At 36.3% G+C, this 72,089-nt stretch overlaps 3 protein-coding genes across 3 annotated transcripts; 2 read left to right on the forward strand and 1 right to left on the reverse strand.

Moving 5' to 3' along the window:
• The first annotated feature begins 11,474 nt into the window (after positions 1–11,474).
• HHP1 (heptahelical transmembrane protein1) lies at positions 11,475–15,009 on the forward strand. Its single transcript, XM_079014798.1, has 4 exons — positions 11,475–11,903; positions 13,011–13,103; positions 13,971–14,019; positions 14,116–15,009. Exons 1-4 carry the CDS (start codon positions 11,614–11,616, stop codon positions 14,785–14,787), a joined length of 1,104 nt encoding a protein of 367 aa, XP_078870924.1. The 5' UTR covers positions 11,475–11,613; the 3' UTR covers positions 14,788–15,009.
• Positions 15,010–23,084: 8,075 nt separating this feature from the next.
• Positions 23,085–23,828, forward strand: LOC145067164 (uncharacterized). Its single transcript, XM_079014361.1, has one exon. The coding sequence runs from the start codon at positions 23,085–23,087 to the stop codon at positions 23,826–23,828; it is 744 nt and encodes a 247-aa protein (XP_078870487.1).
• A 5,208-nt stretch (positions 23,829–29,036) lies between these two features.
• LOC145067165 (uncharacterized) lies at positions 29,037–29,852 on the reverse strand. The gene has a single exon (XM_079014362.1). It carries the CDS (start codon positions 29,850–29,852, stop codon positions 29,037–29,039), a length of 816 nt encoding a protein of 271 aa, XP_078870488.1.
• Between the last annotated feature and the right edge of the window lie 42,237 nt (positions 29,853–72,089).

The raw sequence follows: 72,089 nt of genomic DNA on the forward strand, positions 1-72,089 counted from the left end.
AATCTCTCCATTCAAGAGTTTCGGGCCTTTTTAGCCCACTTTGGATCCATTTTTGGAAGTTGAGCATGATTTAAATTTGTAACTTCAGATCTGGACTCCTCTAGGCCCCATAGTCATAAAGTTATTGGCTTTATCTAGCCTTGGCCTTTCTCCATCCCCTAAACATCTTCCTAAGACTAGTTTTGGGTGTTTTAGCTTCTTGAGGCCTTGCATGCATGTAAAGTTGGAAACTTTACGTGGTAACTACACCCTAGGAAGATAGATCTACAGTTTGGAGCCTTGGTTTCTCTTAAAAGCGTCTGAATGAGAAGAGGGTTGAAGGAACTCGACGAGTTGCATAGCCAACTCGACTAGTTGGATAGGGGTTTACCCGCCTTCTAGATTCTGAGTGAACTCAGCGAGTGGGTTAGATGAATCGACGAGTTGATTAGGGTTTTCCCGGTCTTCTGGATACTGAAGAACTCGACGAGTTACTCAGGTAACTCGGTGAGTTGACTCGAGTTTTCAGTTTCTGAACTCTAAAGGAACTCGACGAGTCAGTAGATGAACTCAACGAGTTGGTCAACATGAACTGTTGACCTTAGTCGTTGACTTTGAATTTGACCAAGGGTTGACCAAGTTTGACTTCTGAGGGTATTTAGGTGATTTGGGATTCTAATGGAATCATTCATATGGTGGTTACAAGAAGTTGAGTTTGGAGCCGAGAGTTGGGGTTTGATCTTCTTGATTCAGTACTACTTGTGAGGTGAGTTTTCCTCACTATACGAACAGGGTCGAAGGCACCAATGCTGACCCTTTTGGATTGTTATCATGATTATCGCATGATGATATGTTTAGTATTATGTTAGATATGTATCCTGGTATATAGGATGATGCTATGTTTAGTGATCTATTAGATCTGTATCCTTGTATATAGGATGATGATATGTTCAGTGACCTGTTAGGTCGGTATCCTGGTATATAGGATGATTCTATGATTAGTGATCTGTTAGATCGGTATGACTATTTTTACATGCTAGCATTTGTTATCTATGTGTTGATTGTATGTGTGGGGATGGGTTGAGGAAGTCCTGCTTTGTTCTGTAAGCCAACATACCTAGGGTGACCCGGATAGACTGAAGGCCCGATGGGGCGTACCATTCAGGCCGAAGGCCCGGAGAACGATCCAGACAGGCTGAAGGCCCGGTAGGGTAGACCAGACATGCTGAAGGTTCTAAGAGTAGGCCAGATAGACTGAAGGCCCGGTAAGGGCGGTCTAATCATTCTGCAGACTCTATATGTAGCACCTGGTTCTTGGTACGTATTCTTTTGTCATATACTTTGCATTTTGGCATTGGACTCGGCGAGTTGAAGGTCCAACTCGCCGAGTAGAAGCGGGAAAGGACGTGGGACTTGAGCGATCAACTCGGCGAGTCGGGTCCCGGACTCGGCGAATAGACCCTATTTCGACAAAAACCCTAACCCAGGTGTTTGCACCTTATTTAAACGATCTAACTCGGCCTCCTTTGTCCCTAACACTTCCAGAGAGCTGTAGAGCGAAACCCTAGCCCCCATATTGTTCTTGTGAGTGATCTTGGCCTTGTGAAGGAAGTTTGGAGCTTAGTAGAAGAAGGAGGAGGTTAAAGAGTGCAAGAAGGGGAAGTAGATCTGAAATCTACACTGTGGGAAGCTTACATTCAGGTAGAAAAGTTCCTATCTTGATCACTAGTTCATTAGATCCACTTTTGTCCCTAATTGGTGGTTTTCAAGCCCTAAAACATCAACCTCCATGTGTTTATGCTCTATGTTCTAAAAGGAATTCGGATCTGGATCTTATGGACATCTTGGATGTGTAAAGTCTCTGTGGTAGAAGTGATTGAGGTCCCTATTGAGTGTATGACCTCATAAAGAGCTTGGAATTGCCTTTTAGAGCTCATAGGGCCATGCATGCACGTAAAGTTTGGAACTTTACGTGATAAGCATGCCCTAGGAGCTTAGATCTGTGGTTTGGAACCATTGCATGTCTCAAATTTGGTCTGTATGGGAGGAGAGTTGAAAGGACTCGACGAGTTCCAAAGTGAACTCGGCGGGTTCTATGAAGATGGTCTTAGACTCGACGAGTTGGATGAATAACTCGGCGAGTCCTATGAAGATTGCCTGGAACTTGACGAGTTGTTCTTCAAACTCAGCGAGTCATATGAGCTGTTACTGAGTTAAGAAGGGTTTAAGTGTAAAAGGTCCAACCCTTCGTAGCTGCACGTGGAGTTAGCAATTTAACGTGTAGCAATAGTCCCAGAAACCAAATCCTCAAGATGGATGCTCTGGTGAGGATTTGGAAGCAAGTAGGAGATCTGCTCGTGGGACTCAGCGAGTTGTTCTCGGACTCGGCGAGTCGGATCGCGAGTCAGTCTAATCGTCCCTAGAAGTAAGTTAAGGGTGACTCAGTGATAGGGAAGAGGGACTTGATGAGTAGAACTGGGATAGTAGGAGAGGGACTCGGCGAGTCTGTGCCATGACTCGGCGAGTCCAGTCAACTGGAAGTTAACTTTGACCAAGGAGTTGACCTTGGACCAGAGGTAGGTCAGTCATTTGACCTAAGGGTATTTATGAGTAACTAATCTATGTTTATGGATTTATAGTTGGAGGATTACCGGTACAGCAGTCAGACGTCTAGCAGGCAGACTTTCGGTAGCTACTTTTCGAGGTGAGTTTCCTTCCACTAGAAACGGGTCTAAGGCACCAAGGTCGGCCCATATAGACGATATGTAGTATCGGAGTGTGGGCAGAGCCCGTATCTCATAGTTGAGTTTGATTATGTTATATGCTAGTATGATAGAATTGTTTATACTCGTTGTCTGTGTGATACTTGTATGTTATGGCTTAGTAGCTGAGTGTGGGCGAGGCCCGTATCTCCATGAGTGTGGGCGAGGCCCGTATCTCCTAGTTGTTCATTATATGGTTGCATGGTATGAGGTATTATGGGGGAGCTCACTAAGCTTCGTGCTTACAGTTTACTGTTTTGGTTTTAGGTACCTCTTCAGCTAGGGGGAAGGAGCCGGCGCGGTAGCGGCATATCACACACACACACACTCTTGTTTTCCGCATTATGGATTTTTCTGGGATGTACTCTGACATATTATTATGATGTGGCTGGTTTTCAGACATGAAGCTTTATTATGAAACTTTTATCTCGAAGTTTTTATGAATTGAGCTATTTAAAAAAATGAAATTTTTGGCCTGTATTTTTGGGATGTTACACTATAAGCATGTTGTTTGTTATGATATGGTTATGGTTTGTATGTCATTTGTATTTTGGGGGAACTCACTAAGCTTCGGGATTACAGTTTTGGATTTTGTTTCAAGTACTTCGGATGATCACGGGAAGGCGAAGGCTTGATCGTGCACCTCCTCACGATACTCTGATATGAAACTATTTTGGAAACACTTTGTAATTGATCGAGGTCGTTGTCTCGGTCAAAAATAAACCAACTAACCTAAGTAGATATGGTAAGTCGGGTCGAATCCACAAGGAATTTGTGGTTAAACTTTGTGTCAAAGCAGTCAATAAAAAGAAAAGTATTACTATCAATTGTAACAAAAAAGATTAAAACAAAATTCAAACAAAAGCTTGGAAATTTATTAATTAAAAATAAAAATATCAATGAGAAAACTAGAGTACTCCCGATTCAGTTATAGACAGTTTAGATTCACACACTTTCTTCCCTAGAATCCTAATTCAATTACTTAGATGTAATTAGGGTTTATTAACTTGGAACACATAGTTTGGGTACATAATATGTTCATTCAACTAATTGTCTTAGGGGCCGTTTGATAAACGTCTTTTCCGACCCATAAAGATCTTTTGAATATATATGTTGAAATTTCATAGTTATTGCTGTTTTTTATTATAGACATGTCACAAAGGAAATCTAGAATCATTTGGGACCAAAGTTTAGACAAAACTTTTCTTGATGCTTGTATCCAAGAAGTAACCACATATGGTCGTGAGGGTAGTTCCCTAAAACCAAATTCATGGAAAACTGTAGCCGAAAAATTATTAAAGGAACACGGTTTAGTCGTTGACCAAAAACAGATGAGAAACCACTACGACTACTACAAAGGAAAGTATCAAGCTTGGGTGAAACTTAAAAGCAAAACCGGAAATATATATGATCCTCTAACAAATAAATTTAATTTGACTGACGAACAATGGGAGACGGAGACGAAGGTAATATATATTCGTCTAATTATAAAACAAAATAGTAGAAATATGATTATTTTCTTTTAATGGTTTGATAATTTCAAAATGTTAAACAGTTGAACAAGATTGTAGGAGCTTTGAAAACTGTGCCCCTCCTTTTCCCTGATCTGTGCACACAATTATTTGAAGGTTAAACCTCTACCGGCTTTAATAGTTGGGGGCCATCTTCTACACTCCCCTGTCCTACTCCTGAATACACCGAGCATGACTTTGATGAGGTTCAATGCACCCAAACGGAAACTCCCGACTCAACCCAACACGTAGCTGCAAGTGAAGAATCCTCTGGACATTCGAAAAATAGGAGAGTGGGTGGAAACAAAAGAGCTAGTGGAAAAAGGGCACTAGAAGTTGAGGAGGAAATCATGAAGTTTGCAAGGACGCTTGTGGAACAAAACCAAAGAAGTGAACAAAATCAAAGAAGTGAAATGGATAAGGACATAGATGCATGTATGGAGAAATTGGAAAAAATGGGATGGGGAGAAGAAGATGAAAGACACAAGACCGCTCTTTTGTTATTTGCTGAAAGTGCCAATATTAGGAAAGTTTGGTTACGACTTACGCCTACTACTTGTGAGTCGTGGGCGAGGAGTGTAGGAATGAAGTTTGGTTACCTTAGATGACTTTTTAGATGTTACATTTGATTACTTTTACTATTTCTTTGTTGCATGACTTTTGGATGTTAGGTTTGATGACTTTTTCTATGAATTTTGTTATGTTACGTTTGATGAATTTTATATGCATGGGTTTTTTTATTGGATAATTTTTGGTGCATCACTTTTGTGTTATTAGATAAATATTTTTTTTATTTACTTTATACTTGTCATGTTATAAATATTTTGGTTGTTTATTTTATATTTGACATGTTATATGTAATTGTATTTTACAGGTCAAGTATGATTTCTAATGGCGAAGCTTTAGCTTTTCTTTTACTTGTCTTGTATTGGTTGAGGTTAAACCGGACAAGGCTAAAAAAATTCATAGAATAAGAGATAACAATTCAAGCGGTTATGCGTATACGCAAGATTTGATACACGGGGACCCTATCGAATGTTACGATATGATGCGTCTTACACAAGAGGCATTTGTATTATTATGCAATCATTTTACGCAAAGAAGTTGGTTGCAAGCTAGTAGAACGATAAGCATTGAAGAGAATATGGCTATGTTTTTACATGTTATAGGACATAATGAACGTTTTCGAGCGGTTAAAGGAAGATTTCATCACTCCACACAAACCATTCATCAATGTTTTCATGAGGTCTTAAATGCAATGATGTTTTTTGCAAAAGAAATTATAGTACCAACAAATCCTAATCCAAAAAGACATGCCTCAGAACGACAAAGACGGTTAAAAGCTATATTTTCCGGAGCAATAGATGCACTAGATGGAACTCTTGTACATGCAGTTGTGCCCGTTGATCAACAAACGAGGTATAGGGGAAGAGGAAAAGGTGAATATTATCAAAATGTATTAGGAATTTGTGATTTTGATATGATATTCACCTTTGTATGGGCTGGATGGGAAGGCATAGCACATGATTCAAGAGTTTTGAAAGAAGTTGCATTCAACCCGTCTTTCGGATTTCCATTCCCTCCACCAGGTTTCTAATATTTATATAAGTTTATTTATATTCTTTATATAAGTTTTATTATCTATATTCTTTATATAATAAATGTCACTTGCCTACAGATAAATATTATATTTGTGATGCCGCATATACCAACACTCGTGGGTTCATGACTCCGTACCGTGGCACTAGGTATTGGTTAGCCGATTTTCGAGGACGTCGACCTTTAACTAAAGAAGAAAGGTTCAATTTTGCTCATGCACAACTTAGAAATGTTATTGAGCGTGCTTATGGTGTATTGAATGCGAGATTCCCACTCTTAAAACAAATGGCTCCTTATCCTTTTCCGATACAAAGAGACATCGTCATTGCTTGTGTCGCGGTCCATAATTTTATAAGGAAATACAATATCCAAGACAAGTTATTTGAAAATTTTGAAGAGAACGTTATGGTTAATCTTGATGTGCACGGTGGAGGAATTGAAGGCGAAAACACACAAGGCGTAGAATGGGGTTCGGAAGCCGTTGAATATATGGCTACTTTGCGTGAGCAGATTGCTACTTTAGAGATGTATGGAAATTAGTATGTTATTTTCAATTTCAGTATGTTTCTATTTGGATTTTGATTGATTTATGTTTAATTACTTTGTAAGACAATTTGTATTCAGATTTTTAAATGATTATTGTGTAATTTTGATTTTGTATGATAGTTTATATGTTTTTATAATCATTCAGCAACTCCATCCATCACAGAATAGAACAGCAGGGTAATATGGTCATTTTTCATCATTCAGCACAGTCAGTCATATGTACAATCAAACAACAATGTTTCTTTCCCGGTCAGAAAACTTTCCCAGACAGCACTTTCCCATACAACACTTTCCCAGACAACAACTATCAAACGGCCCCTTACTCCTTTATGTCTAAATGAAATGGGAACAATTAGTGAACTAGCAATAAAATGTCTTACAACTACCTATTACCATATTGAGATTCAATATCATAAATTGGAATAATATATGTTGATTCAATCACTTGTCTTTATTCCTAAACTAATTGAATTTGGAACAAATGATAAATTGGCAATAAACTATCTTAATTATGACATCAAACAACTTCATACAACCCAATTTCAATCGTTATTACCAAAAGATCATCATGTGAAGCATAAAATAACAATTGGAATTAATTAGAATCAAGTAATAATCAAGTGTGTTCATCCAAAAGTCATAAACATCCCCGGAAGTAACCCTAACGGTTTAGCCTTCCATTAAATTCATAAAAACAATAACTTTGATTAAATGATTGAAATGCACAATAGAATTCATAAACAAACTTAAAATCATCCAACAATTGCAACCTAATGATTATCAAAATATGGAACAAATGAACCTTGTGAAGAAGTAATCGTTTCTGAAAGTTACTAAAATTGATGAGAATCACTGATTGAATGATCATCAAATGTTGCTTGATGATGAATTGAATCGAATCTTGCCTTGAATCCGGATTGAAATGGAATGGATTTGTGTTTCCAAATGTTTCCAAGGGTTTTAGAAGCCTTAAAAACGTAGGGAAAACTTTGAAAATCGCAGGTGGGAACCCTAAAAATGAACACACAAGTCCCAATTTATAGTGTGAGACAAAAAATAATGAAACTGAGCGATGTGGGACGTTGGACGTCCCAGGAGACATCTTAGACGTCGTGTATAACGCCCATGCGTTCTTTGTACGTCCTTGCACGCCTTCTGCCGTCCTTGAAATACACTAAAAATGGCCAAAAACGTCAAACGTCTTAGGAGACATCTTAGACGCCTTCTAGGACGCCCTTCCTTGATTTCCAAACTTTCCGAAACACACCATTCCAACACGGGACATCCCTAAAACGCCAAGACGTCCTAGGGGACGTCTTAGACACCATGTAAGACGCCGATGGGGCTCTCCCTTCTTTTCTGCTTTGAATTAACGACCAAATGCTGACCATTTGACCTGGACGTCCTAGGGGACGTCTTAGACGCCTGGAGGAGTCCTTCATCTTCCGTGCAAGTTTTGGTGGTCAAAACGACATAACTAGCAGAAACACAAAACAAGAAAGTTGTAGCAAATCTTGTCTAGTTTCCAGAACTTCTTTAGTCAAGTCAATCGGAGCTACAGAACTTGAGATATGATCAAAGCAATGAAGAGTGGTCAACTTTCCCGACAACATTTCTTCATTCCTTGAGCAATTCGTTTTACTTGCAGGTTCCGCCCACTTTTAGTACGATATATTGACCTGCATATGAAGTTCAACAACTCATCAAAGTAGTGTCATTCTTGGACAATTACACATCAATTCAACATAATTATGACAATTTAACACATTCATAAAATAGACTTATCAGTAATAAATAATGGTTTTTGGATGCTTGAAAAGGTTTTACATTTTAATGAATTTTATGGATGTTACATTTTCCAACACAGTTGAATTTTTTATTTCATAAAACACAAATCAGAATAAAACAATAGTTGTAATATGTAGGAATGGTCTATCAACCCCAGAAAAACCAGTATCTTTCCATGAAATTTCACCATATGAATCCCAAATCACTAGAGAAGAAAGTGTTTTTTGTTTTTGGATAAATAGTCTTGGAATTGCATCTTATATAAACATTGTCTTTGAAGATGTCAGAAATGGGTGAGTATCAAATCTATAACTATTATTAATTACCATATACTTAATAATAACAATATAATTTGACTAATTGCATTGATTGTTTCCTTTAGGTGGGTATTACTAGAGACACTTGACAAAGTATTGCTAGAAATTGTTAATTTGAAAATTTCAAATAAGCCCCTGATTAAAATGTCATTCAGAAAAGTAGAAAACTATAACCAAGTTGTTAAAATTGGGAAACATTTGAAGTTCTCATCAGTCAAGTCAATATTGTTGGAAATGATATTGTTCAGGGGAATAAAAAACTAATACTTGGTAAGTTTACTTTGAATCGATGTTTGACTTGTTAGCTTTCTGTGATAAAAATGGTAAAATGGTAATTCTACTTTCTTTTCCAGCTTATTTATGGCAATTAATGTGATTCAACATCCTACAACTTCTCAAGTACTTACAATCTTATTCACTTGGGAAGGAATTCATTAATGTTGATATTTTAGACTGGGCTAATACCAAAGTTAAAAGCACTGGATGCCAGAGTTGTATGAAGAGCTTAAAGGTATTATAAAAATAAACTCTATATTATAAATTTATAATTGAATATATTTATATAATATATACATTATATTAATTTTCATTGTTCAGGACACGAGTTTATTAGATGGCATATTCTTCAATGAACTACTTAGTGTTGTGCGACCTCGTGTTATTAATTGGCACCTCATTACAAAAGACCAAACTAATATATATTGTTTTCATCATTTTTTTAGTTTGTAATTTGATTTAATAATATGAATTACATGTGATTCACATATAAATCACAAGTGAATCACATATGAATTACATATGTAAATCACAAGTGAATCGTATATGAATTACATATGATTTACATGTAAATCACATATAAATCACATGTAATTCAGATGTAAATCACAAGTAAATCGCATATGAATTACAAGTGACTCACATGTAAATCACATATGAATCACATGTAATTCACAAGTGAATCACATATGAATTACATGTGATTCATGTATATCAGTATCACAAGTGATTCACATATGAATTACATGTGATTCACATGTAAATCACATATGAATTACATGTAATTCACATATAAATCTTAAAAGATACAGTCACATGTGTATATCAAATTATATAATCACATACATTATATAATCACATGTGAATCTTACATGATATAATCACATGTGAATCTTAAAAGATACAATCATATGTGAACATCATATTATATAATCACATGTGAATCTTACATGATATAATCACATGCGTATCTTACATGATATATACATATGTATTTTTGTAAATGTTTTTGTATTAATCAGTTTTTTATAATTTCCCTTGTAGATTTGGAAGAATTTGTGGAAAATATTGAATAGGTGAAAAGTGATAAATTGAAGAAAAATATGGAAATTTTGACACGTAGACATGAGAATGCTTTGAATTTTTTTTTAGCATTTTTTGATTTTTATATTTTATTTTGTATGGAAGATAATACTTGTACTATTGTCTTTATCGGTTAGTAGGTAAAAATGGATTTTTTTATAATTTACATAGGAATATTATAATATAAGAAATATGCATACATACATTTGAAAAAATATCCATATATGCATCTAAAAAGTTAATTTTTTTTGTTAAAAAGATTATAGTTTTTTTTTAATATTCTAGGTTTTTTTTTAATTTGCTGATTTTTAAAAAATTGCAGTTTAAAAAAAAAGCAATTTTTTTTCAGAAAATCCATGTTTTCTATAAAAAATAAAAATTTTGATTTTTTTAAAAAAATAAAAAATTATTATATTTATAAAAAAAATCCGAAAATTTGATTTATTATGTCAATTTTAGACATTTTTATTAATATTTCCAATAACACAAAAAATTAAACGAAATTGGTAAGATGAAGATCATACATTTAATAAGTTAATTTTAATCTAACGTTCCACCTTTAGTTCTCGAGTTCTTATGAAATTATGAGTTTTCAATCGATTAAGATTTGAACAACCGTCATATACTACATATTTACCCTCTAAATCCTACTCCTACACAACATATTTTATCAACGTCGAGACTTGAAACTCAAGCTCATGGGGAATGAATACTTTTTCAATACCTTGATACCGGTAGGCCAAAGCCTTTTGAACAATCGTCCGAATTGTCCACCATCTAGACTAAGCCTCATTGATGGTTTTTACCTGGAGAAAATACCGTAAATAGTCAAAAAAATGGGGGGTGTTTTCAAAAAATAGACATAAAAATGGACTTTTCCGGATATAGACATGCATTCCGCGGAGCTCCGCGGAATGACAAAATCGTAAATAAATCAATATATATATATATATATATATATATATATATATATATATATATATATATATATATATATATATATATATATATATATATATATAACACTAAAGATCAATTCCGCGAAGCTACCTCCGAGGAATAAACTCATTCCGCGGAGGTAGCTCCGAGGAATGGATCTCTAGTGTTTTTTTTTCACATCGATTTTCGGGGTTTATATTCATTTCCCAAACTAATTATTTTTAAGAAAAAATTATCATACTATTATAATCTTTACTTGAAAATAATTAGTTGGGGAATTAATATAAACCCCGAAGAATCGATGTGAAAAAAAAAAAAAAAAAAAAAAAAAACCCTCAAGATCCATTCCGCGGAGATAACGTCATTCCGCGGAGGTCCACATAGGGTCCTCCGCGGAATGTATGTCTATAGCTGGAAAATCACATTTTTATGTCTATTTTTTGAAAACACCCCTCATTCTTTAACTATTTACGGCATTTTCTCTTTTACCTGCCACAAGTTTATTTCGTAATTTTGAATTTTGTGTAATTTGTAAGTGTAATAGAATAATAGAATATCTTATACGTATATACTTGCCGAGTGTTTAATCAAAAATAAAGAAAGGTGGGTGCCTTTAATGTAGAAGTTGTAGGTAGTAGTTGCTCCAATAGCCTTAACTGCCTTAAATCTCTCTCCCATACCTTCATTCCATAAATACGTTCTACATGTGGGTCTTTGATCGATTCATTGATTCATTGATTCTATAACTATATTCACAATCCCTTATAACATACATATATACTAGTGTCCTGGGAGTAACAGATTCAAGAAAACATGAACTCCATTGACGGGTCTGTTTGGAAGAGAAGATCTAAAGAGATCTGTTGCGATGATGACAAATCTCAGCTTCTTGTTGCCTCAATTAAGAAGAAAAACAAGAACAAGAACAAGAAGACTGTGAATCAGAGGACCCGAACAGAGTACCCGTTATTGAGATTTGAAGATTTACCAGAGTACATGAAGGATAACGAGTTTATTTTGAATTATTACAGAGCTGATTGGCCTTTAAAGCAAGCCCTTTTTAGCCTTTTCCGCTGGCACAATGAAACCCTAAATGTATGGACGTAAGTGTAATCTCTCCCTGTCTCCATTTCTTCCTGTATCTCCCTCTTTCTCTCTCTCCCTCATGATAGTTATTTCAAATTAATGGGGGGTTTTCATGATTTTCTTCACGATGACAACTTAAAACCTCTTGTTAGTTCAAATAGATTCAAATATTATGAAATTTCTGTGAATGTATTGTTGATAATTTCATCTCTGGCGCATTACAAATAATCAGGAAATATTGTACGGATTTGAAAATATTTATCATCAATTTACTTGATTTCCTACTAAATGGGAACTTATACTTATATTCAACTTTTGATTCCTATTGATTTCATCTTTCAAACTTTTATTTGGGCATGTTTGATGATTAGAAAGATTCAATCGATTTGCAAACTTTACAGAATCTTCTAACACCATAAATAGACACTTGTACCTTCCTTTTAGTAGTTTATACAAAATTTAAAATCATCACACCTCCTTTTATGCGTAATTCATCATTCCAATTAAATTGGAGCTTGCACTTGTTATTAATCTCTGTTCATTCTACCATGGTTAAAACACATAATTTGTAACGAACTTGTACCATATGCATAAGGACATGTACATTCTTCCTCACTTCTCATCATTTCCTTCAAAAAATAGAGCCTGAATTTTGATGTTGATGTTTTTGGTTATGTTTAAAGTTGCATATATGCTCTACTATTAAAATCTCTATTAGCTTTGCTTAGATTTGTCCTCATCATTGTTATTCTTGTGTCAATTTTCTTGTGAGATGTTGATAGTTCAAAACCTAACTTTTCAAGGTTTGTACTATGCACAACAAGTCTTTTCATCCTTTTATATATATATATATATATATATATATATATATATATATATATATATATATATATATATATATATATATATATATATATATATATATATATATATATATATATATATATAGTGATTCTATCTTTGGAATCACATGATATATATATTTTTATTACCGACTTTTGTGAAAATAAGAAGCCATGATGCAACATGCTTGTCTTTTTGTGATGATTTTTGTTGTGATATATATGGTTAAATAGTGGTATTACTGACATATTTTTGGATGTTTTCTTGTTTTTCATGTGTAGGCATTTAATCGGATTTGTTGTATTTGTGGGATTAACCATTACAAACGTTATGCATGTGCCTCAAGTTTCACAGTTCCTCAATTTGTTAACTTGGTATGTAAGATTCTTTTTCTCTTCTTCACAATTTTATTAAAATTGGTTTGACTATTAGATGATGATACGGATCCAAATTGATTATTGATGTTATATACTTATAGGCTAAGAAATAAACATTTTTTTGCTTTTATTTTGGGACTATTTAAAAAAAATATTGCATTTATATCATTAAACGTGCAAGATATGGATGCCCTTTTGGATTTTGTTTAGTTGGTTAAATGTCATAAAGATCCTTCAACATTTACAAGACTGAATCAATATCAATATTCATTAATTTATTTGATGATGATAATGGATAAATATGTAATTTTATTTTTAAGCTGTCAACAGAGAAAAACCTTATAATTTTGAGTAGGACTTAAAAAAAATCATAATTGACACCCACAACATGCTGTCAAGAATTGTAAGGAAATCATAAATTATCCAAATAAAGAATCTTGAAACATGTTGTACAACATGTTAACTAATATAATAATATTATTTTTTTAATGATGTTAATTCTGATTTTCTTGGATGATTTTTAGTTTTTATTTTAATTTATAGGTCCAAATGAAAGAAATAGTAAACATATAAGTATATAACATCCTTGTTTTTTTCAGTTTATTTCTTAATAAGCCACTGTCCTTGAAAAAATCTACTAATTATAGCATTGTACTGTTTTTTTTTCCTCTTATTAGTACATTGTACTTTAATAAATATACCTAATTTTAGCAATAAATATAAATTTCAATTTGCATGACATTCCTATAATTGGATAAAATTTTCAAAGTACAAAAATATAATAAGAAAAATTTAAAGTAGGATGCTATAGCAAACAAATTTATAAAATTACAAAACTGGCTCTAATTTTTATCAAAATTTCAGGTCTTTCCCGTTAGGCCCGGGTGCAAACGCCTCACATAATTCAATTATGGTTAGTCGTTATTTCTTACTAGATATGTATTTTGAATTTTTAGGTCAAACAAGTTTCAAAAGTCAAACATTCTAAATTTCCTGTTTGACTAAACAGGATACACCAAAACTCATCGACTTAAAGCACGAATCACCGCTAGACATGGACATCGGGCCGCCACTACTGGCGGCAACGCGGTGGCCATTCTTCGTGTTCTTAGGCGGCTCGATGTTCTGCCTCCTTTCCTCCTCCACCTGCCACCTCTTCGGCTGCCACTCCCACCACCTCAACCTCCTCCTCCTCCAAATGGACTACGTCGGAATCACCATCATGATCATCACCTCGTTTTTCCCTCCAATTTACTACATTTTCCAATGCGAGCCCATATGGCAATTCGTCTACCTCGGTGGAATCACAGCCATGGGTGTATTTACCGTTATAACCCTACTGGCACCAGCGCTTTCCAGTGGAAAGTTCCGGTCTTTTCGGGCTTTTCTGTTTATGGGTATGGGCCTGTTTGGGCTCGTACCCGCGGTTCATGCTGTTGTTGTCAACTGGCATGAACCGCAGAGGAATGGAATCCTCGCATATGAAACCGCGATGGCGGTTTCATATCTGACGGGTACGATGTTTTATATTAGCAGAATCCCAGAAAGATTTAAGCCTGGTTGGTTTGATTTGGCGGGACATAGTCATCAGATTTTTCATTGTTTTGTGATTATGGGTGCGTTGGCTCATTATGGAGCTGCACTTGTGTTTCTTGAATTTCGAGGTCAGGTTGGTTGTTGACGTCACCATGGTGATGACGTGGAATTTGTTTTTAATCGATTAATATTTTCGGTTTATGGGTCCATTTTTTATTATATGAAGGTGTAGAATGAAAATGTGATAGTGAGTCGGTATGTTGTGAAAATGGGTCCTGTTAATTTTTTTTCTCCATATTTTTTTGACACTAATATATTGTCAAATTGTTGTATCATGAGAAGATATAAAACTCAAATTGTAGCTAAATGGATGGATATATTGTTATGAAATGTTGATCGATTTATGGATTTTGTTTATTTATTTATTTCCGCTTTCTTTAATGGAAATAATTGGTAGTTTAAGATATAAATTATTGGGTTTGTACTTTTCATTTATGGGTGTTTGATCTTTTACTTCAAGATTTAACTAAAATATTATTTTCGTACAATAATATCAAATATATCACCTTATCAAATTTCAATTCGTTAATATATATATATATATATATATATATATATATATATATATATATATATATATATATATATATATATATATATACTAGTTGTGAGACCCGTATAATATACAGGTTGATTAAAACAAAATGTTAAGTACGAACGATTAAATATAAATTTTATTTGAATTTGAAATTGAAATAAGTGAAAATTATGAGAAAAAAATATGCAAAGAATAAATTAATTAAAATTATGAGTTTAGTGTGTACTAAACGGGTTAATTATAATAAAATATTAAACATAAAGGTTTAAACTGTAAATTTATTTGGAATTGAATTTGAAATTTAAAATTTTATAATCATTATGGTAGGTTTAATTTATAAAAAGTAAATCAATGATATATTGAAAATGAAAATTAAAATAATGACAAGTGGAAAATAAATATATTTCAAATTATGACAAAATGACATGTGGCTAATCTTATAAGAGAAGGACACGTGGCAAAGTCATTTTCATTTATTAGAGTATATATATATATATATATATATATATATATATATATATATATATATATAGGATGAACATTGATTCGGATCCGGATTGAATCGAAACGAATATGGTTCCAACGAGTTTAGTTGTCTTTAAACATACAATATGACTTATATTATATATCTTGTTTTTAATGATATGTATCTCTATACTAATAAAAGAGTAGTTATTTTGTCATGTGTCACTATATTAGACATCTTAATTAATATGATGTCACTTGTCAATCTATTAGTTCTCCATTTTAAATTTATTAGGCCTCCTAATTAATGTGATAATATTTGTCAATGTAATTATTCTCCATTTTAAATTTTAAATTTTATATCATGGTTTTCATTAATTCACAAATAAAAAATATTTAATATATATTAAACATTAATTATATATATTTATTTGAAGCAACGATTATAATTTTACAAAACTAATATAAATATATCTTAATTAATAATTTATTTAAAATAATTAATTATTAATTTTAAGGTTTTACTATAAAATTTCAATTAATTTTATAACCGTGGTATCCACGGGTTATAAACTAGTTGGTATAATAATTGTATGTTTAACGATAAGTAAACCGTTTTTGGAACATGCCCATGTAACGTTTTTATCGGTTTTCTTAATAAAAACCATTTCTTTTGCTCCTAAAAGTAAAGTTTTAAATTTCAAAATATTATTAATTTTTGTAAAATGAAAAGCTACACAATCGAACAATCATAAACAAATCATTCATATGGTTTTTCTTTCATTTTCAATCATCGACACCACTTATATATAGTCGATACATTTTAGTTCTGTGAGCTTTTATTTTCGTTTTAATTAAGATGTGATAATAGTATTTTTAGACAAAATTCTTGTAAGTTCACACGTATATCAAAATCAGTTATGGATCGATAGAATATTCATTTTGGTAAATATAAAAATAAAGCTTGATTCGATGTATCACTATTTTGAAAAAGAAATAAACCTTTCATTGCATTTATGGGGTGTGCCATTTAGTTATCCGTAGCTTTAGTCAAATAACTAATAAGGACTCCATTTAATGTTTTTTTTTATCTTAACTATTATGTGTGTCATTGTTTAGAACTTGCAAACAAGTTAGGTTGTAGAATAATATATCGTCAAGGTAATAATGTTGTCGTGTCGGCTTCGTATCAATTAATTTATAGCCAGCATAAATAAGATAAATTACAATGTATTCGGATTAAAATGATGTTTAGACTTATACATAAGATCTTACTTATAAATTCTTGCATTCTTACTTTGTTAGTATTAGAGTATACATAAACTTCGTAAGAATAAAGAAGAGAATAAGTTAATGAAAATATGTTAAGATTCAAATGTGTAAATATCTTTCATCTTTCATTTTTTTTATGTCACGTCAACCGGCCTTATTTTTTTCATTTTTTTTTCACTCTTCAAAATTTAGGAAATTGTCATCTTTCATTTCTTGTTTTTTTTTTAAATATATTTTATAAAAGTATTATACTATTTTGTAGGAAATTAAAAACCATAAATTTTAATATATTTTTTAGTATGTATATAATTTAATAAAACGTAAAAATAATATTTTACAGTATTAGTCGATCAGAAAAAGAAAGAATATGCAGGAAACACAAACCGCACACCCACCCCTCGACCTAAATCGTACCCAGAACGTGGTGTCCTTGAATGTAGTTTACAAACAACATCATACGGTTCCAAGTATACCGTCCGACCTTAGTATATGAAACACTTTGTACGAGTTGCAATATTTGATTTTATACATAAAGATACTATATTTAGCATATTAAATATGATTTAAAGGTGTCCTTTACAAGAATAGATAAAACTTTAAAGCCTATAAATTTCAATAAACTCATACCTAATTACCTAACTACAATTATGAGTTTTGCACCTCCTCGTAATACACGGGCTTAAAAGTGTTTTATTTATGAGAAATTAAATATCTTCCTACCTTTTATTCTTAATATCATCCTGTCCAATTAAATGATTTTCTTTTAAAAACGGTCATAATTTATTAAAGTGCACCAGTCGAGCAAGAAACTAGACAGGGGCAAAATGGGAAAACATTACAAGAACGTCAAAGTGATGTCAACAAAACAGAAATGGGTAATATATATATATATATATATATATATATATATATATATATATATATATATATATATATATATATATATATATAATGATGACATGTGTAATATTTAATTTTTATTTAATTAAATTTAATGATATTTTAGGATACTGATATGACACATGTCATCATTTAAATGGGTAAAATGATTGTTAGGAAGAAAATTTAGGAGGATATTTAATTTCTCTTTATTTCTTTATTTATTTAACGGTTTTAATATGAATGAAATTTAGACAAAATTACCAATTACCAATTGGTCCCGTGTTTTATAAACGTTCGTAGATTCTTTTGTTATCTTTTTTATGTAGATTGTTCATGTGGTTTTATTTTCTTACATATTTCATTATATATATATATATATATATATATATATATATATATATATATATATATATAGTTAGGTTCAAATGTTTTAACTAAAAAAAATTTAACATATTTTTTGACCACGAATCCGTAAAGGTTCGATCCAATTTGTCCTAGCTACCTAGGTTGGTTAGTTTATTTTTGACCGAAACAATAACTTATATTGATGGTATGTTACAATAATTTGTGGATGCGTGAGATTAGAGAATAATAGCTTATTTAAAATACTAGTAACTAGAATCCTAAACTAATGCTAAAAACTATACCTACCAAATAATAAGAAAACTTGCCTAATACCAAGGTGAAAAGAAATAATGATATTTTTCCTAACCACCAAGGGGAATTCGGGTCATATAAACAACAATGTAGTTGAACACTAAGGATATTTAGAAAGAAAAGGGCCTGAAGAAGTTCACATAATTACTAACCGACTCGTTGGAAACTCAAGAATCACAAGAAAATTATAATTGAAAAAAATTACTAGTAGTTTAGTGGAACCCACTTTCACAACAAAGTGGACTTCTTGTCACATTTTCATTCGGTAATGTTATTTTTTTAAACCACAAATTATTCTATTCTTAATCTAAGATTAAACATTTTTTATTTCTCCTAATGTGACTTGAACACATGACTTTTCATTTGAAAGAATCACTCGTTACCGTTAAGCCAAAGGTCTTTGAATGAACCCAAAACATAGAGATATCAATTAATCCAAATTTAAAATTATTTAGTATATGTGAAGTTAGTTATTTATTTTTTAAAATCACGTAAGGAGAGAGAGAATCTTGTCTATATCTATATATCTATCTATATATATACTTGTAAAAAAAACATTTTTGCTTTCACTACATTCATTTGAAACTTTCATGTTTTTTTTTCGTTTCATCACATTTATTTGAAACTCTCATTACTTTTCAATTTATTTGTAATAATATTTATAAGTTGGTTAATAAGGTTAAATAAATATCAAATTTAAAGTGTAATCATATATAAACTAATTTTTAATATTAAAATAATAATTTTACTTATACTTATAAAGTTATGTTTTTCTTTTTAACTTTTAAGATATTATATTTAATTTATTAGTTTTAATATATCGTTTGATGTAAACCATTATCATTTTAAAGATACAATTTTAGAATAATTTATACAAAATACTTAAATTATTAATTTAAATATAGCATTACAAGGTCAACTTAAATATAAATTTTAGTTTAACTTAAACAACCCAACAAATAGTTTGTAAATAGTTAAAAGTGATAAATTATAATGTCCTTCTAATGATCATTACAACTTGGTTAATAAGGTTAAATAAATATCAAATCTAAAGTATAAATAAACTAAATTTCAATTTTAAAATAATATATTTACTTCTACTTATAAAGTTATGTTTTTAACTTTTAACATATTATACTTAATTTATTAGATTTAAAATGTTGTTTTGTGTAAACAATTATCAGTTTAAAGCTATAACTTTTGAACAGTTTGAACAAAATACTTAAATTGTTAATTTAAATATAACATTACAGTCTCAACTTAAATATAAATTTCAGTTCCACTTAAAAAACCAAAGAATATTTTGTAAATAGTTAAAAAGGATAAATGGTAGTGATAAATACAAAAACTAAATTGTAATCTCACTTTAACTAGAATATTTCATAAAGATATTTTTATAATCGTTAAAAGTTTTCAAATAAATATCTTAAAAATAATTTACATTAATAATAGTTAAAAATAACTCTATATAAATGATTATATTGTTACCTTTAAAATCAAAAAGCAATGTTTGATGTTTTAAATAATTATAATGATAGAAATTAAAATATTAAGCAAACAAATTTAAAAAAATTAATTAATAATAACAACTATAAATAACATTAAACCATATATTATATTTAATTTTATTCATGTGTAACTCACGAGTAGAAGTCATTTAAATGATTGAGATTATGCAGTTATAATGGATGTATATATTATTATATAATTCAAAATAATTCATATATTATATCAATTTAGTATACAAATTATTAAATTAGATTTAACAACAACGTTATTTTTATATTTAAAAAAACATATATTTGTAAAGACTTCAATTATGTAGGTGTTTATGTGCAATGCACGAGCATTCGTCTAGTATACTTATAAAAAGAAGCATTTTTCCTTTCACCACATTCATTTGAAACTCCCATTACTTTTCAATTTCTTTCTAATAATGATTATAAGTTGGTTAATAAAATTAAATAAACATCAAACCTAAAGTGTAATTATAAATAAACTAAGTTTCAGTTTTAAAATAATATATTTACCTCTATTTCTAAAATTATGTTTTTAACTGTTAATATATTATACTTAATTTATTAGATTTAAAATATTGTTGTATGTAAACAATTATCAGTTTAAAGCTACAACTTTTGAACAGTTTGAACGAGATACTTAAATTGTTAATTTAAATATAACATTACAATGTCAACTTAAATATAAATTTCAGTTCCACTTAAAAAACCAAAGAATATTTTGTAAATAGTTAAAAGTGATAAATGCAAAAAACTAAATTATAATCTCAATTTAACTGAAATATTTCCTAAAAATATTTTTACAATTGTTAAAAGTTTTCAAATAAATAGCTTAAAATAACTTACAATAACAATAGCTAAAAATAACTCTATATAAAAGATTATATTTTTACCTTTAAAATCAAAAAATAATGTTTCATGTTTTAAATAATTATAATGATAGAAATTAAAACATTAAGAAAATAAATTTAAAAAAATTAATTAACAAGAACACCAGCTATAAATAATATTAAACCATATATTATATTTAATTTTATTCATGTGTAACTCGCAGGTAAAAGTTATTCAAAACGATTGAGATTATGCAGTTATAATATATATATATATATATATATATATATATATATATATATATATATTATAATATAATTCATAATAATCAATATATTATATCAATTTAATATGCAAATTGTAATATCAAATTTAACAACATTATTGTTATATTAAAAAAAAAACATATATTTATAAAGACTTCAACTATTTAGGTGTTTCTGTACAACACGTGGGCATTCGACTAGTTTTATATATATACAAAGACATAAAATTGTCTTCAACCTATTTGAGAATTTAAGAAAAAAAATGACATCTTAGAAAACTAGCAGTTAACTATATATAAGAGACATATGCTATATTTTCTATAAGTTTTATTTTTTTTTTTAATTTGTGCCAACAAATAAAAAATATTAAATTTATTTACGAAACATATAATTATTATTATTATAAGTGATAAAATAAATAAATAATAAAATGCTAATATATGAAAATGCGACAGAAAGTGAACATGTAAGATGGGCTGAGATCTATGGCCCACTTAATTTGTTTCCAAATAAACTTTATGAAGAGCCCGTCCCAACTTTCTGATTGGATTTGGATATTAGTAGGTCTTGTATAAGTACTATTAATGACATCAGAATCATTATAATAACCCATCAACGATAATATAAATTAGATTACTGACCAATTTTTAGACGTTCGTTGTTGAATTTGGCTATTTAGAATTTTGCAACGATCAATTGGTCCTTATATCGATATCTAATATGATAACAATTTAATGTAAAACAATTAAAAATATTTGTTGGTGTTATTATTCATCTTATGTGTTAGAATCTTTTAGCTAAGTATTTATATTGTAACAAATATGATTGTAATAAAAAATATAAAAACCCCTTAAATATAAATGAAATTCAAAACCTACAAACGATTGCTATCCAAATTACAAATTAAAATGATTGAATTTGATGAATTAAATCAAATATTGTAAACATTCATAAAAAAATATTGATAAATCATAGATATCAAGTATAAATCTATTTATATTTATAATCTTTATCTTTAAACTTTTGTGGTTCAAGATAATTTCATATCTTAAACCTTATTAATTAGAAATTACTATGTCTTTTCAATTTATCTATTAAATAGTAAAACATAATAGGTTTGTAACTAATAATAGTTAAATAGTGAATTAAATATGATGTTAAATTTGGTATTGGTTAGTCTTGTCATTTAATCGTTAGAACCTCATATAAAAACAATTTAGTTTTGGATGAATCTGATTTTTTTATCATTTCTATGAAATTATTTTGTATTTTATGATTTATTTTGTTAAAAATTCATTCATCAGTATACAAAAATATTTTTTGACATATAAAAAAATAAATTGGGTTTGTATAGTGAATTAAATATGTTAAATTCATATATTGGATATTATTCATTAGAAAATATCATGACTTTTTAACTTATCTATGAAATATTACAATCCAAAAGGTTTGTAACTAATAATACTTAAATATCGAATTAAAGATGATGTTAAACTTGGCGTTGGTTAATATTATTGTTGTTTAACTTATTCATACTTCAAATATATAATAAATTAGATCAATTAACTAATATGATTCAAGTTAAATAATAACATTTTTACCATAAGAATTTAATATTTTTATTCATTAACTTTTACAAATTTATGCGAAACATATGATTTATTTGGTACTTTTTTTATTTATGTTTAATGATATAAAAAGATAATATTGTTCTAAGTAACTCAAACATTATAATATATAACATATATGTGTTGAGATAAGCTGTCAATATCGGATGTATTTTAGAGTTTTATTATATTCCCTTTAATAGTCCTTAATTACCCTTGATTGTAGGTTGTGTTATAGGAAGCTTATTGTATATATATTCTAATTGTTGTACATTGAAGAAAATACACATAATACAATTTTTCTCATTGTCAAGTTCTATGATTAACATGGTATCAGAGCAATAACCATGGGAGAGTCATCAAACCCGCAACAAGTGATCGTACAGAATGTCCAAGCACCTTTCCCATCTGGAGGTATTCTTGATGAGATGAATTACCCGCTATGGTCCCAGTTAATGGAGATGCGAATCGGAGCTCGAAACAAATCCGGCTTCACCACGGGGGACACTCTGAAACCCAAGACAGAAGAGAAAAAGATCGAAACATGGATCATCGACAACCATCGGGTGAAAAGTTGGTTGATCGACTCGATGAGTCCACCTCTGATGTGCCGCTTTATACGTCTTCAAACAGCAGCGGAAATTTGGGAAGCTGTCAGCAAGACGTTCTATGATGGAACATACGAGACGCAGCTGTTTGAATTGAATCGGAGGTCATTCACTACTCGTCAAAATGGACGATCTCTTTCCACGTATTACAGTGAACTGGTAAGTATCTTTCAAGAAATAGATACTCGATTGAATTCACAGGAAGATACAAATATTGTAGCCCAAACCGTATTACTCAACAAAACCATAGCACGCCTTAGGGTTCATATATTTCTTGCCGGACTGGACCCCGAATTTAATCAAGCCCGAAGCGAAATCTTGAGAAAGGATCCTGTCCTTGATCTGGATTCATGTTATGCGTATATTCGCAAGGATCAGAATCAAAGACAAACCATGGATGAAGTGAAACACGAACCGGACAGTATGGTCCACTTGGCTTCTCGAAATCGCCCAATGAAAGAGAAACATTCTAAAGGGAAATGAACTACTTTCACATGTACACATTGTGGGGAAGAGGGCCATTATAAACTTCGCTGCTATGAAATAATCGGATACCCGGATTGGTGGGACTTCAAGAAAAAACCACGAAAGAAAATAAGCCAAGCTGCTATAGCAACTTCTTCTGATCCACAAGAGTCTGTCGCGCCAATGGCTGCTCACACGGTCGCTGACTCTGGTATGTTACAAAAAAAATCCACTAATAATTGTAATTGGATAATTGATACAGGCGCAACAGATCATATGACAAATAATAAAGACCACTTGACAACATTTTCTCCAAAACAAATAAACATACAGACGGCAAATGGGAGTGTCGCACTGGTCACGGGTGAAGGATCAGTTAAAATTTCAAACTCCATGGACCTTGACTCTGTCCTTGTAGTTCCTTCTTTATCTTCTAACTTATTATCTGTTAGCCAAATTACCGAGGCGCTAAACTGCTATGTAACTTTCTGGCCAAATGAATGCACGTTTCAGGATATGGCGACTCATCGGACTCTTGGTTATGGTACTAGGCGGGGGCGGTTGTACTACCTCGAAGAGAACCATCGAAGTGAAGCTTATCATACGGGATTAATGAATCAAGCAAATAAGTCTGTGGCGTGGTTATGGCATCGTCGACTCGGACATCTATCTTTTAGTTATCTTAGGAAGCTTAAACCTAATTTATTTCTGAATGTAAAAGACAGTGATTTTAAGTGTGGTACGTGTGAGTTAGCTAAAAACAAAAAAAAACTTATGGTCCAAGCTTGAATAAAACATCAGTTCCATTTATGATTATCCACTCAGATGTATGGGGTCCTGCTCGAGTGGCCACACCTAATGGGGCACGTTACTTTGTCACTTTTGTTGATGAATGCGCACGAATGGTTTGGGTATCTTTGCTAAAAAATAAAAATGAAGTTTACAATGCCTTCAAGGAATTACACTATTTGATAGAGGAAAGAAATTCAAATACTCCAATCTGATAATGGTGGGGAATACATAAATGATGAGATGAAAAAATTCTGTAGAGAAAACTCAATCATACAACAAACATCGTGTGTTGGGACACCCCATCAAAACGGATTGGCTGAAAGAAGGAATAGGAAGATCCTTGAAATTGTCAGGGCCTCATTGTTTGACATGAATGTCTAGCAAAAATTCTGCGGTGAAGCAGTTAGGTCGGCTGCATATCTTATGAATAGGACACCATCCCGTGTGATTGAGTTCAAAACTCCCTTGCAGAGACTTCATGAACTTGTAAGCCTACCGGAGAACTATGGCCTCGAACCCAAAAATTTTGGATGCACGGCATATGTGCATCAAAATGTGGGAAAACTTGAGCCAAGAGCAGTTAAGTGTATCTTCTTAGGATACGCAGATCAAAAAAAAGGGGTATAGATGCTATGACCCAACTCTAAATAAGATGTATGTGACTCGGGATGTAGTTTTTCATGAGACACTACCTTATTTCAGCCCCACATGTTCGCTTCAGGGGGAGAGGAATGATGAAGCGAACTCTCATATTCCTGATATAGAGTTTTTTGAAACTCCTGTTAACAAAAACGAAGAAACTAATGAAGTGGGAAGTAATGATGAAGGTCAAGCAACAACGGTAGATGATAGTACAACAGCCGCCCCCGCTGAACCTAATACCACCACCTCCACCGAACCCGATACCACCCCCTCTGCTGAACCCGATACCACCACCTCCGCTGAACCTGATACTGCTGATGTCGGTGTCAGTACCAATTTCGTGCCAAGTTCAGAAACCACTAACTCAACTAACACATTTGATATACCAGATTATGCATCTGGTTCTGTTTTGCAGGAAACGGAGAACCCAACTGAGTCAAGGTACCCGACAAGGAGTACTCGTGGAATTCCGAAGAAACAGTATGAGCCAGCCCTAAAGGCAAAAACAAAATATCTAATTAGCAATTATGTGTCTCGGCACCGTTTGGCTAACTCTCAGGCATTGTTAGTAGATGCATTATCCTCCGTGACTATACCAACCAGCGTAGAAGAGGCTTTAAAGGACGAAAAGTGGAGAAAGGCGATACACGAAGAAATAAATGCACTAAGTAAGAATCAGACGTGGGATGAAGCTATCCTTCCTCCGGGCAAGAAGACTGTCGGGTGTAGATGGATCTTTACTGTTAAGCTTGACTCCAAAGGAAACATAGACCGGTATAAAGCAAGGCTAGTAGCCAAGGGTTATACATAAAAGTATGGGATTGATTATGGAGACACTTTTGCACCGGTTGCTAAAATCAATACAATACGAATTCTGATCTCGATTGCTGCAAATGAAGGTTGGCCATTAAAGCAGTTTGATGTTAAAAATGCATTCCTGAACGGGTACTTAGAAGAAGAAGTGTACATGGATCCTCCTCCAGGCGTTAATTGTAATGGTAAGGTGTGTAGATTAAAGAAAGCTTTATATGGTTTAAAACAGTCCCCACGTGCTTGGTTTGGTCGTTTTTCAGCATTCATGAAAAAGATTGGATATAAACAAAGTGATGCAGATCACACGCTCTTTGTGAAGAATAATGGAAAAGTGACGGCATTGATTGTATATGTTGATGATATGGTGGTAACTGGGAATGATCGAGAAGAAATAAAGAGTCTGCAAGCTATCCTGGCAACAGAGTTTGAACTTAAAGATCTTGGACATCTGAAGTATTTCTTGGGTATCGAGGTGGCTAGGTCAAAAACTGGAATCACTATGTGTCAACGGAAATATGTTCTAGATTTATTAGCAGAGGCAGGTATGATTGATTGTAAACCCGCAGAAACTCCAATCGAAACAAACCATGGGTTGTCGATTAAAAGGGATCAGGTCCCAGCAAATCGAGACAGGTACCAAAGGCTAGTCGAAAAACTCATCTATTTGTCTCATACTCGACCGGATATAGCCTATGCTGTGAGTGTTGTAAGTCGATTCATGCATGCTCCTAGCGAAGATCACATGAATGCGGTATATCGAATTTTAAGGTATCATAAATCATCTCCAGGTAAAGGGTTGTTCTTTAGTAAGAACCCAGGCCATCATGTCAGTGGGTACACTGATGCTGACTGGGCAGGAGATCGAAATGATGGGAAGTCCACCTCGGGATATTTCACGTTTGTTGGGGGTAATCTTGTCACATGGAGGAGTAAGAAGCAAAAGTTAGTTTCTAGATCAAGTGCTGAGGCAGAATTTAGAGGAATGGTACATGGGGTGTGCAAATTATTGTGGATTAAACGAATATTGCGGGATCTAGGCATTGGAGTAATTTCTCCCATGCAACTATATTGGGATAATCAAGCGGCTGTGAAGATAGCTAATAATCCCGTTCAGCATGATAGAACCAAACATGTAGAGATTGATCGCCACTTTATTAAAGACCATCTGGAACAAAAAACTATAGAGCTTCCTCACGTCAATTCAAAAGATCAACTTGCAGATATGTTAACAAAAGCAGTATGTGGAAGAGTTTTTCACAGCTCTATCAGCAAGTTTGGAATGATAGACATACATTCTCCAGCTTGAGGGGGAGTGTTGACATGAGCTGTCAATATCGGATGTATTTTAGAGTTTTATTATATTCCCTTTAATAGTCCTTAATTACCCTTGATTGTAGGTTGTATTATAGGAAGCTTATTGTATATATATTCTAATTGTTGTACATCGAAGAAAATACACATAATATAATTTTTCTCATTGTCAAGTTCTGTGATTAACAATATGTACCATCTTTTTGAGTTTTTTTTTTCTTTAGTGATAGTTCACAAAATGATTCCAATATATTATTTATCATAAACTCACTTTTATTTATATAAAATTTTTGTGATATTAAATGTTTAATTTATGATAACTCAATATATTATTTATCATAAACTCACTTTTATTTATATAAAAATTTTGTGATATTAAACTTTTAGTTTATGGTCGTTATCATGGTAGCATGTTAATTATTAATATGTTGTAAATTAGACCACTAATGAATAAATATAACAAAACATATAATTACTTATATTTTGTATTATTTGTCGATACAAATTATTTATATATCTTTTAGACAAAATTGCAAAAATGGTCCCTGTGGTATGCAAAATTTTGGGGTTTTAGTCCAAACCACGAGTTTTTTGGAACCATAGTCCTTTTGGAGTGGTTTCTATGTGGTTTTGGTCCCTGGACTTAACTCCCGTTAAGTTGGAACTGTTAAGCCCCCTCACGTGCCTCACACGTGAGGGTAATTTCGTCATTTCATGTCAGGGACCATTTTTGCATAAACGGTTTTTTGGATTAATTCCTTTTAAATACCCCCACTTCCTGCGATCTTCTTCCCCAACGTCTCTTTTTCTTCTACCCTTCTTCTTCTTGAGCTCTGCTACAACAAAAACGGTGCTATGTTTTTGTGGAAAAGTTGCTGTGGTGAAAACGTCTTGGACCCCTCTAAATCCAGAAAGGAGATTTTTTGCATGCCCTATGAATGATTCCGTTTGTGGGTTTATTGGGTGGCTTGATCCCCCAATGTGTGCTAGGTCTAAAGCCATCATACCTGGTCTGTTAAGAAATTTGAATTCAGTGCAGGAACGGTGCAATGAGTTGGTTAGAGGTATGAACATGTTACAAGATCAATGCAATGGACTGATATGCAAGAACAACATTTTGGTGGCAAATGTCAGAGCATTGAAGGATGATAATTTGAAGCTGAAAATGTACATGTTTGGAAGTTGGTTTTTCTTTGTGATTGTATTCTTTTATATTTGGTTTGTGTAGGGGTATACTCTGAAGGGTGTTTTGGTCATTTTTTTGTAATTTTATGTGATCAAGTTTGTAGTGACTTATGATGATAATGATATATGTACAATTTTATGATGCAAGTGTAATGAATGTTTTACCCAAATGGTATGAATGTATAAGAATTAACATATGAATAGAAATGGTATGAATGTGTTACCAAAATATATATATTTAGAACCAATTGTACATAACCAAAATGCATATTTCATTAAGATTTGTAATATAACAACCAAAGTTTCTAAACATAACAACCAAAGATTCTAAACATTACCAAAAGGGACACATTACCATACCTAAGATAACAACCAAGTTTTGATAACAACCAACCAAAAATTTTCAACAAAATATTGTAAATATAACAACCAAGTTTTCATAACCAACCAAAATCACAAAAAACTCCATGCATGCATGACACATTACTTCTTGGATTGATTCCCACCTTGCCCTTTACAGGTCCTAGAGTTGTGTCCCTTGTTCTTGCATTTGCTACAAGTAACACTGATATGCTTCCTTGATAGCTTCTGCACTCCATCATTTGTTGGTTTTTGGGAACCTCCTTCTTGTGCAGCATTCACTCCATCACCTTGACTTGCCTTCTGCTTTTTGCTTAACCTTTCACCCTCACTTTGTCTTCTCTTTTTCTTAGGCCTTCCCACCTGAGTGCGATGTGGAGGAGGGATTAGCTTTGTGGGACATTCACTTTTGGGCCACATGGATCTACCCTTAATTGGCTCCACCTTAAAAGAATAAGCCTTTTTCCATGTCTCTAGAAAATACACCTTGTGAACCCATTTGTAAATGTCAAGCTCAGCCTCTGGGTCTTTACTCATCTCATTCAGAGTTGCAATTGCATGTCTGCATGGAATTCCAATTAATTCCCATTTTCTGCAAGTGCATGTTTTGTTCCTAACATCAACCACATGTTGATCCTGCAAAGCTCCTGTGACTTGATACTTGTCTCCCCCATTCCACCTAGCAATGTATTGTGAAGCAACTGTTTTTCTTGCAGTTAGGATGTCTGTTGCTGTGGGTGTTAGTGGACCTTTAGCCTTTTTCATTTCCTTCATGACATTGCATATCCTCTTCATTAGATACTCCCTCATGAATTCTAAACATCCAATGACAGGTTTATCCCTTCCTTTCTCTATCTTCCCATTAAACACTTCACACATGTTTGATATCAACACATCAGAAGCTGCTCTTCCTGTGTGTAAATTACCATTAAAAAACATTTAATACAATTCACATACAAGTAAAACAGTTCACTAAGTGAAAGACATAAGGATCAAATTGGAATATATAGATTTACCTGAAAAATGACTCCTTGCCCAATGTTTAGGAGGAATTTGCTTCAACCATTCACATGCCTCCTTATCATACTGACTAAACTCCTTCATCAAATGTTCAAACTCAGGAATGGTGGTAGCTGATGCACACCTCCATAAGTGGTCCCTGTACTCTGTTTGCCTCCATCTTTTCCTCATATTGTCATGAATATGTCTGATACAATATCTATGCTCAGCATTGGGAAAAATTTGCTCAACTGCAGTATGTAAACCCTGCAAAAATTAATTGTCAATCATTAGAATTAACTTACAACCACACTTTAAATGACTAAATGTATAAAAACTACTTCCAACTTTACCTTTTGCCTGTCACTTATGAAAGTAAAATTTGAGTTTCTTCCAAGGTCCAAGTCATCCCCAAGGTTATCTAAAAACCATTTCCAGCTTTCTGTGTTTTCAGACTCAACAATCCCATATGCTAATGGGTAAATTCCATTATTGGGATCAAGACCAACTGCTGAAAGGACTTGCCCAGGGAATGGTCCTTTCATGAAGGCACCATCAAAACCTAATAAGTCCCTAAGGCATGCCTTGAACCCTTTTTTCAGTGGACCCAAGCACACATAAATTCTTCTAAACTGCCTAGTTGGGGAATCAGGGTTAGGCTCAGAACATACATCTATTTTCACTGTGGTGTCTGGGTTGGTGGCTTGAAGTTCGAGAACATAGTCCCTCAATAGTTCATACTGCTTTGTGTAGTCACCAGTTATATGCTTTATTGCCTTATCCTTTGCCCTGAACACCTTGTCCATACTAACACCCACTTGGTAGGTCTTTTGAAAGTGATCTTGTATGGCTCTCAAAGGTATATCTGGATTCGCCTCAACTTGATCAAAGATTTTCTTGCTGATTAAAGAAGCAGTACAAGCCCTGAGTTTCCTTGTTTGCAAACATGTGTGAGTTTGGTTTAAGGTCCTTATAAACCAGTCGGATTCAGGATTTGACCTAGATGCATGAATGTACCAACCACATGTTACTTTTTGTGTCTTTAATTCTTTACCCTTTCTTTTTGAAGTGGTAGCTTGACTACCCACTTGGCCTTTATTGGTGACAGGTACAACACCTCTACACTGTGCCCTAAGCCTTACATTGTCATTTTTTTTAAAGAAAAGATTCATTCTTGATTCTAGTGCATGCAGATCAATTGCCTCCTTTAATTCTTTTTTACTATTAAATTTATCTCCAACTGAAAAAGATTGTTTATGTACTACCCCAAGACTGCACCTTTTTTCTTGTCTCAAATTCTTGATAAGAGCTCTTCTCTCTCTGTCTTGGTCGGATCCTTCATCCAAAGATTCAAATTCCTCATTGTTAATCACTTCCATATCTTCAGGTTCATGCCCACCTTCCACATCACTTTCAACATTGAGAGTGAAATCTCCCATGTCCACATCCACATCCTGTATATTGTTGTCAACATCCATTATGTCATCCATATGATCTTCATCTTCTATTTGTCTCTCATCTTCTTCATACTCTGGATCACTATTTTCAGATTCATCATACTCTTCAAAATTTGGATCACTTTCTTGAGATTCATCATCCTCTTCATACTCTTGATTACCCTCTTCAGATTCTCCATCCCCTTCATACTCTGCATTATCATCATCACTCCCAATCAAATTTTCCATAAGGTTATCAAATAACTCATTCAATTGTTCATCAGCATTATTAACAGGGGGGGTGTTGTAGCCTTCTTCATCAAAAGTTGATGCCTCTTGAACAACATTTGCAGCCTCCCTAACACCATCCATCTCATCAATATGAACACAAGTTGCTGCCTCCTGAACATTAGTTGAACCATCCAGATCATCATTCTTTTCCTTTGAAATGTGAACAACCTCATCAATATAATCTAAATTAAGCCTATTGCTACAAGAACTTTCACCTATTTTGGAATTCCCAACCCTACCCATTCTATACTCTGGTGAGAAACTATCATTCTTACTCCCAAAAAGAATCAGAGACATGAACTCACCAATAGGCTCACCATTACCATGGTTCACATTTTTCATTGGAGAATCTGCATGAACTTGACCCTCAACTTCAGCCCCTTGATCATCATTTTCTGGTAATTCCTCAATGACAACTTTACCCTTTGCATTTGGTGACATGAAGTAAGTCAATAAATTTGTCTTTCCATGCTCTGTGTACACCTCAATCAGCTTGTTATGTGCAATATATTTAGAAAGGTTGATCACATCCTGATCATTCCCTAAAGCTCTAAGACCAAATTGAAAGTCACCATTGGGTATCCTAAAATGGTAGTATATAACTGGGGATTCATCAGCGAATTCAGAATTCCGTGGGTCTGGGTAACCTAGGTCAAGCATTATGGCATCAAGTTCATGCACAGAAAACTCATCAATGTCCACATAATCAACATAACGCACTTCACCTCCAATGTACTTTATATCAGGTAATTTAGTAAATTTCCCACCGTGATGAAGCTTAATACTAAACCATGTGGGTGCACCAGCTAAAAATCAAAATTATACATATTAACAAAGTTAAAATTTTGCATTTTTTGTTCTAAATCAATAAGAAAATGCAAAGTATAAAAGTTAAAGAAAACAGAGCAGCTTACCATATACAGTTGATACATCAACAACTTCGTGTTTTGGTCTGATATGCCACATTACGAACACCATTTCCTATTAAATGTATGCCCTTATATGTGTAGTGTCGATTATCTTGTTTAGATAAGCAACGAGGGTTTTTTGCAGGTTCAATGGAGCAGAAGCAAGAAGGAGGGAGTTGGGGAGTTGACGAGTGTTGGGGAAAGTAAATGAGGGGTAAATGTCAATTAATCCAAAAAACCGTTTATGCAAAAATGGTCCCTGACATGAAATGACGAAATTACCCTCACGTGTGAGGCACGTGAGGGGGCTTAACAGTTCCAACTTAACGGGAGTTAAGTCCAGGGACCAAAACCACATAGAAACCACTCCAAAAGGACTATGGTTCCAAAAAACTCGTGGTTTGGACTAAAACCCCAAAATTTTGCATACCACAGGGACCATTTTTGCAATTTTGTCTATCTTTTATTATTATGAACTTATTTTTCATGTGGTTAAAGTTAATTATTATATTTCAATCATCATAATTTATTTTTTTATAAAATATTAAACGTTTTTATTGATTTTGTTATAATATTTAAATTTTAATTTCCAACATATCATACTTAATTCTTTTAATTTAATGTGTACAAAAAACGGTCTGTATGAAATTGGCCCCGATTGAAGTCGAATCGGCATTTAGGATATATTTTTGGGTATTTTTCCATTGGACCCGGTTTTGAAACCGGTTTGTTATACTAGATGTAAGAAATTATTTTCATTTTTTTTTGTGCCAAATGGTCATATAGCTATTTCTAGTCATTTTTCTTGCTAAAATTTTGTCCCTCGTTTGTTGGAATAAATAGGTATAGGTATGGGTGTGTTACTTTCATCACTACTAAAAAACTCTTTATGATAAAATAATATCGCTACTCTCTAGCTTTATTTATTTATTTATTTTGTATAATAACTTAAAAGTGTAATATGTTTTTTTTGATTTTTACGTATTTGGTAGTTTTTTTTTCGTCCATATTTCCCCATTCAACTTGTTAAACCGTAAACATTCAGTCATTATGATCGGTTACTCCAGGTTAGCCGGAAAAAAATGACTTAATAGTGTAATATATTTATCATTTTACAAACATTTACTCATTATTTTTGTACGCTCTTTAATATTTTTTGTTTCAAAATACGTCATTTTTGTTTTTGTACTCATTCAGTATTTATGAATGATTTTTTTAGATGTTTCTCACGACATCTTACGTGGGAGAATCATTGATGAGGTGTTTGGAGCTATTGATGTTTATGTTCATCGCGATCTCGACTGCTTGGTTGCATAGGTCTTGTGGTTTGGCTTAGGTGTTGTGTTCTTATCGTCGTAACTTCTTCATACAAGATCGTTAAAATCTGAGATTGTATGAAGAAGTTATGACGTTTAGAACACATGACATAAACAACCAAGTAGTTGAGATTACGATGGACATAAACATCAAAAGTCTCATACAACTAATTAATGATTGTACCACGTAAGATGTTGTGAGAAAAATCTTAATAAAACATTCATAACTACTAAATTAGTACAAAAACAAAAATGATTTATTTTGCAATATATATATTAAGGACTAAATATGCACAGTTTAACAAGTTGACGGGGTAAATGTGGAAAAAAAAAACACAGTGACCAAATGTGTATAAATCGAAAAATATATTACCTTTTTAAGTCTTTATCCTTTTTTTTACCAAACGATGACATTTAAATATGAGGAATCACATTGTTCATTTGATGTTGAAGGTTTGTTAAATGATTTAGCAGTTGCCAAAGTTTGTGCTACAAAGCACAAAGCAAAACCCGACAATCTGACAATATTACAATTTGTGTGGAATGTCGAGCGGTTCATACAATCTCGATACAATAACTGCAGTCTTTTTTTTAATGATGATGAAAATATCACGTTTAAATCTAGTAAAATTGTATTCCAAGACGATGGAAGTTGGTCTAGATCGGGGGTTTATCATCCGAAAAATAGTTTAGTCCTTAACCAAATAATTTTAATGTGTTTAAAATAAACCGAATGTGAAATGAAAATGAAATATTTCGTGAAATGGTACAATCAATGAAATATAAATTGTTAAAATATTTTAAAGAAATGTCTCTCACTATTACTTTGTGCCACCGTATTGAACCAAACGATAAATGTTGTCAGGATTGAAACCAAAATATAACTTATTATTTAAGCTTATTGGGAAAAAACATGAATTTTGCATTAAACACACAAATCTACTCTAATAAAGAAATGTTTTTTTTGCTATATGATTTCTTCTCTTTCATTTTGACACATCTAATTTTCTAGAATTTTTAAATTTTTTATTTTCCACTTGTCATTTTATTGTATTTTTCATTTTGTTAAATTAAAATTTCACATTTAATATGTAAGGTAATATATATGTAAGGTATTTATTAGAAATGGTTTATATATGTAATGTATTCAATACATTAAAGCCTCATTAATTTTAATAAGTCAAAAAATTTCTCATTTTTCTTATAAATTCAAACTTTTCAAATTGTGAAAATTTCAGATTTAATTTTTTTAAATAAACTAATGTAATACATGGGTCTCACACCTACTTAAAAATATTAGGAGTTTAATATATATATATATATATATATATATATATATATATATATATATATATATATATATATATATATAGAGAGAGAGAGAGAGAGTTAGGTTCAAATGTTTTCACTATCTATTATGTGCCCGTATGATTGATTCTGGACCAATCATTTTAGTTATTTTAAGCAAGTAATTAATACATATTAAATGCTGAAGATGTAATTAATACCTATTATATCTTCAACATATAATATGCATTAATTACTTTCTTAAAATAACTAAAATGATTGGTCCGGAATCAGTCATACGGGCACATAATAGATAGTGAAAACAAAATAACCTAACCCTATATATATATATATATATATATATATATATATATATATATATATATATATATATATATATATATCTGAGTTATCTTCATGGAAAAATTCAAACATTTTTTAATTGAAAAATACAGGATACCAGATAAAAAATTTGAATATATATATATATATATATATATATATATATATATATATATATATATATATATATATATATATATATATATATATATAGAGAGAGAGAGAGAGAGAGAGAGGTTCACATATTTCATCTGGAATCCTATTTTTTCCGCTAATTTAGTCAAATATCAAGATTTTCCTAAATATAACCGTATTATTAACCAATGAGTTACGACATATTAATTTCTTAAATGGAAAAGTGGACTAAGAGGGTGTTTGATATTTTATGTAACGACCGAAAAATTCCAAACAATTTAAACTTTTCAAAAACAACCCGATTTCATTAAATTATTCCAAAAAGGTTTTCAATACAATTTAATTAGGGTATTCCTAGAATCACATGACAACATAAACATGAGGTGCGGTACGATCACGCCTTCGCCTTGCCACGGTCTCCCGAAGAACCTGAAAAACATTAAACCACAACTATAAGCCCGAAAGCTTAGTGAGATATCCCCAAAATACCAACCACATATACCATACACGCATAACATGCCATAACATATCCGATCACAGAACAGCCATGCACTTCGGGTTTACTGTGTGACTGGTCCGCCGCACCGGCCAACAGCCCATTGGTCCACCCTCTGTGTCTAGCCATATACATCGAGTATGCAGTGTGATTGGTCCGCCGCACCGGGCCTTCAATCCACCTGGTCCACTCTCTGAGTCTATAGTATGACCGGTCCGCCCGCACCGAGCCTTCAGTCGGCCTGGTCCACTCTTCGAGCTTCGGCACGTCTGGTCCGCCCTCATAGGGCCTACAGCCTATCCGGACCGCTCGCTGGGCCTTCGGGACAACCGGTCTGCCCTGGGTATCTTGTCCTACAGCACAAAGCAGGACCCGCCTTAACCCAACTCCAGTCCATACAACCATGTGCACATAAACATACAATCATATAACAATTCACAGTCAACAAACCGATCAAACAGATCCCATAGCATATCACCATCCTAACCAGGATACCTTAACCGGTCACTAGCATAACATCACCCTACATAACAGGATACCGACCTCAACCAGGTCTCTAACACATATCATCCTAACTACCAGGATGCGAACATATCAAAATAATAACATAACAACAAATACCCGGATCTCAATCCGATAAAGAGCCGGCCTTGGTGCCGTAGACCCCGTTGATATAGTGAGGATAACTCACCTCGCAACTGCCGACTGAACAGATAAACCGAGCTGCTCCGACCACTGATAAGATCTCCACCACTCGCCAACCACCGAAACACTGAACTCAAAACAATAATCAAAAATTACCAAAATGCCCCTGAAATCAACTGGTCAACCCTTGGTCAAAGTCAACCCCTGAATGACTCTACTCGCCGAGTCACCCCGATGACTCGCTGAGTCCCCATGCGCAACACTTCCCCAATCCGTGACTCAACTCGCCGAGTCACCCCGAGACTCGCCGAGTCCACAACTCTGAGTCCTTCACTCTCGATTCACCGAGTCATTCCCCGACTCACTGATTCACAGCTCAACCAGAAGAAAGGTTAGGACCTCACGACCAGACTCGCCGAGTCCAAGGCTATCTGCAACCAACTTGCCGAGTTGTTCTTCCAACTCGCCGAGTTCCTGCCCATATTCAAAACAATAATCAACAATTACCAAAATTCCCCTGAAATCAACTGGTCAACCCTTGGTCAAAGTCAACCCCTGAATGACTCTACTCGCCGAGTCACCCCGATGACTCGCTGAGTCCCCATGCGCAACACTTCCCCAATCCGTGACTCAACTCGCCGAGTCACCCCGAGACTCGCCGAGTCCACAACTCTGAGTCCTTCACTCTCGATTCACCGAGTCATTCCCCGACTCACTGATTCACAGCTCAACCAGAAGAAAGGTTAGGACCTCACGAACAGACTCGCCGAGTCCAAGGCTATCTGCAACCAACTTGCCGAGTTGTTCTTCCAACTCGCCGAGTTCTTGCCCATATTCAACCAACTCGTCGAGTTGTTCTTCCAACTTGCCGAGTTCCAGCCTATCTTCAAGAAACTCGCCGAGTACCCCTAGATCTGAAACCACACAGAGGCTTTCCAAGCCATGCAGAAGCTCTAGACCATAGATCTACTCTTATACAAGCCAACCATCACGTAAAGTGACAAACTTTACGTGGATCCAAGGAGATCTAGGCATTTTACACTCTAGGGCTAGGGTTTGAGACAAAAGAGCTTCACCTATCACTCATCAACATGGACATTATGACATATAAGACCATCCCAAGCTTAGATCTGAAGTAGCATCCTCAGATCCAAGCTTCTATCTCAATTTAGATGTCATATCTACCACCACACATGAACCCATGAAGAAAATAGCTTAAGGAAATGGTTCTTTACCCCTAGAATGAGCCCAACCAACTATAGATTCCTGATCTCCCCCAAGCTTCCTGATACAAGCCTCCAATCTTCAAGCTTAAAGCACCAAATATCCATCTCCAAGCTCTAATTCACTCAATAATGGGGTCTCCTCACGAATTTAGGGCTTCTGGAACTCAAGGAATGATAAGGAGGCTGGAGAGAAGATATGATGTTCTTTATATAGGGCTCAACCCTCATAATTAGGGTTTTCTCCACTCAACACCAACTCGCCGAGTCCACCCATGCTACTCGCCGAGTTGGTCACTTAACACGCGGCTAGAGTCGCGACCCTACTCGCCGAGTCCACTCGTGGACTCGCCGAGTTGCCCTTTCCCATTTACTCTTTTAGCCCTTCAACTCTACTCTTGATATTTCGGGATTTTACAATTCTCCCCCACTTACATTAGACTTCGTCCTCGAAGCCTGCGACAATTCAACTCCAGAAATACTCCCGCCACGCGCCACCTGGTATTAACCCAACTAGGTTCCTCAAAGCACAACCATCGAAACCAGAAACTCACTTTCTCCTTTCTTGCGGTGTCCTGACCACCGTCTCAAGCCGGCCACCGGCTTCACCTTCTGATAACCCCATTTAACAACTGAGTACTGCCCATGATGCAGTACTGCTCCAAATCACAACCATCACTCGACCCATATGATCTAGAAATAACCATGCACCACCGAATTCCCGATCCGAGTCCAACTCTATCCATCCCATGCTGACAGAAAGACACATTTTTCAGAGCAATTCCCATGAGTTCTCCTCTTGCAATCACATGCACATACTAAACTAGCTCTAGCACCCTCGGGTTAGGAAAACCTGCCACACTGACGACACCTCCAAACATCCCCCAGGATGAACCACCACTACATACACAATTTCTTGATCAGAATCAAACTGGGAGTCCAAGACTCCATCCTTGTATCCCTTCCGAGCCTCTCGGCTCTACACCCGCGGAATTCCTTCTGCGACCTCATCAAACATCCCATCCGGATGTGGTCCCCTACCACTGTCGCAATCACGCTGCTCAATAACCATAATCGGACCATTCCAATCATAACTCTGCGTTGCTACTTCACTTTCGTGAATTTTCACTCCCTCTTGGAACTACATTCCTTTCTCTTTCCTTATCAAGGAAATCCACTTGGCCGCCTTGTCACTACGACAAGTGTCACGGTGCTCGCCCAACGCTACATCACTTCCTTATAACATAACCACTATCCATGCAACACACATGCTCTGAATCTGCTCGCAAGGACTCTCGAGCCCATGCACCATCTTCACTAATCAAGATCAATACCCGAGGCCAGACCTTCTAATGCTAACACAACGCAACATACTCAAACCATTTCCTCGCACCGATCTAACAATACCTGCAGAGTCTTCAGCATGACCGGATCGCCTTACCAGGCCTTCAGCCAATCTGGACCACTCTCAAAACCTTTAGCCAATCTGGACCGCCCTCCAGGGCCTTCAGTCTGGCTGGACCGTTCTCCGAGCCTTTGGCCTGACTGGTACGCCTACCGGCCTTCAGTCTATCCGGATCGCTCGACTAGCATCCATCATTCCGAGTCACCTCTCCGGGAAGTCCTCCCATGCATACTGTTATAGCCCTCAAAGGGTTCCGAACTCTATCTCCATCATACATACTCAATCCCAGCCTAATCCCAGGCCCTCCACAATCACATGCCCTAGGTCTGTATCCCGCCCTGCACGCCTGCCACTTACTTATACCAGCCTACGCTCTTGGCTGACAGAACACTGTTGAATCCCAAACAGCTAAACAACCTCACATGCTCATCGATCTTCCGGAGAATTTTCTAATTCTCCCCCACTTATAGCACTGATTATCAATCACCGGTCGCCATCACCGACCTCCCTCAACAACCCTACACAACACAGACACTTACACGCGAACTGATTCCCACTAGCACGAGCAACCTTCACAAAATCACATATCAACACTGATCATCCCGGGCTCAGAAGAAACTCGATCTTCAGCTAACCACTCCTCAAACTGCAGATGCTACCCGACATTCAGACCAAACGCCAGATTTCCACTAATAACCTTCATGAATGATAACCAACGAAATTCCCAATACTAAACCCATAACCATACCATAACCCTCGAAATCAACGAATATAATACCGAAAACCACACAACGAGACTAGCAGATAACAATACTCCACAATAATCATAAAATAACAAGACATCGAGAAAGAAACATACCCGCAACTGCATTCGACACTGCTCTGACCTCCTCTACTGCAAGCTGAAAAGCACGACCCTGAGCCCTTGGGGGCTCCGCTCCACCCTGACCTCCACCTGCGATCCTCAAAGTGGCCGGTGTTGGAGCCTGCACCGGTCCTGTAGCAAGCTGTGGACAGTTGACCCTCAAGTGCCCAACCTGATGACAATGATAACAAATCCTCAAATCCCGAACCGACGCTGACTGCCGACAATCCCTCGCATAGTGCCCCTCCTTTCCGCACTAGCGGCATGCACCACTGGACCTACAAACTCCGGTGTGACTCCTGTTGGATTAGTGTCTAAGTCCATAACTATTTTGGTATGTACTTGACCCGATGGTGCATGGTCCTTTTGGGTTGCCTTCACCAAAGCAACTTGATAGGATGAATTATGGAGAGAAAGGATTAAATATGATTTATTAATATATTATGGGAATAATATATTAAAGGAGAAATCATATTGTTTAATTAATATTAGTCAATAATTAATTGGAAATTAGTTTTGTGACTAAAAGAGATTAATTAAACTTAAGGCTTTAAGAAAGGGCTCCATGGGTTGCTTAGGGCTTAAGCAACCAAATTAGGGTTTCCTTGTTAGATAACCCTAATAGCCTCACTATATATAGAACCCTTAAGGCTCAAAAACGTGGGGGAACTTCTTTTCTAGGGTTAGAACACGTTATGGGCAGCCTCCATCCTCTCTCCTCTTCATCCTCTTGCTTATGGTGTTTGTGAACCATTAGAGGAGTGACAATTGTGACTCTAAGCCTTCCAAAGTCAATTCAAGGAGGAATTAGGATTGTTATTACTACATAGCAATCAAGGTAACATTATAAACCTATTCTCATGTTAATATGATTATTTGAATGCCAGAATTAGGGTTTATAGTCTTGGATAACTTGCATGTACAATAGAGAAACCTAGATCCAAGCATTAGGGTTTGTATGAGCACATAGGATGTCTTATGACCAAAACCCATCAGTGGTATCAGAGCCTAGACTGGTTTCTATTGTATTGATGCTTGATATAACTGGAAAATTCGATTTTTTGGATTCTGGAGGCTGGACTCGCCGAGTCCATGCAGACTCGACGAGTCCAAGGCTGACTTGACGAGTCAACTCGTCAGACAGGCGGATTTTCGGGATTTTTACCTGTTATGACTTAGGATAATTGCCATAATTGTTTAAACTTAATAAAATTCGAATTTTGTTAATCCCTTATGATTATCCTTGTCAAAATAAAAGATTTTGGTCATCTAATTAGATAATTGTTACCTTATTTGATATATGTTAAGTTATGGAAATTATTTGATCATTATCTTGCAAGAATTTGAACTAGATCTAATTAGATAACCACTAATTATAGTTAATTGCCTTATTTGAATTATGTGATCTAGAATATTCTTGACAAAGTTAGGAATAGTTTCAAATTAATCCCTTTAGGTTTTATATTTTAAATTTGAACCCAAGAGTTTTGTTGTTTTGAAATTTAAATAGTTAAAACCCTAATGTTTTGAAAAAAGGTTTCAAAACTTGCCCTCAAGTTTTGGAATTTAAAAGTTGATTAAAAGTTTAATTAGGAATGTTAAATTCTAAAACTCTAGTATAGTTTTGAAAAAGTTCAAATCACACCCTTATGGTTTTATTAATTAATTAAGGTGTATAATTAAAAGAGATTTATTAAATCCATAAAAGTTTAGGTTTACAATTTAATTGAATTAAAAGTATAATTGTTAAATTAGACCACATAGTATTTTAAAAGTGTTAAAATACACCCTATACTATATATATAACATTAAAAGTCTAACATTATATATATGTATGAGTAAAAGTCAGTCTTACCGTTAGTAGGCCTCATTCACGAAGCTGGTCTATAAGGGGTATTTAAGGAAATTGCCTATAAAATGGCGATTGAATGGGTATCCACTCTTACCCACCGCACTCTTGACTAGTGGAGGGTCGTTAGCCGAACGGGTAGGATAGGACGAAACCTTCCATTATAAGTATAATGAATTACTAAAGTAACTAAATGTTTTTCAAAATTCCCAATCTTAGTTACTTATGCAATTCCATGAAATTACACTTTGTGCCCTTGCGAAGACGTTAGTGGAGCGTGTGTGGTTAACCGGCACACTAAATGGTTCTAAGCAAAGGTAGCAAAGGGTGACTCAATGTTTGTCATAGTTCGGTGGAGCGTGTGTGGTTAACCGGCACATCGAATAGGTGACTGTAACATGTGAGGGCACCATGTAGTTTGCATGGTTATTCACACCCGCTTTGTGATCCTCGGCATCCCAGTCACAAACTAGAGGGGCATATCGAGATTTAAACATGCCATTGAAAGTTCAATGAATCTCAAAGGATCTAGGAGTTTTCATAGATTTAAAACTTAAATTTCTTTTTTGTTTTTCATGGTGGAAATTAGTGAATCATCATTCACTTACCTTCAAATATTCTGCAATTAGGGTTACGGCATCCCTCTCCCGAGTTGTAGAATATTGTGTTGGGTCCTAGCCTTAGTATTTCATTTGGGTGATTTACTAAGGACTCAATCTATCAACTAACTTGAATTCGTTTTTCTCCCGTTTTGTAGATGTCAAAGTTCGACAACTATGGTCTTCTCAAATCCCATGGAACAAGCATTCCACATGAAGATGATATTCCACGATTCGATCGAGGAACAAGAAATCATGCTTCACTTCCTCTACCTCCTCCAATTATTCTCCCTAACCCACAAGTTCAAAGGCTTGAAAAGTTCAAGATCACTCAAGCCCTTTTGGCAAGTAAACATAAAGAAGGAAAGTCCGTGTGTGCACACGTCCTAGGGATGAAGTCACACATTGATAGGTTAAGAATGTTGGGATCCGTTGTCTGTGAGGAAATGGCTGTTGATTGGGTTCTTCAGTCACTTCCCAACTCATATAGTGAGTTCGTAAGAGAGTACTATATGATGAACTACGACGTGACCCTTATAGATCTCACCTATATGCTTATTGCTGTTGAATCAGAAATGATTTGGCGCAATAGAAAAGCAAAGTTGATTGGTGAATCTGCCTTCGAGACCTCTATGGATATAGACAATGGCAACGAAAGACATGCTATGATCAAAAAGTTTGATTACAAGAGAAAGGCAATGTCTGAAGTAGTTCCATGTCATGTTCCAAAAGAGTCAATTTGTTTTTATTGCCAAGAGAAAGGGCATTGGAGACGAAGCTGCCCTATTTACCTAAGAGATCTAAGAAATGGGAGAGTCGAAAAGTATGGCTCTAATTTAGGTAAAATCCATTGACTAACTCTTTTAAGCTCCTATTCTAGATTCTCAATACGTAATGTGACAAGATTACAATTGATGTTTTGTAGGATCGAAGAAAAGAAAGGAAGCTTAAGGGAAGAAGTGAGCAGAATCTAACCGTGAAGGAATGGATTTCGATCGCAATTCTCGAAGATTAGATTCTTGAGCTACTACTTAGAGTTAGAATTAGATTGCTAAGAAATATGTATTAGCATAAGTTTTTCAATGAGTTGCATTGTAAGGACAAATTTTTCCGCAATAAAATAAATTTTGACTTTAAATTTTATTTATTCATCCTTGCAATGGTGAGTATGAAAAATTGATGTTAAAATGTTTCTATTATTAGCAATAATAGATTTGGTTCTTATTATGTTATGGAAAGACGAGAATTTACCAAATAGGGAGAGTTTCTCATCGTCCAAGTTTCAATTGGACAGAAACTTGGAATCATGCAACATGGATGCACGATGAATGAGAAATTTCATATTTGGAAATTAGACTAATTCATTGACAAAGTGTCAAGTGAAGGACTAGGAGATCGAATACACAAAGTTGTGTGTTGATCAATGTCCACCATAAGAGTAACGAGACATTCGTCATGATTTACTAAAGGTTTAGCAAATATGATTATACTTATAAGATTAAGTGTAATTCTGAATTGATTGAAAAAGTTTAAATCAATAGTAGAACGAATAACAAGAATCAAGTAGGCAGAGAGATAAAAGTTTCTCCATTCTAAGAAGAAGGGAGAATACTTTTTATGCTTTATGATAGGTCTTAATGATTAAGAACCATATCTCAATTGATCCTCTAAGCGAGTCTTGGTACAATTGTATGTCCAATAAGAGGAATCAAAGATTGAAGAAATGGTCAAATCAAAAGTCAATCATACTTCGTTCCAAAACAAGTCTTAGAGTTAAGATTGTGACATTGAGTGAATAGTATTGGAAAGTCGTGATGTCTTGGATAAGAAAAAGACCAACTAAGACCAAAATTATGAAGTGTTATGTTTTGATAAAAGCTACACTAACTCTTGAATATTTGTTTGTCAAGAAATGTATTGACAAGAGAACCTTATATGTCAAGGAGTCAGTGGGAGTCTTAATGGTCTTGAAAGGTCTCAAGAACAAATCAAATAAACCTTATCGATCATCACTAGCACACGAGTTAAGGTTTACAACCTATCGTGATGACATTATTTTGATTCTGTGCCAATCCAATCGAGTTAATTATGCATGAGAGTTCTATGAGTTCTCATTTTGAACGCATAAAAGGCAAAGCACCTTAATCAATGAAAGGTACATTGATAAGAAAAGGTGAGCTGCTTAACTACTTGGAAGACATGGTGGGCAGCTGTGCTACCATAAGGCAAGAAATCAAGATTAAGAAAGCTCGGTCCATATGAGTTTGAATTTGTCGTAAACTTTAGTTTTAACAAATTCACATGGATAAGAACACATACACCGCTCAAATCTAAGTGTCATAAGATTTCCTCCTTCATGAAAATGATTGTGAAGAAATGCTTTCACTAAGAGAGATTTTAAGAAGATAGTGATTGTAAAATTGCATTCTCAAATTCAATCATGGTTACGACATCCCTTTCCATAATTTGAATTGTGAGGTTTGGCAATTAGTCTTAATTGTTTAGACACACATATGAACTATCGAAGGCAAAGGTGTATAAGTTCAAGAAGCATTGATAAAGGATTATCAAAGCACTAAGTATTAGAAACATGAACTTAAGAAATTCAATAAGTATTGCTTTTCTGAAAGTTAAGATGTTCATAAATACATGTCGAAGCTAGTGGGAGCATAAGTGTTATGTTTTATAATAATCATCAAGATAGTGGGAGCATAAAAGTTATGATTGTATGATTATTAAGGAAAGTATTGCAAGGTTAGCAATATTAATTATAGAAAACAAGAGTCATACTTTCCAAAGTCGCAATAGTTGAAGAGTTGTTTTGCTATAATTAAGGGAGAGAATATTATGCTTCATTTCAAATCTAAAGGTTTAGGTTGAGAAATGTTAATAAAATTTAGTCAAAGGTACAAAGTGTGTTCTTAAAATTTCGATTATGATTACGGCATCCCTCTTCACAATTCGAATTTTGAGAACATAGCAAATAAAACATTATGCGTCGTGTCCCATACGCTTCGGGTATAGGATCGATTGCAAATGCTTTAATGTTTGACCATTCTAAAATTTTCCAAATGTCGAGCACATTTAGAGGGAAAAAGGACTAGAATCGGTTTAGACTAAAATAATTAAACAACTATCAAAGGACAATCCAAGTTCGACGAGGATTGGTCGCTTGTGAGTAGCTGGAAGTATAGTATTGGAAAATATGGAAATGTTTCCATATTGGATAGACCATATCGACATCATTACGAATAGATAAGATTCTATTAAGAATGAGTTGTCATATGGAACATATGGAAGTGTGTCCATATTGGGAATTGAATATTGAGAAATCTATGACTAGATTAGAAACATCTATGCAAAAGGATGTTCAAAGAAAGTACTTTGAGTGAGAAACATCACATATATGGAATTGTCTTGTAACAATCTCCGATAGAAGACTTTGTAATATCATTGGCAATTGTCTTTGTGACTTTGGTGCAGTGACATTACAAAAGAGATCATTGCATAAAATGTTAGAATCTAGCATATTCTATAAGTAGCAAGAACTTGATATTCTTTCACTTATAAAAAGGATTTGGAGTTGTGAAATGAGAATGATTGGAAATGTGTTCAATGTGATCTATTTCACAAAGTAAGAACCATAGGTAAACATTGTGTGCATGCTAGGAGCATGGGACAACTGTTGTAATTCAAGTAAGAAGTTGATTGCCCGAAACTACAAATAATGAGTAATCAATATGGTGATAAATAAAAGGTGTTTTTTTTATGCTCAAAGGGTTGAGGCCGTATGGGATTAGTATTATTCTTGTGTTTCACATTTGCATGTTTTGACTTCCAGAATAATTGAGTTTATTAAGAATAATCGAATTATTCGAACGGGCCACAGTTGTTCATATGTTGGAAGTAGATATGAATAAAGATTGTCGTGAATTGGTGTGTGGATTGTCTAAAGAGCATTAGACATAAGAAAATGTTTGCTACAACGTTCATGAGTGCTTATGAATATGAATTTGAGCATTGCATTAAACCCACGCTCACTTGGATCACTCCATGAATTGTATCACGAGTGATTGGTGAGATGATAACATCTTATATTCTTGAAACCGAGATGTGTGAGTTGTATCTTGCAAATCGGTTGCACACTGATAATATGTAAACGCACTAGTAACTTGGTGTTATAAAACATATTGTTGTGTGTGATTCGGTGCATGAGTGCAAGCGAGCATTGTATCAAAGTTTATCCATTCCTTTTATTCAAAGTAGGATAAAGGCGATATCTTTGGGCCCCTCGATGGTTTAGTGATGACAAACGTAAATGCTCGGTCGGGCTAGGGCTAATTTGATTTGTTCAATTAGTCTGTCGTCATAAATCAGAAATCGAGAAGTAGTACAAAGAGAATGATTTGAAATCATATCTCATATGATATCTAGAATGGAGGAATATATGGTCCCTTATCTAAGGACACGCGTATCTGATAGGATCAGAGTTAACAGCGGCTTTGGAAAGCTACGATTGCAAATCAGGATCTGAAGTCATACGCAGAATAGTTGTTAGACTTATTCAAGTGGGAGACTGTTGGATTAGTGTCTAAGTCCATAACTATTTTGGTATGTACTTGACCCGATGGTGCATGGTCCTTTTGGGTTGCCTTCACCAAAGCAACTTGATAGGATGAATTATGGAGAGAAAGGATTAAATATGATTTATTAATATATTATGGGAATAATATATTAAAGGAGAAATCATATTGTTTAATTAATATTAGTCAATAATTAATTGGAAATTAGTTTTGTGACTAAAAGAGATTAATTAAACTTAATGCTTTAAGAAAGGGCTCCATGGGTTGCTTAGGGCTTAAGCAACCAAATTAGGGTTTCCTTGTTAGATAACCCTAATAGCCTCACTATATATAGAACCCTTAAGGCTCAAAAACATGGGGGAACTTCTTTTCTAGGGTTAGAACACGTTATGGGCAGCCTCCATCCTCTCTCCTCTTCATCCTCTTGCTTATGGTGTTTGTGAACCATTAGAGGAGTGACAATTGTGACTCTAAGCCTTCCAAAGTCAATTCAAGGAGGAATTAGGATTGTTATTACTACATAACAATCAAGGTAACATTATAAACCTATTCTCATGTTAATATGATTATTTGAATGCTAGAATTAGGGTTTATAGTCTTGGATAACTTGCATGTACAATAGAGAAACCTAGATCCAAGCATTAGGGTTTGTATGAGCACATAGGATGTCTTATGACCAAAACCCATCAGTGGTATCAGAGCCTAGACTGGTTTCTATTGTATTGATGCTTGATATAACTGGAAAATTCGATTTTTTGGATTCTGGAGGCTGGACTCGCCGAGTCCATGCAGACTCGACGAGTCCAAGGCTGACTTGACGAGTCAACTCGTCAGACAGGCGGATTTTCGGGATTTTTACCTGTTATGACTTAGGATAATTGCCATAATTGTTTAAACTTAATAAAATTCGAATTTTGTTAATCCCTTATGATTATCCTTGTCAAAATAAAAGATTTTGGTCATCTAATTAGATAATTGTTACCTTATTTGATATATGTTAAGTTATGGAAATTATTTGATCATTATCTTGCAAGAATTTGAACTAGATCTAATTAGATAACCACTAATTATAGTTAATTGCCTTATTTGAATTATGTGATCTAGAATATTCTTGACAAAGTTAGGAATAGTTTCAAATTAATCCCTTTAGGTTTTATATTTTAAATTTGAACCCAAGAGTTTTGTTGTTTTGAAATTTAAATAGTTAAAACCCTAATGTTTTGAAAAAAGGTTTCAAAACTTGCCCTCAAGTTTTGGAATTTAAAAGTTGATTAAAAGTTTAATTAGGAATGTTAAATTCTAAAACTCTAGTATAGTTTTGAAAAAGTTCAAATCACACCCTTATGGTTTTATTAATTAATTAAGGTGTATAATTAAAAGAGATTTATTAAATCCATAAAAGTTTAGGTTTACAATTTAATTGAATTAAAAGTATAATTGTTAAATTAGACCACATAGTATTTTAAAAGTGTTAAAATACACCCTATACTATATATATAACATTAAAAGTCTAACATTATATATATGTATGAGTAAAAGTCAGTCTTACCGTTAGTAGGCCTCATTCACGAAGCTGGTCTATAAGGGGTATTTAAGGAAATTGTCTATAAAATGGCGATTGAATGGGTATCCACTCTTACCCACCGCACTCTTGACTAGTGGAGGGTCGTTAGCCGAACGGGTAGGATAGGACGAAACCTTCCATTATAAGTATAATGAATTACTAAAGTAACTAAATGTTTTTCAAAATTCCCAATCTTAGTTACTTATGCAATTCCATGAAATTACACTTTGTGCCCTTGCGAAGACGTTAGTGGAGCGTGTGTGGTTAACCGGCACACTAAATGGTTCTAAGCAAAGGTAGCAAAGGGTGACTCAATGTTTGTCATAGTTCGGTGGAGCGTGTGTGGTTAACCGGCACATCGAATAGGTGACTGTAACATGTGAGGGCACCATGTAGTTTGCATGGTTATTCACACCCGCTTTGTGATCCTCGGCATCCCAGTCACAAACTAGAGGGGCATATCGAGATTTAAACATGCCATTGAAAGTTCAATGAATCTCAAAGGATCTAGGAGTTTTCATAGATTTAAAACTTAAATTTCTTTTTTGTTTTTCATGGTGGAAATTAGTGAATCATCATTCACTTACCTTCAAATATTCTGCAATTAGGGTTACGGCATCCCTCTCCCGAGTTGTAGAATATTGTGTTGGGTCCTAGCCTTAGTATTTCATTTGGGTGATTTACTAAGGACTCAATCTATCAACTAACTTGAATTCGTTTTTCTCCCGTTTTGTAGATGTCAAAGTTCGACAACTATGGTCTTCTCAAATCCCATGGAACAAGCATTCCACATGAAGATGATATTCCACGATTCGATCGAGGAACAAGAAATCATGCTTCACTTCCTCTACCTCCTCCAATTATTCTCCCTAACCCACAAGTTCAAAGGCTTGAAAAGTTCAAGATCACTCAAGCCCTTTTGGCAAGTAAACATAAAGAAGGAAAGTCCGTGTGTGCACACGTCCTAGGGATGAAGTCACACATTGATAGGTTAAGAATGTTGGGATCCGTTGTCTGTGAGGAAATGGCTGTTGATTGGGTTCTTCAGTCACTTCCCAACTCATATAGTGAGTTCGTAAGAGAGTACTATATGATGAACTACGACGTGACCCTTATAGATCTCACCTATATGCTTATTGCTGTTGAATCAGAAATGATTTGGCGCAATAGAAAAGCAAAGTTGATTGGTGAATCTGCCTTCGAGACCTCTATGGATATAGACAATGGCAACGAAAGACATGCTATGATCAAAAAGTTTGATTACAAGAGAAAGGCAATGTCTGAAGTAGTTCCATGTCATGTTCCAAAAGAGTCAATTTGTTTTTATTGCCAAGAGAAAGGGCATTGGAGACGAAGCTGCCCTATTTACCTAAGAGATCTAAGAAATGGGAGAGTCGAAAAGTATGGCTCTAATTTAGGTAAAATCCATTGACTAACTCTTTTAAGCTCCTATTCTAGATTCTCAATACGTAATGTGACAAGATTACAATTGATGTTTTGTAGGATCGAAGAAAAGAAAGGAAGCTTAAGGGAAGAAGTGAGCAGAATCTAACCGTGAAGGAATGGATTTCGATCGCAATTCTCGAAGATTAGATTCTTGAGCTACTACTTAGAGTTAGAATTAGATTGCTAAGAAATATGTATTAGCATAAGTTTTTCAATGAGTTGCATTGTAAGGACAAATTTTTCCGCAATAAAATAAATTTTGACTTTAAATTTTATTTATTCATCCTTGCAATGGTGAGTATGAAAAATTGATGTTAAAATGTTTCTATTATTAGCAATAATAGATTTGGTTCTTATTATGTTATGGAAAGACGAGAATTTACCAAATAGGGAGAGTTTCTCATCGTCCAAGTTTCAATTGGACAGAAACTTGGAATCATGCAACATGGATGCACGATGAATGAGAAATTTCATATTTGGAAATTAGACTAATTCATTGACAAAGTGTCAAGTGAAGGACTAGGAGATCGAATACACAAAGTTGTGTGTTGATCAATGTCCACCATAAGAGTAACGAGACATTCGTCATGATTTACTAAAGGTTTAGCAAATATGATTATACTTATAAGATTAAGTGTAATTCTGAATTGATTGAAAAAGTTTAAATCAATAGTAGAACGAATAACAAGAATCAAGTAGGCAGAGAGATAAAAGTTTCTCCATTCTAAGAAGAAGGGAGAATACTTTTTATGCTTTATGATAGGTCTTAATGATTAAGAACCATATCTCAATTGATCCTCTAAGCGAGTCTTGGTACAATTGTATGTCCAATAAGAGGAATCAAAGATTGAAGAAATGGTCAAATCAAAAGTCAATCATACTTCGTTCCAAAACAAGTCTTAGAGTTAAGATTGTGACATTGAGTGAATAGTATTGGAAAGTCGTGATGTCTTGGATAAGAAAAAGACCAACTAAGACCAAAATTATGAAGTGTTATGTTTTGATAAAAGCTACACTAACTCTTGAATATTTGTTTGTCAAGAAATGTATTGACAAGAGAACCTTATATGTCAAGGAGTCAGTGGGAGTCTTAATGGTCTTGAAAGGTCTCAAGAACAAATCAAATAAACCTTATCGATCATCACTAGCACACGAGTTAAGGTTTACAACCTATCGTGATGACATTATTTTGATTCTGTGCCAATCCAATCGAGTTAATTATGCATGAGAGTTCTATGAGTTCTCATTTTGAACGCATAAAAGGCAAAGCACCTTAATCAATGAAAGGTACATTGATAAGAAAAGGTGAGCTGCTTAACTACTTGGAAGACATGGTGGGCAGCTGTGCTACCATAAGGCAAGAAATCAAGATTAAGAAAGCTCGGTCCATATGAGTTTGAATTTGTCGTAAACTTTAGTTTTAACAAATTCACATGGATAAGAACACATACACCGCTCAAATCTAAGTGTCATAAGATTTCCTCCTTCATGAAAATGATTGTGAAGAAATGCTTTCACTAAGAGAGATTTTAAGAAGATAGTGATTGTAAAATTGCATTCTCAAATTCAATCATGGTTACGACATCCCTTTCCATAATTTGAATTGTGAGGTTTGGCAATTAGTCTTAATTGTTTAGACACACATATGAACTATCGAAGGCAAAGGTGTATAAGTTCAAGAAGCATTGATAAAGGATTATCAAAGCACTAAGTATTAGAAACATGAACTTAAGAAATTCAATAAGTATTGCTTTTCTGAAAGTTAAGATGTTCATAAATACATGTCGAAGCTAGTGGGAGCATAAGTGTTATGTTTTATAATAATCATCAAGATAGTGGGAGCATAAAAGTTATGATTGTATGATTATTAAGGAAAGTATTGCAAGGTTAGCAATATTAATTATAGAAAACAAGAGTCATACTTTCCAAAGTCGCAATAGTTGAAGAGTTGTTTTGCTATAATTAAGGGAGAGAATATTATGCTTCATTTCAAATCTAAAGGTTTAGGTTGAGAAATGTTAATAAAATTTAGTCAAAGGTACAAAGTGTGTTCTTAAAATTTCGATTATGATTACGGCATCCCTCTTCACAATTCGAATTTTGAGAACATAGCAAATAAAACATTATGCGTCGTGTCCCATACGCTTCGGGTATAGGATCGATTGCAAATGCTTTAATGTTTGACCATTCTAAAATTTTCCAAATGTCGAGCACATTTAGAGGGAAAAAGGACTAGAATCGGTTTAGACTAAAATAATTAAACAACTATCAAAGGACAATCCAAGTTCGACGAGGATTGGTCGCTTGTGAGTAGCTGGAAGTATAGTATTGGAAAATATGGAAATGTTTCCATATTGGATAGACCATATCGACATCATTACGAATAGATAAGATTCTATTAAGAATGAGTTGTCATATGGAACATATGGAAGTGTGTCCATATTGGGAATTGAATATTGAGAAATCTATGACTAGATTAGAAACATCTATGCAAAAGGATGTTCAAAGAAAGTACTTTGAGTGAGAAACATCACATATATGGAATTGTCTTGTAACAATCTCCGATAGAAGACTTTGTAATATCATTGGCAATTGTCTTTGTGACTTTGGTGCAGTGACATTACAAAAGAGATCATTGCATAAAATGTTAGAATCTAGCATATTCTATAAGTAGCAAGAACTTGATATTCTTTCACTTATAAAAAGGATTTGGAGTTGTGAAATGAGAATGATTGGAAATGTGTTCAATGTGATCTATTTCACAAAGTAAGAACCATAGGTAAACATTGTGTGCATGCTAGGAGCATGGGACAACTGTTGTAATTCAAGTAAGAAGTTGATTGCCCGAAACTACAAATAATGAGTAATCAATATGGTGATAAATAAAAGGTGTTTTTTTTATGCTCAAAGGGTTGAGGCCGTATGGGATTAGTATTATTCTTGTGTTTCACATTTGCATGTTTTGACTTCCAGAATAATTGAGTTTATTAAGAATAATCGAATTATTCGAACGGGCCACAGTTGTTCATATGTTGGAAGTAGATATGAATAAAGATTGTCGTGAATTGGTGTGTGGATTGTCTAAAGAGCATTAGACATAAGAAAATGTTTGCTACAACGTTCATGAGTGCTTATGAATATGAATTTGAGCATTGCATTAAACCCACGCTCACTTGGATCACTCCATGAATTGTATCACGAGTGATTGGTGAGATGATAACATCTTATATTCTTGAAACCGAGATGTGTGAGTTGTATCTTGCAAATCGGTTGCACATTGATAATATGTAAACGCACTAGTAACTTGGTGTTATAAAACATATTGTTGTGTGTGATTCGGTGCATGAGTGCAAGCGAGCATTGTATCAAAGTTTATCCATTCCTTTTATTCAAAGTAGGATAAAGGCGATATCTTTGGGCCCCTCGATGGTTTAGTGATGACAAACGTAAATGCTCGGTCGGGCTAGGGCTAATTTGATTTGTTCAATTAGTCTGTCGTCATAAATCAGAAATCGAGAAGTAGTACAAAGAGAATGATTTGAAATCATATCTCATATGATATCTAGAATGGAGGAATATATGGTCCCTTATCTAAGGACACGCGTATCTGATAGGATCAGAGTTAACAGCGGCTTTGGAAAGCTACGATTGCAAATCAGGATCTGAAGTCATACGCAGAATAGTTGTTAGACTTATTCAAGTGGGAGACTGTTGGATTAGTGTCTAAGTCCATAACTATTTTGGTATGTACTTGACCCGATGGTGCATGGTCCTTTTGGGTTGCCTTCACCAAAGCAACTTGATAGGATGAATTATGGAGAGAAAGGATTAAATATGATTTATTAATATATTATGGGAATAATATATTAAAGGAGAAATCATATTGTTTAATTAATATTAGTCAATAATTAATTGGAAATTAGTTTTGTGACTAAAAGAGATTAATTAAACTTAAGGCTTTAAGAAAGGGCTCCATGGGTTGCTTAGGGCTTAAGCAACCAAATTAGGGTTTCCTTGTTAGATAACCCTAATAGCCTCACTATATATAGAACCCTTAAGGCTCAAAAACATGGGGGAACTTCTTTTCTAGGGTTAGAACACGTTATGGGCAACCTCCATCCTCTCTCCTCTTCATCCTCTTGCTTATGGTGTTTGTGAACCATTAGAGGAGTGACAATTGTGACTCTAAGCCTTCCAAAGTCAATTCAAGGAGGAATTAGGATTGTTATTACTACATAACAATCAAGGTAACATTATAAACCTATTCTCATGTTAATATGATTATTTGAATGCTAGAATTAGGGTTTATAGTCTTGGATAACTTGCATGTACAATAGAGAAACCTAGATCCAAGCATTAGGGTTTGTATGAGCACATAGGATGTCTTATGACCAAAACCCATCAACTCCTCCCACACTTACCGCAAGTGTGGCTACTCAGATCTCCCACCCTAGAATCAACGGTCTTGGACCGTTTCGGCACCGGCTGCGACTGCACCGGATCCTGCCTCATCTCACGCAACTGCAACTCAATCTCTAACTCGCGCCGCCTGGCGGCCTCCTGTAACTCCAACAAAGTCTCGTACCTCTGCGTAGACACAAACTGTCTGATATCCCTCTTGAACATACTCAAATATCGGGACATCTGAGCCTGCTCCGAAGCGAACTCATGGCAAAACATCGCCCTCTCAGTGAACATCCTGGTGATCTCAGTCACCGACTCCGAACCCTGCTTCAGCTCCAGGAACTCCTAAGCCAATCTCTCTCTCTCAACCCGCGGAACATAAAGAGTGCTTAACATCTCTCTGAACTGATCCCATGAAACTGCAGCCCTCTGCGCATCCGAATACAACCCCGTGGTCAATCTCCACCAATCCTTCGCCCCGAGCCTCAACAGGTTCAGAGCACATCTCACCCTCTGATCAGCAGGGCATGAACACGTGAAGAAACACCCCTCCACGTCCGATAACCATCTCATAGCTATAATCGGGTCCTAAACTCCATCAAAGGTGGGAGGCTTCGTATTATCGAAGTCCCGATACTGAAAAATCCTGACCAACTCCTCCCCCTGCTGCTGCTACAGCCGCCGTAGCTGCCACAGAAGCCGTCTCTGTGAGAGCTGCATAGCGCTCATCAAAATACTCAACCATGGCGGTCTTGATCGACCCAAACAGTTCCGGCAACTCAGCCCGGAACAACGCAGCAACCTCATCATGCAGGATCTCGCGAATCCTCGCATCCAACTCGCACGAGCTCATCTGACCAATAACCTCAGGCGGCACAAACCCGCCTGGAACTCCCTCTCCTGCTCCCAATCCTGACCCGGATCCACTCCCAGCATGCCTCGGAATCTCCATACTGAAAAAACACCACAAAATCTCAGACACTTCCCATAACCCGGGAACCAACTCTCAACCTAACCCTAGAGGTCATGGTTTCCATGATACGCGTATGGGTCCTGTGCTTTCAGTAGTACGGGCCCATACTACCTTCCACACCTACCCATATTTGTATGAAGTAGTACCACAACACCCTAGTGAAAGACATACAAAACAAGCGCTCAACCCTCACTACTAGAGGAACACTGGAAATCTCTCACAAGGAAACCCTAGACTAACAGGCGTCATAAATCAGGCAACATATCATGAAATCATGAAGATCCCTAGCCTAGCACTAGCATGCTGATCTATCAAAACTCAAAAACAAATATCATGTATGGTATTTTGAGGTTACTTACTGGCTCGGGCAGATCGTACCTCCGCGTCCTCCTTCACTTATTTTGAAAACCATTTTAAATTCTCTTTTGAAAACCCTCCTTGATTTGAGACTGGAGTCACACGGGGGTTCCTCCAATTCACTCAAACAAAGGCTCTGATACCAACTTGTAACGACCGAAAAATTCCAACCAATTTAAACTTTTCAAAAACAACCCGATTTCATTAAATTATTACAAAAAGGTTTTCAATACAATTTAATTAGAGTATTCCCAGAATCACATCACAACATAAACATGAGGAGTGGTACGATCACGCCTTCGCCTTGCCACGGTCTCCCGAAGAACCTGAAAAACATTAAACCACAACTGTAAGCCCGAAAGCTTAGTGAGATATACCCAAAATACCAACCACATATACCATACATGCATAACATGCCATAACATATCCGATCACAGAACAGCCATGCACTTCGGGTCTACTGTGTGACTGGTCCGCCGCATCGGCCAACAACCCACCTGGTCCACCCTCCGAGTCTAGCCGTATATATCGAGTCTGCAGTGTGATTGGTTCGCCCGCACCGGGCCTTCAATCCACCTGGTGCACTCTCTAAGTCTATAGCATGACTGGTACGCCCGCACCGGGTCTTCAGTCGGCATGGTCCACTCTCCGAGCCTCGGCACGTCTGGTCCGCCCTCATAGGGCCTACAGCCTATCCGGACCGCTCGCTGGGCCTTCGGGACAACCGATCCGCCCTGGGTATCTTGGCCTACAGCACAAAGCAGGACCCGCCTTAACCCAACTTTAGTCCATACAACCATGTGCACATAAACATACAATCATATAACAATTCACAGTCAACAAACCGATCAAACAGATCACATAGCATATCACCATCCTAACTAGGATACCGACCTAACCGGTCACTAGCATAGCATCACCCTACATAACAGGATCCCGACCTCAACCAAGTCTCTAACACATACCATCCTAACTACCAGGATGCGAACATATCAAAATAATAACATAACAACAAATACCTAGATCTCAATCCGATAAAGGGCCGGCCTTGGTGTCGTAGAACCCGTTGATATAATGAGGATAACTCACCTCGCAACTGCCGACTGAACAGATAACCCGAGCTGCTCCGACCACTGATAAGATCTCCACCACTCGCCAACCACCGAAACACTGAACTCAAAACAATAATCAACAATTACCAAATTGCCCCTGAAATCAACTGGTCAACCCTTGGTCAAAGTCAACCTCTGACTGACTCTACTTGCCGAGTCACCCCGATGACTCGCTGAGTCCCCATGCACAACACTTCCCCAATCCGTGACTCAACTCGCCGAGTCACCTCGAGACTTGCCGAGTCCACAACTCTGAGTCCTTCACTCTCGACTCACCGAGTCATTCCCCGACTCACTAATTCACAGCTCAACCAGAAGAAAGGTTAGGACCTCACGACCAGACTCGCCGAGTCCAAGAACAGACTCGCTGAGTCCAAGGCTATCTGCAACCAACTCGCCGAGTTCCTGCCCATATTCAACCAACTCGCCGAGTTGTTCTTCCAACTCGCCGAGTTCCAGCCTATCTTCAAGAAACTCGCTTAGTACACCCTTGTGACTTGCCGAGTACCCCTAGATCTGAAACCACACAGAGGCTTTCCAAGCCATGCAGAAGCTCTAGACCATAGATCTACTCTTATACAAGCCAACCATCACGTAAAGTGGCAAACTTTACATGGATCCAAGGAGATCTAGGCATTTTACACTCTAGGGCTAGGGTTTGGGACAAAAGAGCTTCACCAATCACTCATCAACAGGGACTTTATGACATATAAGACCATCCCAAGATTAGATCTGAAGTAGCATCCTCAGATCCAAGCTTCTATCTCAATTTAGATGTCATATCCACCACCACACATGAACCCATGAAGAAAATAGCTTAAGGAAATGGTTCCTTACCCCTAGAATGATCCCAACCAACTGTAGATTCCTGATCTCCCCCAATCTTCCTGATACAAGCCTCCAATCTTCAAGCTTAAAGCACCAAATATACTTCTCCAAGCTTTAATTCACTCGATAATGGGGTCTCCTCACGAATTTAGGGCTTTTGGAACTCAAGGAATGATAAGGAGGCCGGGGAGAAGATATGATGTTCTTTATATAGGGCTCAACCCTCGAAATTAGGGTTTTCTCCACTCAGCACCAACTCGCCGAGTCCACCCATGCTACTCGCCGAGTTGGTCACTTAACACACGACTAGAGTCGCGACCCTACTCGCCGAGTCCACTCGTGGACTCGCCGAGTTGCCCTTTCCCATTTACTCTTTTAGCCCTTCAACTCTACTCTTGGTATTCCGGGATATTACATTTTATTTAAAAACAACTTATTAATTCATTGGGTTTTTGAAAAGTTAATAAATCAAAAAAGTGTTTGTTAATAAATTTATTGGGTTTTTGAAAAGTTAATAAATCAAAAAAGTGTTTGTTAATATGAAAATGACTTTTAAAATAACTTATCATCAATCTTTCAAAAAGAAGAATTCAATAAGTTAGGATTTCTAACTTTTCAAAACTCTTGAAAAGTTAATAAATCAAAAAAGTGTTTGTTAATATGAAAATGACTTTTAAAACAACTTCTCATCAATCTTTCAAAAAGAAGAATTCAATAAGTTAGGATTTCTAACTTTTCAAAACTCTTCATTACTTTTTGGGTTGTAAAAGACAAATTCTCCTTAAAACTTGTATAAGCTAAGACAAACATTTTTTAAAAACAATGTATTGACTTACTGATTTATTTAACCACAAAAGCTAATCTGAACAATTTTTAAAAAACTAATTTTTTTTCACCACCGTAACTCAATAAGTATTTTTTTTGCCTAAAAGTCTTTTTGAGATTCAAAATAAAATACCAAACACCCTTTAAGTACTCATAACCATCAATGCAAAAAAGTAACACCGACACCAAAGGAACACCCACATAATGCATCTCAACACGACATGCATAACAATGCATAAGGCTCTTGGGGATGGGCCAAGTAACATCGTTAGGAGGCTGATCTGGCCAACCTTAATGACGTGGAGGGCATGGGAACACAACCACAACTACATGCCTCATCGCTCTACGTCGACTACTCAATATGGCTAAATGCAAGGGGAGAAAGCTATTGTACTATTCATCGGTCAATTTTATTATTATTATTATTATTATTATTATTATTATTATTGTTATTATTATTATTATTATTATTATTATTATTATTATTATTATTATTATTTTCCCTTTCAAATATAGTGTGGTTATGTGGTGGGTATTTCCTAGTAATATGAAATGGTGTGGGGGTAATATGGAATATGATATGACAAAGAAAATGGTGTGGATGGTGTGACCCATACCCACTAGCCTAAAAAGAACGTAGTTCTAACAATGATTAGATCTTAATTCAATCAATAATAATAGAATCATTTTATACATCAAAGTTAGGCACATATAAATAAGGCTAACTAGAAAATAAGAGATAAATATAGAAGCGATAACCCTTGGGGTTTTCAGTAATGTTGATTGATTTGAGGAAGGTGTTCTTGTGGAGAGGAATGATTTTGCCGTTGGTGATCTTAACTTACAGTACGTCTTTTTCGATCTTGATCCATTTGAAGCCTTTATGAAGTATGCGAAGAGGAAGTTTAGGGTTGGGGATTTTGGTGAGAGGAACTACTATAGGATGATGGGAGATGAACTCGATCATGATGTTGATTGATTCATCACAATCCATGGGATCTAGTGAGAACAATTGAGTTGTTTCCCAAATGATAAACTCGGTGGATGATGATGAGGCAGAACCTTTTGAAGATTTCTTCTTTGATGCAGGTTTGGAAATTTGGGGAACGGTTTGGGAAGACGACATTGGTGAATGTTTGAGAGCTCAAAGAACAGAGTACAGAGAGAAAGTGTAACACCTGGAATCACTTTTTGAGGATTTGACACGGCGTGTTGGAGGCACCAACACGACGTGTCCAAATATGAGGAAATGTGGATTTTATCAAGAACAACATGACGTGTTGCCTCTTGGAACACGACGTGTTGATGGCTGGTAATGAAACCCTAATATTCCGGGTTTTGTTCCCTATTTAAAGGAATACGGATGCTAGGGTTTGTTCAACCAGATTGACCCGGAAGGGTGTTACTTTCGCTTGGGGGCCCGAGCAGCAGGAATTGAAAACAAAACAAAAGATAAAAAAATATTGTACTATTAAGGAACCCTAATTTCGAAAATCCAATCCTTAGGGTTTATTAGCCATAAACCCTAATGTGTCATGTTCATACTCTTGTATCAAATCCAATTGAAACCAAAACCAAAGGCTGTGATACCACTGTTGGGTTTTATACATAGCAAACAATCCTATGTATGCATGCAACCCTAATTTGAGGATTTATGTTTTCTCTATTGGACATACAAGCATTGAACACAAAAACTATAAACTCTACGAGGCACCTGTAATTTTCGAAATTAACATATAAGAATAGATCTAGATGAATACCTCTTATAGAATGGCTTGAATCTCGTGTCCTTGGAGCTTAGAGTCACAAATGTCACTCCTCTAATGGTTTACAAACACCATAAGCAATAAGATGATATTGGAAAGAGGGAAGGAACACCAAAACCGTCCAATATCTATACCAGAAGACTTAGCCACGTTTTTGGGATCCCTAGAGGTCTATTTATACTTGTATGGGCTACTAGGGTTTTAAGAGAAACCCTAATTCTCTGCTTAGGCCTTAAGTAACCCATGTAACCTTTCTAGAAGGCCCTTGGACGGAAATTATATTGACTTCCCTTAGATTTCGTCCAACCTCCTTCCTTTTAGGAATCCATAGCCCACAATGCAATTATCTTATAATTACAATATTAGTCCCCCAAGTTTAATTAATCTCTTTTAGCCACATAATTAATTTCTTAATTAGAACTTGTCCAATATTAATTAAACTCTATGATTTCTCTATTAATATATGTCACAACTAGAAATTTTGTGTCATGTAATCTATACACTCAAGTTAATGTGAATCAAAAACTTAAGAACATGTGTAACACCTACTATTAGGACATCAAAAACTTCAATCAAATACATCATGCAAATACTACAAATAGTCATCAAACAATTGGAGACCCTAGAAGTCCTTGTTTAAGTCCATTTTGGACTAGGACTCCCTTATTGGATCCAAATGGACCAATAAGCTTCCAATTAGACTATCATGGGCTTAGAACCCTAATTGGGCTCTAATTGGACCCACATTTATTTATTTCAACATTTTGGGTCATATTGGGCCTAGAATGAAATGAATTAAAAGCTTTGATCCATGAATACCCTAAACTAGTCCAACAAAAATGGAAAAAAAATCATGCTATATTCTTTTATGTTAAAATTTACCCAAGACTAACTCTAATATTGGGCTTAGGGGCAAAGGCCCAAATTTTTCCTTTTCCCTTCCAAATTCTCGGCCCAATGCCCAAGCCCAAGAGGAAATGGAAGAGTTGACTTAATGCATGCCACCTCATTATTAACCAAAGGGTATCTATGCATGGAACTCATACTTCCAAACACATATCACTTCAAGGGTCGTCTCTTCTTCCTATCTCTCTCACTCTCGGCCATACTCACACACACACACACTCACAAAAATCTCTCAAACTCTCTCAAGAACATCCCTCCCTCTCCACTCAAAAATCTCGAAAATTAGGAGGCTTTCAAGAGGATATTTCCACCAACTCTTCATCAAAGGTAAGGTTATGCTTGGATCTATGAATTAAATTCTTTGTTTTATCAAAATCCTTTCCTAATCTATGCAAAAATCGTGATCTTGCATCCTAGAACCATCTCAAACTCGAGATCTTCAAGAAAAGGGTGCTAAGGCCAAAAATCACCAAGTTTTCTTCCATCTTTTCTTCAAGAACCGAAATCACACCCTAAGGTGAGCTTCATACCCCCTATTTTCTGTTTTTATGAGTTTTGTGGGGGGGAATACAAGTGAAAGTGTAGATCTATATGTGTATTGTATGCTTTGTATGATTTCCATGCTTATATGTGTGCTTTTGTGTGTTAAAATGTTGGATCTAGCCATAAAACCCCTCAAAACCGAGATATACCTTATGTTAAATGATTTTAACATCAAATATATTTCTACATACAAAGTGTTTCTAGAAAAATAGCAAAGTGGTTTAGTGAACTAGCATGGTGACGAATGTTGTTATGTTTCATATATATTCAATGTTATGGTATTCAATTGAGTCACGACAACCCCCGGACGTTTCCGCCGTCTGGTTCGGGGGTGTGACATGTTGGTATCAGAGCCAGGTTTATAGTGAACTAGCATGTCGAGCCACACATTGATATGCAACTATAAACCAAAAAGAGGGACTAACATAACTCTGAACAAAACAAGTAAATAAAACACACTTGCTTGCATTAGGAATAAGGACCTAACGCCGAATCAAACACAATAACGCTGGTATCTTGGTTAATTCGGGACTGTTCTTAGTAATACCAAGGAGTGAATGTAGCCTGATCAACTACATTCCCTCCAAAGTAAAACTAACACACGTCTTGATGAGATCGGGATAGCTAGGAAATCTAAAACTATACCCTTTATCACCAAAAAGAGAACGTTCACTTAGTCTGTACACTAGTCATAGCACCTAGGAGTAATGTTAGCATATTTACATACTCGCGCAGACAACATGGCTGGTTTTCATCACCCTGGAGACCCCTACTTCCCTAATCAGGGAAACAACGGGTGGCTAGAAGAGGAGGAGCTTGAGGAAGAGCAACAGGGTATTCAGTTTCATCAGGTCCTAGTAGCACACAGGATGCTTGGGGATGAACCGGGGGAGCATCCAGGGGAAGCACACGACGTCGGACCCGACGAATATGTAGACACTGACTACGAATTTGGAGAGATCGACGACGACGACGAGGAAGGTCAGGTCGGGGATCAGGACCCCGTCCCACCATGCGAGAACGAGACACAACCAGATCACCCCGCTCCACCAGTGAACCCCCCAAGAGAGAACCGTTCCCTCGAAGCTGAGATCGCCGCACTGCGACAACAGCTGTATGCTATGGAAGCTCGGGCAGTGCAAGCAGAGCATGAGAGGGATGAGGTTATTGGAGACATGGCAGAGATGGCGCAGCTACTGGCGCAACATTTCGGCATATGACCTCGGCACCACCTCCAGACACAGCTCATCGCAGTTAGGGATAGACTTATCATAGTAGGTCATTAGGAACTATGCTATGTACTCCAGCTCTATGTTTAAGTGACTACACTACTCATGGAGCCGTTATGCTGTCGGATTAGTGTCACTTATGTATGCTCTTACGAGCAAATTTTCTTGTATTAAATGCGGATAATATTAATGAACTTTTGTGTGTTTTGCTATGATATTACTAGTTGTTATGTGTTGAGACGTTATGATTGTATGCCCGATGGTAGTAATGTTTAGGTTCGTACCATACACCTAGTTAGTAGGATCACAACCTCGCAGAAACCACGTACACTCAACATCTTTCCGTTTCATGACAGAAAGATGCCTCGTCGTGTTACTCGCGGAAATCCTGAACCAACTTCGCCCGAAGTCGACACCACTGCTTTCCAGGCAGCCGTGTCTGTTGCGGTCACAGCAGCTATGGCGCAACTTCACCGAGGGAACAACGGAGGAGGTAACGGGCAAGGATCCGGAAGTTCGAACAACGGGACGAATCAAGGACCCACTAAAACGTGCACCTACAAGGACTTCACAAACGCTAAACCACGGACTTTCAACGGCACTGGAGGGGTGATCACTCTGAAGCGATGGATCGAGAAGGTAGAGTCGGTGTTCGAGATATGCGATTGCCCCGAGCAGATGAAGGTGAAGTTCGCGGCCTACACTTTCGTGGACCAAGCACTCACTTGGTGGAACGGACACGTGGAAGCTATGACGCTCCCTGTCGCCAACTCTATTCCATGGGCAGAAATGAAAGAAATGTTAATGGCTGAGTACTGCCCCCGAGGCGAAATACAAAAGATGGAACAGGAACTATGGAACCTCACTGTGCAGAATGCGAACATCGATGCCTACATCTCGAGATTCAGCGAATTATCTCTGTTGTGCCCGGGTATGATCACGTCATAAGGAAAGAAGGTTGAACGATTCATCTGGGGACTGACATCCCCCATTCAAGGGAATGTGATAGCTGCGAACCCTGAAACGTTTGACAGTGCGAAGAGATTGGCAAAGAGGCTATATGATCATAACAACAAGAAGGGCGAGAAGCCAGTGGAGACTGAGAAGAAAAAGGAGGGTGATGGCAAGAAAGGGTGGAACAACAAGAGAAAGGGGCGTCAGGGCCCCGAGGCCTCTAAAAAGCAGCAAACAGTGGCAGTTAACGCTGTCACTGCGCCGGTTCCAGCCACACCACATGCTCCAGCCTCAGCTGCTTCAAATGCTTCAAGACCCTACTCCGGTAATCTTCCCAAATGCAATAAATGCGGCCTCCATCATCACGGCGAATGCAGAGAACTCCATTGCACCAGTTGCAACCGAAGGGGACACACTGCAAGGTTCTGCAGGACATACCCTCCTCAGAACCAGAGTCAGGGAAACAATCAGAACAACAACAACAACAACTACCGCAATAACAACAACACCAATGTCGGCGGCAATAATGCAGGGCCTAGCCACACCTGCTTCGGGTGTGGAAGGACGGGGCATTTCCGCCGAGATTGCCCTAACAACAACTCAGGAAACAGAGGAGCAGGAAGAATACTAACTATGGGTCAGAGTGATGCAGTTCAGGACCCCGCAGTTGTGACCGGTACGTTCCTCCTAAACCACACTTATGCATGCATCTTATTTGATACCGGAGCGGAGCGAAGTTTCGTGAGCAAGAAGTTTAAACATTTATTAAAACAACAACCCCAGAAGCTAAATGAAACCTATACGGTGGAAATGGCCAATGGGAAAACCGAATCCACTGGGGAGATATACATCGGATGTACCCTAACCCTTAACCAACACGTTTTTCGAATAGACCTAATGCCAATATCAATTAGGAGTTTCGATGTGATTATCGGCATGGATTGGTTAAGCCCCCACCATGCTGAGATTATGTGCCACGAGAAGGCCGTTCGCCTTCGTCTCCCGAATCACGAAACCCTAGTAATTTACGGAGACAAACCCAGTACGAATCTTCGTCTCATCTCGTGCATCAAAGCACAAAAACATCTGCGAAAGAACAGTTTGGCGTTCTTGGCTCACATAGTGGACAAGACCAAAGAAGAAACTAACATCCAAGATATTCCGGTAGCGTGTGAATTTCCGGACGTGTTTCCTGAAGATCTTCCAAGAGTACCCCCAGAGAGACAGGTTGAGTTCCGAATCGACCTCGTTCCAGGAGCAACTCCTCTCGCTAAATCACCATATCGGTTGGCTCCTGCTGAAATGCAGGAATTGTCCAGCCAACTCAGTGAGCTTCTGGACAAGGGATTTATCCGACCTAGCTACTCGCCATGGGGAGCTCCGGTGCTCTTTGTCAAAAAGAAGGACGGATCTTTCAGAATGTGCATCGATTACAGAGAGTTAAATAAACTCACCGTTAAAAACCGCTACCCACTCCCACGAATCGATGATCTATTCGACCAGCTCCAAGGAGCTAGCTATTTTTCTAAAATAGATCTACGGTCCAGATACCACCAACTCAAAGTCCGAGAAGAGGATGTTCCTAAGACCGCTTTTCGAACCCGCTACGGACATTATGAATTCGTCGTAATGCCCTTCGGTCTAACAAATGCACCTGCCGCATTCATGGACCTAATGAATCGAATTTGTCGACCGTTCCTTGACAACTTCGTCATTGTGTTTATCGATGACATCCTCGTCTGTTCTCGAAGCAAAGAGGAGCATGGTCAACATCTCCGACAAGTCCTAGAAACTCTGCGAACGGAAAAGCTTTACGCCAAACTCTCCAAGTGCGAGTTTTGGCTCCGGAGCGTGAATTTCCTAGGCCACGTAGTTAGCCAAGATGGAATTCATGTGGATCCCTCTAAGGTCAAAGCTGTGGAAGGATGGGCAACTCCGACTACGCCCACAGAAATCCGTCAGTTCTTAGGCCTAGCAGGCTACTATAGGAGATTCATCCAAAACTTCTCTAAGATCGCCAAGCCGCTTACCTTGCTTACGCAGAAGGGCGTGCCATTCAAATGGACAGACCGATAAGAGATAGCGTTTCGAACCTTGAAGCAAGCTCTCTGTAGCGCTCCTGTACTATCTCTACCTGAAGGAACGGAAGATTTTGTAGTCTAATGTGACGCGTCGAATCAAGGCTTAGGTTGCGTCCTCATGCAACGTGGAAGAGTGATAGCATATGCGTCCCGCCAACTAAAGACGCACGAAGTAAACTACACGACCCATGACCTAGAACTGGGAGCCGTGGTCTTCGCTCTAAAAATTTGGAGGCACTACCTGTACGGTACAAAGTGCACCATCTCCACGGACCACAAGAGCCTCCAGCACATCTTGAATCAGAAGGAGCTGAACATGAGACAACGAAGATGGGGGGAATTGCTAAACGACTATGAATGCGAGATCAAGTACCATCCAGGCAAGGCCAACGTGGTAGCTGATGCATTAAGTCGGAAGGAGTACTCTAATCGCCATACGAAAACGCACTCGATAACCATTCAATCTCAGCTGGCCACTCAAATTGCATCAGTCCAGTCAGAGGCTATGAAAGCGGAAAATAGAACTAGCGAGGCATTGCGCGGGATGGAAAAGAACCTAGAAGCAAGAGAGAATGGGGTATACTACTTCATGAACCGTATTTGGGTCCCAAAAATCGGAGGATTTAGGGAGACCGTTATGAAGGAAGCCCACAAAACACGATACTCCATTCATCCCGGTTCGGACAAGATGTATTTGGACATTAAACAACACTATTGGTGGCCTAACATGAAGGCGGAAATCGCGACCTATGTTAATACCAGAAACCTTCAGGATTGTTACAGCAACCGACAATCCCTGAGTGGAAATGGGAGGGGATTTCTATGGATTTCATGACCAAGCTGCCCAAGACGCCGGACGGATTGGACACCATATGGGTAATAATCGACCGACTGACGAAATCTGCCCATTTCCTGCCAATCAAAGAATCCTACAAGATGGAGAGACCGACGCGTTTGTACCTACGAGAAATCGTAAGACTCCATGGAGTGCCAAAATCCATCATCTCGGATAGGGACAGTAGGTTCACATCGCGCTTTTGGCAATCACTCCACAAGGCAATGGGAACTCATCTCGATATGAGCACCGCATATCACCCACAAACGGACGGTCAAAGTGAACGAACCATTCAAACGCTTGAAGACATGCTTCGTGCATGTGTGATAGACTTTGGAAAGTCTTGGGATACCCACCTACCGTTGATCGAGTTCTCATATAACAATAGTTACCATTCGAGCATCAAGGTGGCTCCTTTCGAAGCACTGTACAGGCGTAAATGTAGATCACCATTATGTTGGGCTGAAGTAGGTGCCACCCAGCTGGCAAAAACGCATACGTCGGACAGGGCACTAATAGGACCGGAGATCATTCGCGAAACCACAGAAAAGATCGTTCAGATCAGAGCTCGATTACAAGCATCACGTGACCGACAAAAGAGCTACGCCGATAAACGGCGAAAGCCCTTAGAATTCCAGGTCGGTGATCGAGTACTGTTGAAAGTCTCACCCTGGAAAGGGGTTATACGTTTCGGAAGACGGGGAAAGTTGAACCCACGATACATTGGACCTTTCGAAATCGTCGCCCGAATAGGTCTGGTAGCATACAGACTACAACTACCCGCGGAGCTAAACGGTGTACACCCCGTGTTTCATGTCTCTAATCTGAAGAAGTGCCTATCAGATGAAACCCTTGTCATTCCTCTTGACGAAATCGAAATTAATGAGAATCTCCTGTTCGTCGAAGAACCAATCGAAATCATGGACAAGGAGGTGAAGCGTACTAAGCAGAGTCGCATCCCGATCGTGAAGGTACGGTGGAACGCAAAGCGTGGGCCAGAATTCACGTGGGAACGCGAAGATCAAATGAAGCAAAAGTACCCTCACCTATTCTAGCATTCTCAAATCTAGCTTTCAAACAGAATTTCAGGACGAAATTCCCTCTAACGGGGGGATGATGTCACAACTAGAAATTTTGTGTCATGTAATCTATACACTCAAGTTAATGTGAATCAAAAACTTAAGAACATGTGTAACACCTACTATTAGGACATCAAAAACTTCAATCAAATACATCATGCAAATACTACAAATAGTCATCAAACAATTGGAGACCCTAGAAGTCCTTGTTTAAGTCCATTTTGGACTAGGACTCCCTTATTGGATCCAAATGGACCAATAAGCTTCCAATTAGACTATCATGGGCTTAGAACCCTAATTGGGCTCTAATTGGACCCACATTTATTTATTTCAACATTTTGGGTCATATTGGGCCTAGAATGAAATGAATTAAAAGCTTTGATCCATGAATACCCTAAACTAGTCCAACAAAAATGGAAAAAAAAATCATGTTATATTCTTTTATGTTAAAATTTACCCAAGACTAACTCTAATATTGGGCTTAGGGGCAAAGGCCCAAATTTTTCCTTTTCCCTTCCAAATTCTCGGCCCAATGCCCAAGCCCAAGAGGAAATGGAAGAGTTGACTTAATGCATGCCACCTCATTATTAACCAAAGGGTATCTATGCATGGAACTCATACTTCCAAGCACATATCACTTCAAGGGTCATCTCTTCTTCCTATCTCTCTCACTCTCGGCCATACTCACACACACACACTCACAAAAATCTCTCAAACTCTCTCAAGAACATCCCTCCCTCTCCACTCAAAAATCTCGAAAATTAGGAGGCTTTCAAGAGGATATTTCCACCAAATCTTCATCCAAGGTAAGGTTATGCTTGGATCTATGAATTAAATTCTTTGTTTTATCAAAATCCTTTCCTAATCTATGCAAAAATCGTGATCTTGCATCCTAGAACCATCTCAAACTCGAGATCTTCAAGAAAAGGGTGCTAAGGCCAAAAATCACCAAGTTTTCTTCCATCTTTTCTTCAAGAACCGAAATCACACCCTAAGGTGAGCTTCATACCCCCTATTTTCTGTTTTTATGAGTTTTGTGGGGGGGAATACAAGTGAAAGTGTAGATCTATATGTGTATTGTATGCTTTGTATGATTTCCATGCTTATATGTGTGCTTTTGTGTGTTAAAATGTTGGATCTAGCCATAAAACCCCTCAAAACCGAGATATACCTTATGTTAAATGATTTTAACATCAAATATATTTCTACATACAAAGTGTTTCTAGAAAAATAGCAAAGTGGTTTAGTAACAATTTCTTTGGGCTAAAAATACAATTTTTGGACCTAAAATGTGAAAAATACAAAATTAAGGGCCCAAATTGACATATCACGAATTCTGATGGATGAGGTGTGTCAAAACAGTTTCAATAAAACAATTTCTGGAAATATACTCATTTAGAGGATTAAAAACATAAATTTCAAGCTTAATGGGCTAAAAATGACATTTTCGGCCCAATGAGGCCCATTATGCGAGATTTTCTGTTTTGGAGGGCCAAAACTGTGTTTTTCTGTAAAACAGTGGACTATAAGTGTTCCAAGTCCTTTTCAAAGGTTTAAAATGCTTTTTAATTTTAAAAAGGACCAAAGTTGCAAAAATTTTACAATTTGGGCCAAAATTGTCAAAATTGAGAAAAAGAAGGGTTACAACCGAGAAAACTGAAATTTCAGGGACTTAAACTGTTTTCTATGAAAAATATGCTGAAAAATATTAATTTCAATAATTTTTGGTGTTAAAATGTCAAGAAAATTGATTTAAGGACCAAACCGGAAAGTATTTAAATAAAGGGTTGAAAAAGTAAATTTTACAAACAAGGAGGGGCTGAAAACAGAAAACTTTCAAGGCTAATTCAATACATGCAATTTGACCAAATGATGGCACCACGACTATCGATGAAATACAATACATTACAACACCAAAAGTCGTTGTTAAACGAATTGGTTCGGTCTCGAACCAATAAAAATCCGAAACTACTAACACGACGACACTATGACACTACAACACTACGATTCATACAAATAACATTTGGGAATTCAATATACATGCGAGTGTGCACAGACGTCTACGCACCATCTTTGGGCCCCAAAAGTGTAAAATCTTGTTTGTTGAGCCTAGCTAGCCCAATGACCTGATCTTAAGGCCCGAAGACCTCTATCTTACGAAGTGTTGGGTTTTACCGATCTGACACAACGTAAATGGACTTTCAATGGCTTATATACTACTGGTCCCAAAGGGTCCTTTGGTATTGCTAGTAGAGTCTACCTTTTTATGCGAGGCGGGTCTCGGACCCCTCGTACCTTTTTATCCCCAACCGGCTAATGGAGTCCTCGAGGCCTTCGTGTCCTCTTTCTCTTCGGATGTGGGACTACACGTAGTCAGGGCGGTTGGATAACATGATTAGTACGGACGACGTCTACGGGATCGTTAGTATTGCTGCAGACTAGTCGTTTGTGTAACGCGTGTTTGTAGCAGATAATCATGCTAAAAAATAATCCAATGTCGCCTGGTATTGATAACTTCACGCGTTACAATGGTTTCAATGTAAATTCATGGAATTCAAAGAATTAGGAAAACATCGGGTTTTCCTAGGGTTTTTCAATACATACAGATTCGAAATTCATACAACTTCAATAAACAATTTTTTTTTCAAGTATAGAAACAAACAGGCATACTTATGGATCTTCACAAACGTTTTCAAAAGCTTCTCTTTTCAGAAAATATCGGATTTTCTGGTGGTTTTCAAACGATACGAAACATTGTTTTTCAAATACAACTTATGAACTCACCAATATTTCATATGTTGACGTTTTTCAAAATACTTGTATTCTCAGGGAACCAGTGAATCAAAGGAAATCATATTCAGTGATGGCTTGCAGTTTATTTATGTACGAATCGAACAATTTATTTTGGGAATGTAATGTTTAAACAATGTACTTCATGTAAACTCTACTGGTTGTACTATATTAATGCATGGTGACGAATGTTGTTATGTTTCATATATATTCAATGTTATGGTATTCAATTGAGTCACGACAGCCCCCGGACGTTTCCGCCGTCTGGTTCGGGGGTGTGACAATATATTATTCATATAATATATTAATAAACCATAATTAACCTCTTTCTTCATTAATCATCCTATCTAGTTGCTTTGATGAAGGCAACCCAAAATGACCATGCACAACCGGGTCAAATAATTACCAAATATAGTTACGGGCTAAGACACTAGTGCAACAGTTGGGCCCTAGGTACATTGGTCCTTTCAGAGTGACCGTCATAGTAGGTAAGGTGGCTTATCGGTTGGAGCTACCTGTAGAGTTGAGCCAGATTTGTAACACCTTCCACGTGTCTCAGTTGAGGAAGTGTGTAGCCGATGAGACGACGGTGGTACCATTGGAGGACATTCAGGTGGATGCGAGCCTGAATTATATTGAGAGGCTGATAGTGATCTTGGATCAGAAAGTGAAGTTTCTAAGGAATAAAGAGGTGCCACTGGTTCAGGTCCAGTGGCAGCATCGGAAAGGATCCGAGTGGACTTGGGAGCCGGAGTCTGAGATACGCGAGCAATATCCAGAGTTATTTTTGGAGCATGACTTCGAGGGCGAAGTGTGATTCTAGTAGGGGAGAATTGTAACATCCCGACTCCCAGGTATAATATTTATTTATGAGTAAACTGGGCAACTCGATGAGTGGGAGCCCCAACTCGTCGAGTAGAGACGATTTAACCACATGGGTTTTACACCAACTCAATGAGTCGGAGAGACCAACTCGGCGAGTTGGCGCTGTGAGTGGAAACCCTAATCTTCTGGGTTTGTGTCATATTTAAAGGGCCTTAAGCCCTCATTTCCACCTCACCAGCCACCCAACTCCCCTGTGTGAAATCCTAATCGATCAGATTGA

The sequence above is a fragment of the Lactuca serriola genome, chromosome 8, assembly GCF_051521515.1.
Source record: "Lactuca serriola cultivar US96UC23 chromosome 8, Lser_US96UC23_V15, whole genome shotgun sequence".
NCBI lineage: Eukaryota > Viridiplantae > Streptophyta > Magnoliopsida > Asterales > Asteraceae > Lactuca > Lactuca serriola.

Bases quoted from the DNA above. Each gene is read 5' to 3' on its own strand.
- HHP1 (XM_079014798.1), top strand. From the start codon at position 11,614: ATGAACTCCATTGACGGGTCTGTTTGGAAGAGAAGATCTAAAGAGATC. The intron at 11,904-13,010 runs GTAAGTGTAATC...TTTCATGTGTAG, and splicing joins GAAACCCTAAATGTATGGAC to GCATTTAATCGGATTTGTTG. The intron at 13,104-13,970 runs GTATGTAAGATT...TCAAAATTTCAG, and splicing joins TTCCTCAATTTGTTAACTTG to GTCTTTCCCGTTAGGCCCGG.
- LOC145067164 (XM_079014361.1), top strand. From the start codon at position 23,085: ATGGGAGAGTCATCAAACCCGCAACAAGTGATCGTACAGAATGTCCAA.
- LOC145067165 (XM_079014362.1), bottom strand. From the start codon at position 29,852: ATGTTTTTTAATGGTAATTTACACACAGGAAGAGCAGCTTCTGATGTG.